This window comes from Dermochelys coriacea, chromosome 13 (assembly GCF_009764565.3).
Source record: "Dermochelys coriacea isolate rDerCor1 chromosome 13, rDerCor1.pri.v4, whole genome shotgun sequence".
NCBI lineage: Eukaryota > Metazoa > Chordata > Testudines > Dermochelyidae > Dermochelys > Dermochelys coriacea.
The window spans coordinates 19,799,906-19,871,744 of NC_050080.1; the positions used below are offsets into that span (position 1 = coordinate 19,799,906).

General features: G+C 45.1%; 2 protein-coding genes across 3 annotated transcripts; one reads left to right on the forward strand and one right to left on the reverse strand.

Annotated features, from left to right (window-relative positions):
- Positions 1-1,254: 1,254 nt before the first annotated feature.
- Positions 1,255-35,246, forward strand: GDAP1L1 (ganglioside induced differentiation associated protein 1 like 1). The gene is made up of 6 exons (XM_038370509.2): positions 1,255-1,508; positions 9,352-9,544; positions 15,166-15,339; positions 24,921-25,018; positions 25,860-25,974; positions 33,185-35,246. The coding sequence occupies exons 1-6, from the start codon at positions 1,329-1,331 to the stop codon at positions 33,526-33,528; spliced, it is 1,104 nt and encodes a 367-aa protein (XP_038226437.1). The 5' UTR covers positions 1,255-1,328; the 3' UTR covers positions 33,529-35,246.
- Positions 35,247-45,859: 10,613 nt separating this feature from the next.
- Positions 45,860-53,155, reverse strand: FITM2 (fat storage inducing transmembrane protein 2). Of its 2 annotated transcripts, none has more exons than XR_006275369.1 (2): positions 52,582-52,716; positions 45,860-50,494 (listed from the first exon to the last, which is right to left on the reverse strand). XR_006275369.1 is itself a non-coding variant. In XM_038370276.2 (2 exons), the coding sequence occupies exons 1-2, from the start codon at positions 52,752-52,754 to the stop codon at positions 49,564-49,566; spliced, it is 789 nt and encodes a 262-aa protein (XP_038226204.1). In that variant the 5' UTR covers positions 52,755-53,155; the 3' UTR covers positions 45,860-49,563. The 2 variants fall into 2 exon arrangements, 1 of the variants encoding a protein (XP_038226204.1); XM_038370276.2 differs by having other exon boundaries at positions 45,860-50,179; positions 52,582-53,155.
- Positions 53,156-71,839: the final 18,684 nt, after the last annotated feature.

The following is a 71,839-nucleotide window of genomic DNA, read 5'->3' on the forward strand; positions in this document are numbered from 1 at the left end:
ATGGGAAAGACCCATGGGGACCAGTCTGAAAATGCCCCAGCAAAATGTGCAAGTCTGTCCTTTCGTGCAGTCCAAGCCCAGCTCTTGCGCACACAAACCAGCAGCTAGACATGATTTGTCACAAAATTTTCACAGGTGCAAACATGCACCAGCACATTTTGCACGTGCATCTTGTGTGGGCACAAATTTAGTTCCCCTCAGTGACTGAGGTCATCCTCCCAGCCCATACAGGATTTATTTTATTTTCCCAGACTTGAATCAGTCTAATCTTAAGTGGTGCTTCTAGCACTTTTCTTGGGAGACTGTTTCAGTGGTACAGATGACAGAGCACACTGTCAGGAAACATTGCCAGATATGAAGCCAAATGGTGAGGCATCGAGGCCCTGATTTCCAGACCTCTGTGTTCATTATCATGTGGCCAAAAATATGTGTGAATATGTACAACCAATCTGTACCTCCACATCCTGTGAATGTTACCAGAGTTAAAATAGTTGCACCTCCAGAAGGCCCTTAGATGTCTAGCCAGCCATTTACATGAGCATTGACTCTGAATGCATGCACAATTACAATAATTGCATATGAAAGGCATGTTCCCAATTCTGGAAATTTAAGCCATCAATTTTTTTAAATAAAATAATTGTAACCCACATTTGTGAGCTCTTTGGGGCAAGGACTGTCATTTTGTTCTGTGCTGGTACAACACCTAGCACAATGGGATCTTGGTCCGTGACTGGGACCCACTAAGTATTACTGCAATACAAATAAATCAAAATAATTAATTAATAGTTAATCGGAACATACAGAAACATGAGAACATTTGAAGAATCCTTGCTTCTTTGTTCCATACAGGGCTGTAGGTAGGAAAGCACCTGCTGGATGTTTTACAGACAGCATTTATTTGTGAATCAGTTTATCCAATATCTATCAAATATAAAGTGATCCAAATGTTAGTATCAATTGCAAAAACATTCCTGATGAGATGTGGAGTTTGGAGTTGCATGTGGACTCCTGTGTTGGTAGCACTGGTAGCAGAGACTGTTTCTGATCTGTTCCAATGAAACAGTGCATGCCCAGTGTAGTATGTTTCAGTGGGAGCCCTGACATGAGTGTAAATGGGTTCTGATTTAACACACACAATCCCCTTCTTTTGTAAAATCAGACCTGATTCTGATTCTGCTGCCTTGCGTTCCCCACCTAATACGGAGGGTGTAATGAAATTCAGTCCACTTGCTTGAGTAATGATGCTGTTTCCATGAGCCCATGTGATGCTTGGATAGTGCAGCTGCTGCTGCTCTCTCCATCCCTTGTTCTTCCAATCTCAGGCTGTCATGGCGACTCCCAACAATGCTACTCCCACCAACTGCAGCTGGTGGCCCATTTCAGCTCTTGAGAACGATGCAGGGAAATCTGCGGAGGTTGAGGACAGCCAGGACCTAACAGACCCCGCTCTCAGATCCAAGGATAGGCTGGTTTTGTATCACTGGACCCAGTCTTTCAGCTCACAAAAGGTAAATGCTGTGCTGGATTCCCAGGGAAGAATCACCTCCAATATCCAGGGCATATCCCTGCCTTGGGAGAATGGTTTGTATGATGAGTATGCTTTGTAGGATGAGTAGATTGGCTACTCCTCAGAGATGAATAGGGGTACAGCTGGCAACCAGAATATTTAAATAGCAGTGTGTTTTGTGCCTGTATTTCTGCATTTTTGACAGAATCTGTCTGGGGTGGCAGTGGGGTTGTTTCTTTGTAATTCTGCCTTTGCTTTGGAGTCAGATTTTGTGCTGGAAGATGTTTCTGATTTATGATTGTGCTCTATCTAACACCTGAATCTTACGTGAGGGGGAGAAGTGTAGACAAAGACACTTGCATTGAAATACTGGCTAGCTAGGACGGTCCTGGTGTTGGGGGAGGGGACAGTAGTCATACATACAATGGTCACCATTAGTTCCTATACATCCTGGCTCAGCACTGTGCCAAACAATGTATTTGCTCTTGATGCTGCAGCAATGCTATTGAAATCCTGTTCCCTCAACTCTCTGAGTCAGTTCAGAGCTGCCATGCATGGATTTTGGTAACAAATAACAATCAGTAATATTCTCCAGTCAATAGTGAATGTTCTTCTCTGCAGCTCAGGATAGCAGCCAGTGTTCAACAAACCTGACCTTATTTTCATAGTCACCAACAGTCCCAGTTGTTTTTCTTACATTCATTATATATGTGAGCTGAATTATTCATAGTGGAGAAGGTGACCATAAAGTTTTCAAGCTGCAAGGGCTCTGGGTTTCCATGAGAGCAGAATGTTCTCCCTTCACCCCAAGCATATTCAGGGAGGCTGTGGGGGTGGGGGGAGGTAGAGGGAGGACAGGCTTCTGTGTGTGTGCACAGAGAAATCCTAGGGCACACAGTGCAGCCGCATGTCTACAAATGTTGAGTCCTTTCTTCCCACTCTTCTAACTAAGGTGCTTATTCTGCATTAGCAGAGCTGAGTCTTTAGGGTAAACAATCTGACTCCCATTTTTCCTTCCTTCCCTGCATTGCAATGTCCCTTTTGGGAGGTTGCTATTTGCATCCTTATCTATTGCTTTTCTCATTTGTCTCCCAGCACTGAGAGGGAAACAGTTAACCAGCCACTCACACAGGATTTTCTACAACCAATCCAGCCCTAGCCCTACCTGTGCCAGAACCACTCCATGAACACTATAGGGCACATTTAAAGTCACAGTGCACAATTTCATATTATTTATTGAAATCCCAATTTGATTTTTCGATGAAGTGAGCTGTAGCTCACGAAAGCTTATGCTCAAATAAATTTGTTAGTCTCTAAGGTGCCACAAGTACTCCTTTTCTTTTTGTGAATACAGACTAACACGGCTGCTACTCTGAAACCTTGCAAAGAAATAACACCCTGAAACATGTTCACTGTAACTAGGGATTAACTTGCAAGACAACCTGTACATGTAAGTGTAATGGACATAGCCTGCTGGAGAAAGCAGATCTATGCCAGGTATTGAAATATCCTTCAAACCCTCTTTCTGATAGGAAATTTCCTTAATGTTAGAGGTGTTGTTAAAAGTCCTCTAGGAGTAAAGCTGTTTCCAAGCCCCTGTCTCGCAGACTAATTGCACAGATCCATCATCTTGCTGACAAAGTTGTTGAATATTGACTAATTGGGTGGAATTCCAGGGGCAAACCCTAAGACATGGGGATCATCTGCTCAACCCCTGATTTGGCCCTCACTGCTGCAAAATAGGCTTTTAATTTGAAAAGGTTTCTTCTTTCAATCAAGGTGTCTCGCACAATAAAAAACTTCACATTTCTGGGCAGATGCCTGATGATAGAAGTACCTTGAAGTGCTACGCACAGCCAGGCCACCTGATCTAGCCACCCTGCAAAGAAATACCTGGGGTTCCTTGTTCTAGGTTTGGGCCCAGCCTCCCCATTCAGCACCATGGCCAGAGCATAAGACAGTCTCCTACAGCCTGCCAGAAACAAGCTGCGGGAGACGGGGAGGGAAGCAGGGTAACCTGCACAAGCCAAAAAACCAGATTCATTCCTGTATAACCCAGTTGGGTTAGTTACCCTAGGTATAAATTTGGCCCAGTGTTTCTAAACCAGGCCTTGGACCTTCTTCCATTAATTGATGGTCCCCCTCAGACCTCGGGGGTGAGTTTGTGGCCTACTGATGTCAATGGCAAAGTTCTCCTGGACTTCAGTTGAGCCAGGATTTCACCCTAGGTCTCTGGGATTCAGATGTATTGTCAGTGGCTCTCATACAGCTGTGCACATCTGGAACCCAGACCAGTGATTTTTTTTTAAAGAAATAGTCTAGCTAGGCAAGGTCACTGGATCTGGTGGCAGAATCCCTTGCAGGCTATTACCGGAGGTTTCTCAGAGGCTGACATGGAGATTCAGGGGACTGTTTTGATTAGTGAGCACTTCGCAGCTTGGTTATCACTTCGAATCCAGCGCAGGTCAGTTGTGACCCAAAGTAATTAGCTTCCTGCAGCTCTTTGGTGTCTCTTGTATGAAATGAGTTGGTGGGTCCTAGTCCAGTTCCCAGCAGATCAGCTTTCTATGTGATAAAAATTGCCATAGCAATTGGTCTGAACACCTCTTTCTTGGCAGCCTCAACCAAGAGTTCAAGAAGTGAATAAGCCTGATAGAATGAATTCTTCTCTTAGCCTAGATGGAGTTCCTAACCTGTAGTCAGGGTGGAACTACTGATGGAGGGTGCTGTGTGTGGGAAGGCTGCCCTGCTACGGTGCTTGCTGTACATGTTCTGTGACTAGAGGAGATCCATCTCCAGGGCTGTCGAGCTTGCTGCTGCCATCAGAACCAAAATGCACCAAAGGTTATTTTGTAGAGAGAGGCTTGTCCCGGCATGCCAGTGCTTATTATCATAAGAATCCTCTTCTACTCCGGGCTCTGAAATGGAGTCTGAGCTCATGGTGGCTCTCTCTTAGCTTGAGTGAAGCCTCTTCCACATCCAGGGAGGAAGCATGGTCTAGTGGTTAAAGGACAACTCCAGGAGGAGAATCCTTAGAGTCCATTTGTGGTTTTGGCATTTATTCGCTGTGTGACCTTGGGCAAGTCACTTCCCCACTCCATGCCTCAATTCCCCACCTGCAAAACGAGGATAATTGCACCCACCGACCTACCTCATAGTGGGGCTGTGAGATTTAATTTCTTAATGTTTAGAAGATGCTGTGAGAGGTTGGGATGGGAGGTGCTACAGAAACACAAAGCACCTGATGACTATTATCAGGCAATATGGGTAGCAAATTGCTGTGCCATGGATGCAGTGGGCACAATTTGACACTGTACTATGCTGTACCTGCTGGACATGTGTGGTGACCCCTGCTGCAAGCTCTGCTTCTCGTTTCAGTTCTAGAACAGGCCACCGGCTCCTTAATGGCTCACTGATTAGAAAAGGGGAATGGGGCAATCGTCCTCAATGGCAGGATCGGTTATCCCAGCACTGTCCCTTCTGGGATTTAATTCCCTTTCAACAACACAGGAGCAGAAAGAGAGGAGTCTGAAAACAAGGGGCACAGGCTTTTAATTGTTTTATGTTAAAAGGAAAAAATAAATTGTCGAGCCTATAAATAATGAATTGCTAGTTCTGCAAACTCTTTGTTTGGAGGATCTAATAAAAAATGCTTATTTTTTAAAGTTTTATTTTTAGCAAATTCTAGTTGTAAGAAAACAATTGCTTGTTTGTTTTTAATTCAGAAGTTGTGTGTTAGGCACCTGTTAGGTGTCACACCAGTGTTTTTGTTTTTAGTAGTGTGCCCTACTTAAGTGACAGTGGTGAATATTTTCAAAACCTATATGTAAAATTAGACTCCTAAGTTCACATTATGGATTCTAAATTAAGTGGCCTGATTTTTAGAGGTGCTAAGCACCCACAGCTCTTCTAGAAGTCAATGGGATTTGTGATTGTTTAGCACCTTTGAAAATCAGAACCTTAAATATGGGCTTGGTGGTCTAATATTGAACCTGTGGGTTTGAAAATGTGGGCCAATGCATTTTATACACTTTATACTTTGCAATTCTCTAATGTTTTCCATGTGAGGATCTGGAAGCACTTTGTAAGTGTTACTAATTCTATCTCAAATCCTCCTGCCCCTGTGTGGTTGCTACCATTGTTCCAATTTTACAGACGGGGAAATTGAGGCACAGAGGTTTAGTTATTTACCCAAGTTCACATGGAAAGTCTGTGGCAGAGTCAGGGACAGAACTCACAACTCCCAGTCCCATGTCACAGCCCACCTGTCACTCCTGGAGTTATTTTTATTTAGAACAAGTAGAAAACAAACATCCTGGTATTAATACCATCCATCAGGACAATTTGTTGAGTGCCTGAAAAAATATAACTGGTTCATGTTCCATGTGCCTAGGAAGATCTGACAAATAACAACAAAAATCAAAGCTCGGTGCAATTTTGTACATGAGGATGCAAATGAAACAGGACTGGGTGCCTCTAAAAGATCTGGATGGGCAGTGTGATGGGCCATGCTTTTTGTGGTTGGTACTCCAGGCTCCCTGACTGTTCCCTACCCTAAGGATGAGGCCCTCACTGCCTGCCTCCCATTCAGGTGTGCACAGTTCAACCTGCATGATGCGTGTGCTTCTCACTGCATTGGGAGTCAATTTTGTAGCAGCCCAACCCTTCTGGCAGGTTAGAGCGCACACAGCTGAATGGGAGGCAATGGGTATTACTGGTACTGCCAAGGGCCTAGACTGGAAAATTGGCACAGCTGCCCAAAGAAGCTGGGACACTCACTGATCTAAACCCCTGACCTCCCCGACTCAGAAGAAGAAGCCAAGCCTGGTTCCCAAAAGCCGTGTAAAGGGTGAGATACAGATGTAAAGGAGGCATATACAGAACAGCTCAGGACAGGGAGTGCAAAGGTGTTTTAGCCACCTATGTGTCTCCATGGTCCTCCTGGGTCAGGTGTGTTCTGGGATGGACCCTTTGGCTGATCCCTGTACCACTTGCCAATGGCCTCATGGGGGTGATGTAGCATTTGGGGGTCACTCACACACAGGTGGCATTGGCTGTTTCCCTTTTTCCAGGCCACACCTCCTCCACTGGCAGAAAGGCAGGATTTGGCAGAGGAGCTATTAAGCCAGCTCAGAGATGTCAGAGGATGACTCTAAACTGCGCTGATCCTCCTAAGGCTTTGTATTCAGGCAGAGGAACTCCATAGCTAGGGCACTGGCTTAGGACTCAGAAGAGCTGGGTTCTGTTCCCTGGTCTGCTGGGCTTCTTTCTGCCTCAGTTTCCACATCTGTAAAATGGGGATAATGATTCTGCCTTTCCTTTCTAAGGTGACTTGAGATCTCTGGCTGAAAAGTGCTGTGTAAGACCTAGGTGATATTATTTTTTATGATGCTGGGTTTAGAGCTGCTCAGCCCATGAAACTGGGAACTGGGGTCATACAGCAAGAATTTGGGAGCCTCCCTAAATGAGATCCAGTGTGTGGCCAATAGCTCTGTATGTGCACCAGCTGGGCAGATGGGAGCAATATGGTGCCTACCATCATCCTAAAACAGACGTTTGAACTGTACTAGGTATGGCAGTTTTTTCTCTCTGGCAGCATTAGGAAGATTTCCAGAGGTGACTATCTGTAGAAACACATAAGGAGCAGTGAAAGATGGAGAAGCCAGACAAAGTGCCTGAGTCGTGCTCCCCAAGAGTGTAACTGCTGAGAAGTGAAACTGTGGGTGGTGTAGAAATGCACAGTATGTCTTCCTGTCTCAGTAGATCCCCGTGTTGGAAGGGAGTGGGGACTAGATTGGCAGATCAAAACACCACTCTCACAATGTGACTGATAATCGGGTGATAAAACCATAAATCCAATCACACAGAAGCTTAAAGGCTTTATAAGCATTCACTGGCCTTTACCAGCTGATAGTGATAAGTCAGGGGATAGCCTGAACTAAAGCACAGAGATCTGATTATTCCAAACCTTTTGGTCCAAGAAGGAGTGCAAGCAGTGCATGGCTGTACCTTCAGCACGATGCTTTGCTTTAACACACACGGTATCTGCCATCCTCACAGAGGAGTACACAGAAATGTGCACACTCACAGAGACAAGCCGTGTTACACAGATACACACACAAGCACACTAATTGCCACACTCACAAACACCCACAAATGCCCAGCATTTTGATTAAAAAACTAGAATATAAAATTAACATGGCACACAATAAATGGATTAAAAACTGGCTAACTGATAGGTCTCAAAATATAATTGTAAACAGGGAATTGTAATCAAGCAGGTGTGTTTCCGGTGAGGTTCCACAGGGGTCGGGTTTTGGCCCTATTCTATTTAACATTTTTATCAGTGACCTGGAAGAAAACATAAAATCATCAGAACTCAGTAGTCTTGGTTCCCAGTTCCCTGCTCTAAGCATGCAGCAGGAGCATTCAAGAAGCCAGATCCTTCTATAATATAAAATGTCTCTAGCAACGAGGGCCAGGAAAAAGGAAAGAGAGAAGCTACAGGCAACGAGGGACCTTTATGTACAGCATCTTCGTACAAAGTATATCACCCCAAATTTTTCCCAGGGATAAACAACAGGAGCCAGGGAATGAACAGAGGCTAAGGAGGAAAGAGATGCAAGGTGGAGGGATGGATGGAAACTGTCTCACAGAGCAGGAGCTGTGGAGTATAAGGCTCTCTGACTGCATGGAGGGAGGGAGAGAAAAGCTAGTGCTAGGAAAACAAAGGGAATGGGGAGGGGATTGCAATACGTGGCAGGATTCTCCCTGTTGGATATTTGCATTCTCCTCTCACCATGACACTCCCCTCTGCTTTTGGAACCAGAAATGTTCCCAAGGGAGCACTGACTGGCCAGAGCGAGGAAAACAGTGAGCCTTCCCCTGCTATGGCAACGATACTTCATGTATAAGTGCCATCAGCCACTTTGGCATGTAAGGGAGGGGCCCAATAATCACCTGATGCTGTCCTGTCCTGGATTTGCAACATGTGTATCATGGCGTGTCATTGTATCTCAAGGATATCGCGTTCAGAGGCGCCATTGTGATGAAACATAATGGCACAAGAGGAGGACAGCATGCTGAGATTATGCCTGTCCCTGATCAGCCCGTGACGCTAGCTGCCATCACTAACTTGTTAAATTTTCAAATGAGCACCTTCACACTTTCTCCCAAGCTGCCTCTCATGCCTGGGAGAAGCTCCCCATAAACATCCACAAACCCAACTTATTATCCACCTTCAAAACCCTCCTTACAGCTCTCCTTCACTGCCAGGCCTACAAAACACTTAACTGCTGGTGTGCAGAGACCACTGCCTATCATGCAGGTCAATATGGTCTCATTGTTTCCTTGTATTCCCCTATTGGTCTGTATTCATCTGTTGTCTGGTCTTATATTTAGGTTGTAAGCTCTTTGGGGAAGGGGCTGTCTGTTCTGTGTTGTACAGCACCTAGAACAACATGATGGCTGGTCCTAGAAATTATAATATAAATAAGAAGTTCCTATGATTCTCTGAGACTGGGTAACAAAATATTACCTCTGCCTTCTACCTCCTTCTTGGCTTCTGGGAGAGATGCCAGAGACTCTGGTATGTTGGGGTCAGGGCTCCTCCTGATGTCCTACTCCATAGTATGTGTCAGGTGGCATGAGGAATAATCCTAGGATGGGCACTCTACTGAATGCCCATTGGTAAGAGGAGCTCCAATCAGCCCTGTGCAGCACTGGGCCCCAAAGAGCCACAAGTGGCTGAGCATCACTGTCCTGTGAACTATGTGGGTATGGGAGACCATATACAGAGCCTGGTGGGCAGCAATGAGACTTCTCTGCCCTGCTTCTTGCTGTAGGTCCGCCTGGTCATCGCAGAGAAGGGGCTGCCATGTGAGGAGCGGGATGTCAGCATGCCCCTGACTGAGCACAAAGAGCCCTGGTTCATGCGTCTCAACCTCGGGGAGGAAGTGCCCGTGATTATCCATAGAGACAACATCATCAGTGACTACAACCAGATCATCGACTACATGGAGAAGAACTTCACAGGAGGTAAGGAAGGGTGGGTCAAAATTCATAATCAAAATGGGGTTTTGGTGGAAAATTGGGTTTCAGCTCAAGGAAGCTGTTGGTGAAAAGTGTCTGCTCTTCAAGGAAAATTTCAGCTTTTCTTTGACAACCAAACATTCCAAAACCAAAACATTTTCAGCCAAAACTGAAAACTTTCAGTTGAAAACCAAACATTTCAATTTGGAAATGTCACCACAGTGCCTCATGGGAGTTGTAGTTCATGCCCCTCGTGTCCCCATTCTCCTTTATGAGCCAGGCTCCCCAGCAGGACTACAGTTTTTGTCTTTGGTTTGAGTTCTGGGCTATGTTCCAGGCCACTTCATCAATCCCCAGCTGTGACAAACTCTATTCTTTCTATGCATCATCATTATCAGAGTTCATGTGCAGAGATGGGGTGAAACTGGAACCACTTATTCAACTCTCCACCTCTACAACCTTTATGAGTTTGGATAAAATGGGACCTAGCTCTGAACCAGCCAGGGCCAATGAGGTTTGGCAAAATCAGCGCCAGTTGTGGTTTTTGCTCAACCTCTGCTTAGACCTAATAGTCCTGCAGGGTTTTGCCACCTAGCAGGATGTCACATTGTCTGACGTGAAGCTTCCATAGCCTGCCAAAAGCAGCTTGCTCTGGCATCCTGGCCAGTAGCACTGGGCTCTGACATTCCTCTCCCTTGACTGTGCCTGGGAAGGGTTTTGTTTGTGCTTTTAGTGCACTGGGGCTGAGCTGGTGAGTGACTGCAGTTGGAGGGCAGGTTGGTATATTGCCAGTTGGGAGGAAATGAAAGGGGATGGCAGCTATTAAGGAGGGCTGGAGGGGAGATGTTTATATTTGGTGTTACGTGAATGTAGTGCTAGTGAGCAGCACAGAACTGCCATCCCTGGGGAGGGAATCCTGTTATTTATCCAGAGCAAATGCAGCCTGGTTAGTGGCAGGGCGAGCTCCCCCACACTGCTCTGCCCTGGTGCTTCACCCTACGCGTGCACAGAGAGAGGGCCCAGCTCTCTTTGCTGAGGCAATGACTCACCAGTGCTTTCCTGAGTTCCCTTCATTTGCCAGAACAGAGCTGGCCAGTTCAGGGCTGTCAGACTGGGATGAGCAAGCTGGGAGACTTCAAAGGCTTAAGAGAGAGGTTTTAACTCTGTCATCACAATGCTCATCACAAAGCCTGTCACCTTAGGAATGGAGAGACTTTAAAAATCATCTTAAAATAGATTCCGAACCCAAGGGAACCTTGGCAGATCAGCGGCTGCCTTCCTCTCCTCGACTCCAGCACTCCCTTCTCACAGGGCTCAGAGAAGGCATTCAGCAAAAGCAGGAAGGTTCCCCATCCAATTGGAGGCTTTTTTTAGGTTTAGTTGAACTGTCTGGTCTCTGATGAATCCCCAAAGTTTCAACAAATGTATCTTAAACAAAGCAAAGGACCATTTGTCACCAACCCTCCCAGCTTCCCAGAGGTTCCTGCTTATGGACCAGGCCAGGACCCAGATTTTGTTCAGTCTGAAAGACTCTTCTCAGACACTTGGCTCAGTGGGCCATATTCTGCTTTATTAATGCAACCCCACTAATTTCTAATCCTGAGTGAGCTCCCCCTTACAGATGTGACTTTACATTGCCTCCGTTAGGGTTGCACACATCTAAATGAGGGCAGAAGATGCACATGTGGTAGCATCCTGTCACCAGCAGAAGGCATTGACCTAGCCAGTAACATGGAACAGCTCCTAGAGTGAAAGATAATTACAGATCTGCCATGGTTCTGGGGCAGGGGGTGGAAAGGGGGAAAAGAGTGCTCCGACCCTGGTTAGCTTTTCTATTAGCCATATTAACAAGCTCTGGAATCATGTCCAGCCCATTCTGGCTTTGCCTGCAATGCCAGTCTTTGGAGGCTGATGCTGGCGAGACAAATCACTCACCCCATAAAAATGTTTCAATCCTGGAAGTGCTCTTTATACTAAGAATAGATATCTGCAAGGCTTCATTTTGTCGCAGGCTTGAAGCAGAGCCTAGCTCTGTTAGTTACCAGCAATACCCTGTGGAGTCGCATATAACAGGGCATCAGCAGCAATCGGCCCAATATGTGGGGTTTGTTCAGTAACCAACAGGGAGAACCGGTGCCATTCCAGTGAACTAATGCCTCCGACACCAGCTGAAGGGAGTGGGTCTACAGCCAGAGCTGTTGCATTTCAGTGTGGTTACTGAATAGCCTTGCTTGAAGGGCTGGCTATTCTGAATGTGTTGGGTTCCAACCCGGGAAACCTCGGCATGAACTGGTACGATGCTGGCTGGGAGCCAGCGGAAGGCACATGCGCGCTGGGGATTCTGTAGTATTATTTAATTCCATTGGTGCTTGGTCTCAAATGAAAAGTTCCCGTTTGTGGCTGGGATCCTGGCTCTTGTACTTGGTCCAGGGGCAGCATGAAGGTGAACGGCAAACTAGCAGCCCCATAAGGGACTTTGGCTCAACCACATCCTATTTAGAAGCTGTGAAAATCTCAGTCTGAAAAAATTAAGTGGGAAAGGGTTTAATTTGAAAGAATCCCCAAAACTAGCAATGGAAATGCCTCACTTGGTCCCATCCAGTTCATCCCTGGGGGCCAGGCCAGAAGAGTTCCCAATAGTGCATTTACTAGTACTTTATACTTTGCAATTCTAGATTTATATTATCCTAAGGAATAGCCAGCTCACTTATCTCTCGGGACAAGCCCTTCGCATTGCTGCGGATAGCACTTATTTACCCACCTCAGAGGGAGGTTATGAGATTTAATTAGGTTTTAAACAGGCCTTGAAGATGCAGAGCACTACATACCAGCTACCAGGGATTATTTCCCTCCAAGTCTGATATACTTTTCAGGGTGAGGATGTACCACGGCTATAGCTATAACCCAAATCTTGGGGCTCATGCTCAAACACCTATAGCAGTCAGTGAGAGTTTGCCAGAGTAGAGGTTGAGTAAAACTGGGATGAGGACCTCCTGGTTTGACTCTGTGCTTGGTGCAAGGAAATGGAAGTCATGGGACCAGTGGAAGATTTCAACCAATCACAGCTGTGAAGAAATCAGATGTTCTCCAGGAACTGTTTAAATCCTCTGTGATTTTTTGGGGTCACATTTTCACTGGGTTTCCAGGAAGCATCTGCAAAATCCCCTGACACATACAAAAAACCCTGTATTGGTGGTACAAAGCCATTCAGATGCCACAACCAGCTTTCGGCTAGAAAAGGCAGGCACAATCCCAGACCTTTACTTAGCTATTGAAAATCCCTGAAGCAGGAATATTAAGGTTTGCAACACAAATACCAGCACTGTCGATTTGCATATGTCTAAATGAAGCGTTACTCTGTGGGTATTGGCAGCTGCTATGTGGCCTGTACCTGAACTGACTGGCAAACTGTACATCTGCAGTGAAAACACAGATCAGGTCTGATTCTGCAGCACGCCAGAGAGTAAGTCCTACTGAATTCAGAGGAGGCTGCACACCATTGGAAGGGCTGTCAGCTCAGGTCTTTAATTAAGACGCAATGCAAGCCAACGTCTACAAAATGTCTCCCTAGTACTTTAATTTCTTTATCCCATATCAAGAGCCAGGCCCCTTGAAACTCAGGAAGCGAGCACTGCACTGCAGACAGCAGACAGGCAGTATGGCTAATTGAGCCCCCGTGGTAAATTTACTTCACTGGCCATTAAAAGCGATCTATAAAATCCATAAAAATGGCCCAGAAAAATAATGTTTCCCTCATTCCAGTGTCATCCCCTCTGTATTTTCAGCAGTGAGTCTAATAAAAAGAATGCTACCAACTGGCCCCTATAGCTCATACTACCAGTATGAAGTGAACCAGGCAAAAAAAGCCTAGAAACAGCAAAGCCATAAAACATTGAAAGTTACAGAAGCTGAATAATTCAAAACAGACTGAGAAACTACATGTCCCGACTAGAGAAGAGAGGTGATCTTGTGGGTAATGCATTGAATTGGGCCTCAACAGAACTGGACTCAATTCCTCGCACCCCCACAGTCCTTCTGTGGGGCTTTGGACCAGTCACTTAGGCTGAGATTTTCAAAGACATCCAAGGGAATTAGGTACCAACCCCCCATTGATTCAAGAGGTGCCTAACTCCACTAAGCTCTTTTGGAAATCCCAGCCTTAATCGCTCTGTGTCTCAATTCAGAAATATGTCCTACCTCGTAGAGATCCGAAGATGAATGTTCACAGTTGTGAGGTGCTCTGGTGCTGTACTCAAACAGAAAGAAGCTTTCAGATATCGTGAGCCTCTTTTCTTAGAAACCCCGCAGCCAAGGGGTGTTGCCAAAGATGTATGTGCCACATTGTGCCTAATTTGTGTGCATAATTACTGAGACTGCTTGAAGATGATCAGAAGGGTCCGTTTGCATGTGATTTGCATGTGCACTCACAGTAATTACATGTTTCAGAGTAGCAGCCGTGTTAGTCTGTATTCGCAAAAAGAAAAGGAGTACCCGTGGCACCTTAGAGACTAACAAATTTATTAGAGCATAAGCTTTCGTGAGCTACAGCTCACTTCATCGGATGCATCCGATGAAGTGAGCTGTAGCTCACGAAAGCTTATGCTCTAATAAATTTGTTAGTCTCTAAGGTGCCACGGGTACTCCTTTTCTTTTTAGTAATTACATGGATATATTAGACTTGCCATTGTAAACAACCCTGGTGGGCTGTGGCTTTGAAAATCGGGCCACTAACTCACACTTTTTGGCAAGAATAGAAGGAACTGAATGTTGTCAGTCAAGAAGAGAAAGCTCTCACACAAATGTGATTGTGTCAGTGAGGTAGGCTGATGACACGCTGCATAACGCAGCCAGGGCTGACCTTCCAGTAGTTAATATTAGAGCAGAACTATGAAGATGTAAAGTGCCATATAAGTACTAAGTATTGCTGTTATTATTGAGTGTTATGACTGTGGGTGCTTGGCAGTGCCCCAGTCAGCATCCAGGAATTAGCACACAGCAAAAGCAGATGTGGTGGATCTAGTTTATAGAGAGTTGCTTTGGCTGTGCACTGATTGGCCAAGAGACTGCACCTGGAATAAAGAGTATCATAAAATAGTTCTGTTGCCCTAGAACTCCATACACAGGGCATTTAGAAAATGTCATCAATTCCAGATACAGAGGATTGGTGCCAGTTTGCTTTCCTGGGAACAGAACTCAGCACCTGATGTTTAGAGATGCAGAGAATTTGCAGCCACTACTGAATTCAATAGGAGCTGCAGATACTCACTGACTGTGAGACCCAGGTCCTGAACATTTACGCTCAATGGGTGCTGGTGGAGGGCATACTGTATATGATCAACCTAATCAACCAGTGTACAAGAGAGACCTGTCCAACCAAAACCAGGAAGGCTTAGCTCCAGGGTTAACTTCACTAGAGCCCCCAACATTCTAGGAAGGTGTTTCAATTAATGGTTTGATTCCATCTCTAATCAGAACTAGCACAAGCTAAACACAAACCTGTGTCACAAAACAGGAAGTAATGAGCCACTCTAAATCAATCTCTGTGGCCTGGGGATAGTCAAGTCACATGGGAACAAGTTGATGTATGGTAGTTGTAACCAATGCCAACTTTTTGTTCCACATTTCAGAAAACGTTACCCAGCTGATCCCCGATGCCGGGAGCATTCTTCATACAAGAGTGGTGCAGTACAGAGAGCTCCTGGACTCACTGCCCATGGACGCCTACACTCACGGCTGTATCCTCCATCCCGAGCTCACCACTGACTCCATGATTCCAAAGTACGCTACAGCTGAAATCCGCAGTAAGTTTCCTCTTTAGCAGGGCTGCCTACCTACCGTGAACAGTGGGATGGTGTGGGATGTTTATTTCTTTCTATCTTGGCCCTATGCAAACTCCACACCGACAGGTGCTGTTGACACACTTTTAAAAACATAAGGGCATAGGAGATGCAGAGTAAATCAAACCAAAGCAGCAGCACTCCTTTCCCCTGCGCTACTGCACATCATTTGGGCATGTGACTACATTTCACCTTCAGTGACTTCAGCCCTCCATCGGGGCCTGCACAAACAGATGGGCTCAGCAGTGTGCCCAGGAGACAGAGCAGAACTCTTCCTTGAAGAACAGGAGAGAGTCTAGTGGCTTTCTGACCCATTTGCTTCTCAGGAAGCAAATACCAGGTGTCACTCAGACTCCTGTATGCTCTTTACTTCAGTTGCCTTCTCCGGGAGCTTTACTCCAGATGTTTATTCTCTCTGGTTCAAAGCCATTCTGCACGAGTTCTCCATTTACTCCAAGTCACTCACCTTTTACACCGTTCCCCTCCCCAGGGTGGAAAATAGATCTGAAACAATGGAAATCCTGCCACTTTGAAAATCTCAGTCTCCTTTTCTCATGGTGGATCAACCCTTAACCATTCCCCAGAGCTTATAGCTACAGCTGCTAGAAACATTTTGGACAGAAAGTTTTTCCATTGGAAAATGCCATTTAGTTGAACCCGCTACTTTCCAGGGGGATCATGTCAAAATTTTGTTTCGATAATGTTGGAACATTCCATTTTGGCATTTTTTAAATGGAACGTTGTGATTTTTCATTTCCCAAAATGGAAATTCTGGTTCCCGCACAACTCTACTCACAGTCAACTGCTGAGTGGCAAGGAGCATCCCTGGGTCCCAGTGAGACAGTGAGGTAGTTCCTCCAGACATAGAATCACCTTTGCTTCCTTCTGGGTCCCCTTCTCTAGGACAATAATCTTCCTGCAGGGTGCTGCCCAGGGCACTGCTCACAGAATCCCAGATGGGGCTTATCATCCTCTCCAAGATGATTGTCTCTTTCCTGTAGGATATTTGTACCCTGTGACCAGAGAGGCAGATAGGGATTGTGAACCTGCTACAATAGGAGCTGCAGGACTGCTCTCATGACCAGGCACTGAGCATGCAATGGGGTGCAATGTCAGCATCAGGAAGAGCTGCCGTCAAAGCCTTGTCATCATAATAGATACAGACATAAAAACCCAGAGGGCCAGCTCCAGCTCTGACACAAGCAGATACCAGTCTGCTGGGCTTCAGTGGAGTTGCATTATTTTAAGCCAGAACTAAACCTGACCCAGAGAGGCTAACATCTGGGCACTACATTCTGCCAGTTAGCCATGACTAAGATGCTCAGCCAGTGAGTAGCTTCTTTACAGCTTTCTATGGTATTGTAATTCACTTGAGAGAATTATGGCTTGGTGGTTCTGATTCCAAACAACTAAAGTAGCAGACGGTCTGGAAAGGAGACAGAGAAATCGACTGCAGCCTTTGGGGCAGAGAGTAGGAGTCCATCTAGTCATGGTTCAGAAGGATCAGCCTCCATGCATCCAGGACCACCATTATCGCTCTCAGTTACTGGGCCCTTTGCAGATGTTTTATTCATACATGCAGGTGGAGGACATGCTGCACCCTTCATTATTTTATAAAGCACATTGCATTTGGATGCATTAGCTGTTATTGCTGAGGGGGCGCTGGTAGGAGAGATTGTTGTCCTGCACATTACAGCTCAGAGACTGCATCAAACAGGGCACATGCTGCATACGCTTAGGGCCCAGGTTTACATGATTGCCGAGCGCATTCCATTCTAGCATGTGCTGTCGGTTCAAGAAGACTAAGAAAGCCCTCTGAACCACTGACGCCCCAGTGGGGCTGTGCATTTTGGCGAGTACAGACTTTGGAGTCCTGTCCACAAAGGGGTTATCTACCCCCTTCACACAATGGAGGGGGATCCACACCAGTACTAAACAGGCCAGCATGGGTGCAGGGCTGTGCGTGGAAGAGGCCTTGTGGATCCAATGGCCCCCAAGGCCCAGGTAGGTGGAGTAGCAGCTATGGGTATGTGAGTGAGGTGGTGGAGAATATATTAGCCCTGTGGCCTGCCTGTGGGTTGGGGGATGGACTCTACCCCCAAAGATGCCAAGTGCCTTCCCTGAAACCCAAGTACTTTTGTTTTGAGCAGGAGGAGGAATATCACAACGGACCACATCAAGTGTCCAAATCACAGCCTCTCTTTCCTCCCTCTCCTTGTCTCTCTTTTTCTCCATCTCTTTCATGCATGATTTCTCCCTGCTGCTCTGCTCTTTTTCATGTGCGCTCTCTCCTGCTCTCCTTCTTCCTTTCCTTCCCCACACCTCCAGTGGGCTATTTCATTATTATTTTCAATAATGTAAAGGTCATACAGGGGAGACTGCACAGGGATTCAATTACAGACACTGGATGAAGCGACGTAAGACTGTTTACTTGACCTTCAAGCATTCATGAAACATTGACAATACTTAATATAACTCAGCTGCAAGGACTACTCTTAAAGCATAGTTCTCCTCTGGAAAGTGACATTGTCAAAATGACACTGGAGGGCCCCACTGTTATTGCCTCTCAAGGACTCTGGATCAGAATGGCTCATGGATCACAGTTTACAAGATTTTTTACCTTTGACAAGCCCATCCTAGGACCTGGAATTCAAGCTCGGCTCATGCATCACAGACAATCAAACTTCTACTGTTGATGATGTCCTTCACTGCCAGATTTTCTTCAGGGTTTTTTGCTGTTTCATTTTCTCTTTCCCCATTTTACTTATCCTCTCCCTATGTACCTCAGGTTAAGCACCACCTCTTTTTCTATTTCCTTCCCTTCTCAAGTCTTCCTATTGGTCAGTGTGTATGGTGGACTCTTTCTTGACATCAGTAGGTTTCTTATGTCGAGATGGTTGCACTCCATCACATGTATGTGTGTCTATGTGCATACGTACACTATTGCTTTCTAATGGGTGGAAGCAGATCTGCTCATGTGGATAGTAGTCCTTCTACTGGTGAAGTTAGTGCCACTACTTCAATTTACTGAATACCACCTTGAGGTTTTGGAGCACAGTGATGATTATCAGTATCTATTTATATTGCGGTAGCCCCTAGGAGCTAGGCACTGGACAAATACAGACTACAAAGATGGTCCTTGCTCCAAAGAGCGTACCGTCTAAGCAAGCATAAGAGTGTGGGTTCTTTTCCCTATGCTGCATGTCTATGAAGACTTGATGACAACGCTGTTGTGAAGTAAAAGGATTCAAGCTGTATGCCTAAAAGAAGTTCTCTAGGGTCGGGATTATGCCAGTCCATTGGATCAGCGGAACCAGGAAGTCAGGGTGCATTTCGGACTGGAGCTGCTGGGCAGCCACCTTATCAGAGGTTGTAGTGCCAGTGGGAGAGAGATGCAGAACAGAGAGAGAGGGTCATAGGATGAAAGAACATACCATTAAGCCATTTATTATTTACTATTGTAATTCTGAACTCCTCAGCTCCTGGGACAGCACATTCATTAGAGGGAGAAAGTGCCCTGGCAGGACTGACTGAGTACTCCTTGCTTGGGAGGTAAACATTGGGATGCTTTCTCAGGGTGACCAGAACTCCAGCTGACCTTGTTACCCCTTTGCCTTAGCAAAAGAGAGATTTGTGGGTGTCACCCCAAGTTGCTTGTCAGCCAACCAAGTTCCCTAGGACTCTGCCAGCCCTCTTTGCCTGGCAGGTAACGCTTGATACATCCTAGTCCCCAACCTCCCCCCCTAAACTCCTAGAAGTGCATTCCTCTGTAGTGTCCAGCCCTTGCCACTGGACACTCCCAGAGATTACCAAGTCTGCTGTCTCCAAAGAGACAGTATAATCACCAGCCTGTTGGCTCGGCAGAAATTTCGCACTTTACGTAACCACATTGCACTGGGATGAACTTACAGTAAAATGAATAACAGGTTTATTAATAGTGGACAGAGATCTAAGTGATACTGGACAAGGATAATAGGAACAAACTGGTTACAAATAAAACAAAAGTATAATGAGCTTTTGAGTGACTAAATTTGGCAGGCTACAAACCTTGTCTTAAGGCAGTTTTCTCACCTACCACTACTTCTTTGCATCACCAACCCACATGGTGGGGAATCCAGAGTTCATGGATGCAAAGAGCACTGACCTCTTTGTTCCCTCAGTGGTGGATTGCCAAAATTTCTTTTTGCTTCTCCTTATATTCCCACCAAGTTTATTGTCTGTGTCACCACTGTCATGATGAACCCCTGGTATTCAGACTCCAGCATCTTCCCATGCTGAATTCACATCCTCATGTTAATTTGTTCCTCCTGTTTACCTCTGATGCAAATGAACTGCCTGTTGTCTCTGGCATCACCCTGCTCAATTTACATTAGAGACAGGGAAATAACTATCCTGCCTCTTGTCTGGAAGAAAACCTGTTTCTCCCTTTCTCTGGTCACAGACTTTAAAGGATAATATTGGTAGTTCCTAATATAGTGTTAATATGTACACTTCAAAGTGATATTAATGATCAGTGTGTCACTGACTTTCATTTGATATCTCACACAACATTCTTTGTGATAAATATCATGACAGCAATGTGTTAGGTGTAGTGAGATTGTCAGGCTTGATAGGAGTTGCTGTTACATAACAGTGGCATTGAGGGGCTCATAGGAGAACAGATATACAGAATTTCAAAGATAGAGTTTGTAATTAATAAATCATTTTCTCAGCTCTTATAAAGGTCCCAGCAATGTCTATTTTGTATGCATAAGGCAAATGAGAGTTAAAAAAACACAACACAAACTGCTGATCTGATTGGGATAAAGCTGCAGGCACCAAGGTATGCAACAGCAAGTGTTCAGGAAAGCTTTAAAAAGTACATATGCTGGCAGCTCTAACAGGAATCCAGAAGCGGAAATGAAGAGCTGAAAATCATTTGAACCCCACTGGGGTTGGGATGAACCTGCTGGGGGATGACATAGCATTTAGCTTTTATTATTATAGTGGGACTGTGCCAACACTATTGTTAAGGTTGAGACCAGCTTACTGTTTACCAGCGGGTAAGTGCTTGAAATATACTGCAAGTATGTTTCAGCAAGGGCTGCCCTTGGGCTGCAGGTAAGAGGCATGACTTGGTAAATGTGGCATTTTCTGCAGTGTGTTGTGTCCCACAGAATTGCATTCTCTCATTCTTTGGTATGCACTCCAGCTGCCCTGCACTGTGTTAGGGACAGTGTATGCCTGGTGCAACGACTGCTTGCAGCAGGTTGCTCTGTGATATTAGGAGAGGTGCATCTGAATCCAGAGAGATCACAGACTCCTTAATTCTGGGCTGAGTCATGGTGGTTGTTCAAGAGGAGCAAAATGGTCTATTCTTCCCATGGGGATTTGTACCAGTGTAAGAACGTAAGAACGGCCATACTGGGCAGACAATGGAATCTTGTCTTCAGACAGTGGCCAGTGCCAGATGCTTCAGAGAGAATGAAGCTAAAAGGGCAATTATCAAGAGATCTATCCCTTGTCATCCAGTCTCAACTTCTGCCAGTTGGAAGTGTCGGGACAACTAGAGCATGAGGTTGCATCCCTGACCATGTTGGCTTATACCCATTGTTGGACCTATCCTCCATGAATTCCTCTAATTCTTTTTTGAACCAAGTTATACTTTTGACTTTCACAACATCCCTGGCAACAAGTTCCACAGGTTGATTGTGCATTGTGGGAAGAAATACTTCCTTTTGTTTGTTTTAAACCTGCTCCCTATTGATTTCATTGGGTGATCCTAGTTCTTTTGTTGCATGAAGGGGTAAATAACACTTCTTTATTCACTTTATTCACTTTCTCCACACCATTCATGATTGTATAGACCTCTATCATATTTCCCCTTAGTTGTCTCTTTTCTAAAATGAACAGTCCCAGTGTTCTTAATCACCTTGTATGGAAGCTGCTCCGTACCCCTTGTCATTTTTGTTGCCCTTCTCTTTTACAATTCTAATAGATCTTCTTGGAGATATGGTGACCATACCTGCATGCAGTATTCAATGTCTGAGAGTACCATGGATTTACATAGTGGCATTATGATATTTTCAGTTGTCTTATCTATCCCTTTCCTAATGGTTCCTAACATTCTGTTCGCTTTTTTGGTTGCCACTGCACTTTGAGCAGATGTTTTCAGAGAACTATCCACAATGACTCCAATATCTCTTTCTGGAGCTAATTTAGATCCCATCATTTTGTATGTATCTGCCATTCTGTTGTCCCGTCACACAGTTTAGTGAGATCCTTTTGTAACTCTTTGCAGTCAGCTTTGGACTTGACTATCTTGAATAATTTTTATCATCTGCACATTTTGCCACCTCACTGTTCACCCTCTTTTCCAGATCTTTTATTAATATGTTGAACAGCACTGGTCCCTATATGGATTATTGGGGGACCCTGTTATTTACTTCTCTCAGTTGTGAAAACTAACCATTTATTCCTACCCTTTGTTTCCTATCTTTTAACCAGTTACTGACCCATGAGAGGACCTTGCCTCTTATCCCATGACTGATTAATTTTCTTAAGAGCCTTGTGAGGAACCTTTTCAAAAGCTTTTTGACAGTCCAATACACTGAATCGACTGGATCACACTTGTCCAAATGCTTATTGACACCCACAAAGAATTCTAACAGATTGATGAGGCATGGTTTCCCTTTACAAAAGCAGTGTTGACTCTTCCCAACCTTTCATGTTTATCTATGTGTCTGATAATTTTGTTCTTTACTATAGTTTCAGCCAATCTGCCTGGTACTGAAATTAAGCTTACCAGCCTGTAATTGCCAGGATCGCCTCTGGAGCCTTTTAAAAAATTGATATTACATTACCTACTCTCCAGTCATCTGGTACAAAGGCCGATTTAAGTGATAGGTTACATACCAGTTAGTAGTTCTGTAATTTCGTATTTGAGTCCCTTCAGAACTCTTGGGTGAATAACATCTGGTCCTGGAGATGTATTATTGTTTAACTTATCAATATGTTCCAAAATGTCCTCTACTGACATCTCCATCTAGGACATTTCCTCAGATTTGTCACCTAAAAAGAATGGCTCGGGTGTGGGGAGCTCCCCGACATTCTCTCAGTGAAGCCTGAGGCAAGGAATTCATTTAGCTTTTCCACACTGTCCTTGTCTTCCTTGAATGCTCCTTTAGCACCTCGATTGTCCAGTGGTTGCACTGACTGTTTGGCATCTTTCCTGCTTTTGACGTACTCACAAAAATATTTGCTGTTAGTTTTGTGTCTTTAATCAGTTGCTCTTTAGCTTTTTCTGATAGCAAACATAACCGTATGGGCAGGGATAAGTACAGGTGATGTCCTAGAGAGAATCCTTAGGACAAGCGACAAACAGTGGAAACATCTGGCATTTCTGGGATGGTTTGTGCAGAGCAGGTGGGTCTAGGCCAGGTAGAGACAGTTGGTGATCACTAAGCCCACCTTAAATGTGACTTTTGCCTTAGCAAGGACATGGACTGACAGTTTTTGTCTTGTGCTCCATGTCATTCCCACAGTGTTCCATGTCATCCAGAAGGATAGTGAGCTATGATGTCTGCCAGGGGCACTTTATGGCATCCCTTATAGGGGGCAGAGTTAAGATTCTGAGGGTGGGACTGGGATGCATCTTAACTCTGCATTTCCTGGTTTTCAGAGGTTGCATGTGTAAATCACAGAGTAAAAGAATGGAACTGAGCCAGGTATAGGGGAAATGTGGGGCAGACTCCATCCCTATCTTCCCCAGTCCCCAGGACTCCTGATCTAGCAACAGAGTTAGAGAGAAGGGGGATGGGGGGGGCTTTACTGATCATCTCAATCCTGACCCACAGCATGCACTGCTATTCTGGGTCCTAGGCTCCCCAGACACAGCTCTGCCCATGCCCCAAAGCTGCCTGCAACTCACTCTGTATTCCACTGCTGGGTTCTTCTTGCACAGAAACTACTGACTCTACCAAATGGCATAACTATTCTTTAAAATCAGTCCCGTGACCTGGATAAACAACCAGGTCCAACTTTCATTTGCAGCAGAGTGAGGGGGGTGGATAAGGAAATATCTGTATCATACTCGCAACCCTCTCCCCAACCCCAGGCCGCGATGCCAGGTACACCTCGCCCCTCTCAAGAAGATGAGCAGTGGGCTGGCAGTGATACTGTACAGACATTAATCACTCTGGCTGTGCTGGGGAATGAAGGGAAAGCCAGAGGCTGATTTATAGTCTAGCCCTGCATCTTGCTGAGCCACTAATGTTGTCATAATTACCAGTCATCATTTAAGGGAGGCACAGGAAAGCGAGGGGGAAGAGAGTCATTACTGGGCTATCTTATCCATTGAAGAGTCTAAAGAGGTAGTAATCTAGTAACCCATCCACCGCTTCATCTGTTACCAAAAGCAAAGTGTCCTGGATAGGTAAATCTCTGAGGAAGGGTGAATGTGCACTGCATACCTTGCTGTATATCTATCTATACTTAAGGTGTTGTTATTGTAGGCCAAGTCCTGCATTGCTGCCACATCCCCAAATCCCAGTAACTTCACTGGGAGTTTGGGATCCCAAAGGAATGCAGGGTCAGGCTTAGGCCATAGAAGTGCCCAGGGAGGCTATTAGTACTCCTTGTTGCTGGGGTAGTATGTATCTTCCTGGTATAATGGCGCTAGCCATGCCTCTTGCTCACAGTGGAAAGTGTTCTCATCTCTAGCTTAAATCAGGCTGTTGCTTTTTAATGATCAGTTATTATTATTAATAAAACAGATTCAGATCCCAGTTACACTTCTGTAAAATCTGGAGTAACTGCATTGAAACCACCAGTGGACTGAGAACAGAATTTTGCTCGACATGGCCCAGATTGAGAAAAGCACCAGTTTCAATGGGATTTAAGCATATGCTGACATGCTTTCTGGTAGTGTAAATTCTTGCATATTCAAGTAGCACTTTTTACACAAATGAACTGCACCTCAAGGTGATTTATAGACTAATGGCCTTGTTTTCAAACTGTTCTCTAGATGATGCTCGCAAATCCCTATCAATTACACTCTCCAAGGATAAACCCGCCAGAGCTGAACAAAATGGCTCGGCAAATATTTGCTGTGAAAATTAATGGGTCAGATCCTTAGTTGGTGTACACTGATTTCAGTAGAACCTCGCCGATTTACCTGGGGATCTACCTTCATGTTTTTACCAGGATTTGCACAATCACAAGGTCCATGGGCAGCTGCAGTTTTTGGCTGCAAGTAGATCTGGATTCTGCCCACTACCCAGGGGTAAAATATTGACTCATCCTCAGCTGGACATGTACCATTTTCACAGAAGAATGGCTTCAAACGGAAGTCACCAAGGCTTCCACCAAAGCTGAATGAGGCCACTATATAGACAGGTGTGCAGTAGAAACCACTTTTCCTGGTGTAATGAATGAGGGGAGAATGACAGTTTTGTAGCCAAGAGGCTCTTTTCACACAGTGCCAGGTCGGCATCACCACTAGCCTTCCATCTGCAGTGCGAGAGGATGCAACAGTTCCCCCAAACTGTCCTTCTGTCTCCCCCAAGGACACTTAGCTAATGCCAGCACGGAGCTGATGAAGCTGGACTACGAAGGGGAGCCCCAGCTGACTGAGCCATACCTTTCCAAACAGAAGAAACTAATGGTAAGACGTCTACAGCAACACCTGGGACTTTATTTCTAGGAGGGAGAGGGAGGATGGACCCCAAAGAACAGCCAAGGGCACCCATTGTTGGGACCCTGATACTACTGAGAGCCCAGGGAAGCATTTGGGTCCATTCTAAAGTGCTGAATATTTCCTCCCAATATTTCACCCTCATGTTGTGTCTGTACCATTTGGGGACCAGACTCCCAAGTGCGCTGAAACCACTAGTAGAGCCTTTCTTTCCCCCCACCCCTCTCGGGGCTGGACTCCCTAGGGGGCATCCTGAATTTCACTCCGACTGGGATGCCAGCTGAGGCTTGTGTGGTCTCCAGGAAGCAGCTCCGTTATGTGAGCCCAAAGGGTGCCTTTCTCTGGCTGATCCAGTCAGATCTATGCTGAGCTGCTCTTACCAGGGAGTTGCTTCTACTGGCCAAAGTAGCAAGAGCTCAGCTGTGCTCGTCTCACCTGGGAGTCCTCCACCCCTTGCTGAGCCGTGAGCAGCTGTGCTGCTGAGCTGGTCTCGGCTGGAAGCCACCTTGGGCTAGGAGTTGCTTTCTCTTAGCCAAAGCTAGTAGGAACTGTGCTGAGCTGGGCTAAAATGGAAGTCGCCTCCCCATGGTTGAGTAGGTCTCAGCAGGGAGTCACTTTTACATAGATGAATCTCCTCTCAAGAGTCTGGTGAACTCCTCCTGCAGCTGTTGAATAACTAGAATGACGAAGGGGTTTAGAAGGTACTGTGTACATTCTGCATTGCACCCATTCTAGTGCCAAGAGCACCTGTGCGAGGAACGTATGGTCTTAGGGCCACCCCATTCAGGGTAAACCTTTGGCTTTTATTTAGGCCAAGATCCTGGAACACGACAATGTGAGCTATTTGAAGAAAATCCTTGGCGAGCTGGGAATGGTGCTAGACCAGATTGAGGCCGAGCTGGAGAAGAGGAAACTCGAGTATCAAGGTAGGCAGCTTTGTGAGGTGTTTTGTAAGGCACTGCTGATGCTCTGGCCCAGTACAGAGCAGTAGCTTTGCAGCACCACGACAGTCAGACCCTCTCATCCAGCGGTTATTGTGAGGCGTTTCCTTCTCTTTACCATAGTTACCCATATCCCTGGGGTGACATTGTTTTGATACCTTGGGAGGAACCACCTAGGAAGTAACACCTGTGTGGTGCAGCACACAAGGGGTTAAGGGTTCCCTGCTGATCTCAGGTGCTCAGGTTACATGGTTCCACACATCCCTCTCTCCCTATTTTCACTCCCCTCTGCTGGTTGCGTGATGACACCTCATAATGAGCCACCCAAGAAACCAGATGAAAGTTCAGAGGCAGAGGAGTATTGCACTCAACTGCTATGATGAAATGTCAGTGGTGTGACTTGTTATTTGCCATTCAGATCGACTGCTCCACCCACCTCCCATCGAACATGCCTACACGGGAAGCCAGGGTGTGGTGAGCGCTGCTTTGACATTACACAATGACCCCGGAAAACATCAGAGCTGGGGTGGGGCAGAGGAACTTCCTCTGCTCCAGTTGTGGCCAAGTCCATTGCAAAGTAACAGTAGTTTGTGTGTGAAGCCCAAACAAGCTTGTGAGGAACTACAATCATTAATGCAACTTCAGGGAGGCCAGGAGTATTACTGAAAACACCTCAAATGGTCACACTTCTCGTGCAGTAGGAGGGGAGCAAGGAATTCTGCTTAGATGCATTGAGTAGGGTTTGGAAATACACAGCTGCATTAGAAAGAGCTAAATAAATCAGTGCTCCTGGGTTATACAGCAGGGCACTCTCTGTAGAGAGAGATTGAGCAGCCTTCACTGCTCAGGCAGTGGGGGGGATTAAAGACTGGCCTTTTCTGCATAAACATGACATTTCTAATAAGTGGCCTTGTCAGTATATTTTAGCACTGGCTTGTGCAGGCTTTGGTTTATGGCTTTGTAAATCATCGGCGTTTGTTTAATTCGAGAAGCTTCTATTTACTCCCAGTGACTTGTTTGTGAAATTCCTTGGGAATGGGGGAGTCATACAAAAGGTCCAAAGTGATAGCATATTATAAGATAGTCAGGGCAAGTCAACACTACAAAATTAAGTTGACCTAAGTTACATCGACATACAGCGACCACAGTAATTGAATCTCTTTTGCATGTCCACACTGCACTCCTTGTGTCAGCGGTGCATGTCCTCATTGGGAGCGCTTGCGTCGATTTGTCAGTGTGGGGCATTGTGGGACAGCTTCTGAAAGGCAGCAACAGTCGAGGTAAGCAGCACAGTGTCTACACTGACACTCCATCAACCCAACTACATCGATCTAAGCGCTACACCACTTGCGGAGGTGAAGTTATTACGTCAGCGTAGTGGGCAAGTTACACTGTTGGGAGCTACATTTTAGTGTGGACGCTTACAGATCTAGGTCGATTTAAGCTGCCTTACATCAACCTAACTCTGTAGTGTGAACCAGGCCTCAGTGATTATGGATGCAAATGGCAAAAAAAAAATGTAGAAAAATATTCCCACTAACTGTGGTTTGTAACCTATCACTTAAATCAGCCTCTGTACCAATGAGTGGAGGGCAGCTAATGTAATGCCAATTTTTGAAAAAGGCTCCAGAGGCGATCCTCACAGTTACAGGCCTGTAAACCTAACTTCAGTCCTGGACAAAATGGTTGAACTATAGAACAAAATTATCAGACATAGATAAACATGGTACATCGGGGAAGAGTCAACACAGCCTGTGTAAAGGGAAATCATGCTTCACCAATCTATTAGAATTCTTTGAGGGGGTCAACAAGCCAGTGGAAAAGGGTGATCGAATGGATATAATGTGCTTGGATGTTCAGAAAGCCTTTGACAAGATCCCTCACCAAAGGCTCTGGAGCAAACTAAGCAGTCATAGGATAAGAGGGAAGGTTCTTTCATGTATCAATAACTGGTTAAAAGGAAACAAAAGGTAGGAATAAAAGGTCAGTTTTCACAATGGAGAGAGGTAAATAGTGGGGTCCTCCAAGGATCTATACTGGGACCAATTCTGTTCAACATATTCATAAATGATCTGGAAAAGAGGGTGAACAGTGAGGTGGCAAAATGTGCAGATGATACAAATTTCTCAAGATAGTCAAGTCCAAAGCTGACTACAAAGAGTTACAAAAGGATCTCACTAAACTAGGTGACTGGGCAGCAGAATGGCAGATGAAATACAGATATTGGGTTAGATGGACCATAGGTTGACCCAGTGTGGCCGTTCTTCTGTTCTTAATGCATTTGCAATTGTACACCTAATATGCGTGCAAAGTTTTTGTAAATGCACATTTATAACCTGGATTTTGGGCGCACAATTGACCATTTATAAATCTCACTAATTATTTACATATACATATGGACAACTATTGCATGCAATCAAGGAAATTGATTGTGCAAATTAGGCCTGCAGTTGCTCACCGGTATTTCTGATCATCTATCACTGAACGTTTAGGGCCAGGGAAAACAGATTGATGGGGTGACATTTCCATTAAAAATAACGCTAAATCTTTGTACTTCTCTAGCGCTTTCCATTTAAAGATCCTAAAGTGCTTCACAAATACCAATTGACTAAGGCTCATACCATCCCTTCCCCTGTGAGGTAGATCAGTATCCTTTTAGACAGGGACCCATGGAGAGATTAAGTGACTTTCCCAGAGTCATACAGCAAGTCAGTGTCAGAGCTGGGGCTAGAACTCAGACCTCGTGATTGCACATCGCATGCTCTGACCATCAGAAAGTACACATCACAATTCATATACATCACTGGTCACACTGCAGTTCCTGTGCTTTCCTTCTCTTCCATTTTGTCATTCCTCTCCCCTTGTGTTCTGATATTGATGCAGCAGCCTGGTCTCCGGTGTCTGGGTTTCCAGAGGAGGCTGTGCGGTTGCCTGTCATCAAGCTTCAGCCTTCCTGAAAGCAGGGTTATTCCCAAGGACATGACTGGTTCAGCTGTCCCTCAGTGAATGCTTTGTAATGCGCACACAGGCCACAGCAGGAACCACCAGCATCTGCCCAGCCACAGAGACTTTGGGAAGGGGGTGTTATGGTCCCCCCGCTGTGCTGAAACCGACAGGAGTGTCAATGGAAAACCCAGAGTGTGTTTGTGCTGCTCCTGGAGGGCAGGTATTTTATGGGTACTACATAAAATGCCTGCAGAAGCCTGAAAGATTCAATTAATTCCCAATTACAGAGAGTGAAAGCCTGATGAAAAGAAAGCTATCAATTACCAGACAAGAGCAAAGCAGCCCAACCGGGCTTCCACCCCCACACCCGCAGGAAGCCAGGAATGTGAGCAGAGAAAGATTCCATCTGGAACTGAGCTGCTGTATAACAGACAGGGACACGGCTTGCCAGGAATGTGGGAAGCCCCTGGAGATTGCTGCTCTGAACAGAGTCATCCCAAAGGCCAATGCTGCCAATGAAAGGAACAGATCCTCACTGATACTTAACAAAGGATTCATAGGAATCGCCCTTCTCTTAATAACCTTTAATCTTTTGTTTCCTTGGCCTGCCCCCTTCATTCTGCTAGCCACCCTCTTTCGTTGTCATGAGTACAGTGGAGGCTATAAGCTCTTTGGGGCAGGGACTGTCACTTCTGTGAAGCACCCAGCACGCTCTCAGGCACTATGCAATGAAAGTGGTTCTAAGCAGTGTGACAAGCAGGACTGAAAATCGTGGGTGGCAGGTTTGGAACAGATCTTGGAACTGGTTCGTCAAGCAACGATTCCTGCAGCCATCTCACTCTCCAGGGCAAGATAACTGGTCCTGAGTGTAATGGGAGTTGTGTCAATCCCAGTCAAAAGCAACATGGGGACTTAATAGCTATCAAGTTCAGTCCCAGCAAACCCCACAGGTGCGGGGATTATGGAAAGCCATGTAGTCACATGAGTGAGTCTGTGCCTACACCTGCTAATCATGGCAGATAATAGTCTCATTAACAGATACACACACGCTTAGTACTAATTATGGTGCCCTCTGATGGGAGATTTCTGGGGCATGAAGCCAAGGGCCACCGCTAATGTCTCTCAAAGGCACTTTGTTTCCTTCCCACTTAGACAGGGCTGGTCCCTATCTCCTGCTTCGTAGCAGGGGGCGCCCAAACTTTATCCAATTGGTGCCAACTATTAGACAACTGCTCACAAGCTGCACTGCAGCAGCCCTCATCTTCAGTACAGAGCTCCAGCCACTGAGGCTACAGGGCCTGAAACGTAGTGCTCCAGCTCCCCGGCTGCTTGGATCCAGAAGGGGCTTCACGGGCTGGGATCTGCCACCCTTTGGCCTGCCTCTCTAACAGAGGGCAGGGATGCTGTGTAAAACAAACTGGGCGATGTGTGACTCACACGCTGGGCTACGGCCATCCTGCTTTGTACTAGAGACGGACCCCCGTTGTGAAAAACCTCAATCTGAACTTCCACGCTATCTGGGGTGTTCAGGTTTGGCCCATTATAGACATGGGCCTGAGTCCTGGGGTGAGATTGTCTCCCCCATGGTGGCCTACCAGTGCTGTAAAACCCCTTCTGCCAGTAGGCACCGGTGCTGTCACCTGCTGTGTGTGTCTGGCAGTATTAGGACAGCTGCCAAGCCAATAAAAACCAGGCCTTGCAATTAACATTAGCTCCATTGCTACAGTCTCTCAAAGCAGGCAGGCACCCCTTGTTGGCAGCTCCCTGCCCGGGCAGTGCCAAAAATTGTCTGTTTCTGGTCCACTTGCCTAATAACGAGCTTTCCAGAGCAGGGACCAGGTCTTGCCTACTCTCTGTAAAGTGTATGGACATTTGGAAGGCTAGAGATTGGGTTAATAATGAGATAACTAACAGTAATAATAAACGACAAGTAAGGTTTGATTCAGTGCAATGCATGTTTTTACACTACAGCAGAGGGGACAGCATCTTCATCCCCAGATAGGGGAGCATACGCCAGTGGAGGGGGACTTTCCCTTTCGTGGTTGCAACAAGGAGACAGGCTCAGGAAGGGTAAAGAGGGCAGAGATCAGGTTTCCTCAGAAGGGAAATACTAGGCTTCCCTTTGGTCCACAGGAGTTCTTTCTCTGTCGTTAATTCCATGGCTCTAATTTATTCGGAGGGTGGAATTGGGCTGAGAGCCGCCCCCATTTAAATGTTTACCACAGAATCAGGACAGTGCAGGAATAATTCAGGACACAGTCCTTGCCTGGAGTGCTGGCAGGGAGGGGAAGAACAAGCTGGGGGGAGGTAGAGTTCATGCCAAAGTAGGTTTGCTTTTTGACAAACAGAACTGTTTGTTAATGAGCAGATTGGACCTCACCCCATGCCAGTGCTCTGCATGAACCCAGAGCTCTAGGAATCCACCACTATCCCCCCTGCAGGCCCCCAAATGTGGCCTGTTCGGGGTTGGGTCTGCTCTTCTACTTAGCCTTTCCCTTTCTCCTCTAGCTATTGTCAACCCTCTGGTATCTCCTCAGATTAGTGAGGTGTCCTTCAGAGAAGGACATGTAGGGTTTGTGGTATATCAGAGATGACTGAGGCAGGTTTTAGGATAACTTATTTACCTAACAACAACAACAAATAGCTTGCAAGTCAACACAGCACAGATGCTACTGTAATCTAGCCTGGCTTTATTCGCTTGTCTCCCTCTTCCCAAAAAAATCATCCCTGCATCTGTGTGAGAGTCCATAGGAAGCGTGGTCTAGCATCATATCCTGCAGGACGTGTGACAACTTTTAACCTCCTACTAAAGCTTAACCTTTTATAGCAGAGGGTAGCTCCCCACATTACAGGTTAGGCTCACTGGTCTGTCATTGCAGGTCTGTTCATGAGCACTCACGCCCTGCAAATCCTGGTTTGTTATTGTAGGGTTGCTCTTAAGTGCTCTGCTACACACACTAGTGTATTATTGTAGCGAGGCTCCCTGGCTCTGTACTGCACCCAATGGTTTATTATTGGAAAGTTACTCATGTCCCAGCACTCAGAAGCACTAGAGATTTTGCCTGTTTATTGATTTTGGAAAAATGTATGAAGGGCATTTAACTTCCAAACATTTTCTCCCATGGGTCAAACAATGAAGCTTCCTACAGCTACAGAATGTAGCAAGAGATTCAGGGGAGTCTAAAATCCTAAAGGGAGAGACAGAAACCCCAGCCAGCCTACTGCCTCCTTTTCCCTTCTCTCAGCTCTAATCCTTGCTCTGCTGTGAGTTTATGTAACCCCCACTCTTAAGGGAATCAGCTGCTGTCACTAACAAGGCTCTCCTGCTACTGCCCCTGCCTGTTAGCATGGTACAGGGATAGAAGGCTGTTTGGAGAAGTGTTTTAACCCCCTCCTGGCCAGTGCCGATGCAGGAGTCCCTCCACCCCATCATAGACTCTCTTTGAGACCATTTCTCCTGTGACATTATAGCTTAGGGTAGCCTGTAACTGGGAGCCTTTCACCCTGCGGTATCTGTTCTCATAGCCCATGTCAGCATTAAATATTGCCTCCCCCTGCAATCTGATTCCCATCACAGAAGTGCTGATAATTCTGGTGTCTTGGAATAGAGTTTCGCCAGAGGTCATGAGGGTGCTTGTTAGTGGCAGCAGGAAGAGCTGTAGGCGCGGGACCAGCAGCTATACCGAGTCCCACATTCTGTAGGAAATTTATTGGATTCCCAAGTATTTCTAACTTCCCTAATATAGAAAATGGGGAACAATACTGGCCGAGACACTGGGGCCTCCTTCATTTCTGAAACATTGCACTATGTTCAACCAGCAGCCAAGGACAAAGGTAATTGCTCTCCCTGAGTGCATAGGGCAGCTGTTCATTTGGCACTGGGACACTTACTAGGTCCCACTGAAGCCAAAGGGTGTTTTGACGTTAACCTCACTGGAAGCAGGATAAGGAACTACCATCTATAATGAGCCCACAGAAGAGGTTCACAGCTAGTTCTAAATTCAGCAAGTTCTCACAGTCCAGCTTTTTAAAACTCCCCAGGGCCCAATTCAACTCCCTAGGAACTCATTGCAGAAGACCAGCTCCTTCATGAGCTCGACCTCTGCAGCAATACTTAGAGCCTAATCCAAAGCCTGCTGGAGTCAATGGAAAGACTCCCCATTGCTTTCAATGGGCTTTGGACCAGGCCCCAATTTTCCAAACAGCAGCTTGTTCTCATCTTGTCTGTTTTTGTGGCTTAATTCTCCAGGGCAGAAGTGCGAACTCTGGCTCTGCGGATGCGTTTTTACCTTGGCCGACATCCTGCTGGGAGCCACCCTGCACCGCCTCAAGTTTCTAGGACTGTCTAAAAAATACTGGGAAGATGGCAGCAGACCTAACCTACAGTCCTTCTTTGACAGGGTACAAAACCGCTTTGCCTTCAGGAAAGTTTTGGGAGACATACACACCACTCTTCTCTCGGCCGTGGTACCCAATGCCTTCCGGCTTGTCAAACGGAAACCCCCCTCCTTCTTTGGAGCCTCCTTCCTTATGGGATCTTTGGGGGGAATGGGATATTTTGCTTATTGGTATTTAAAGAAAAAATACATCTAATGCTGGCTGTTTGGTGTTTAGTTTGGTGTCTCTGTGCTGTGTGAAATCACGATGAATCTTCAAAGTAACTGTAATGAAATTTAAAACAAGGTATGAATAATTATATTATTGATGTAACATTCCCTAGTCTAGAAGTAGAAACTTGTACTGCAAGGAAATAAGACACAAAAATAAGTCAACTTATAAATGGCTTTTTTTAGGTTTAAGTATTAAACAGTAGCAACCGGTGAGTGTCATACTCAGGCACTTACTGGGCTTACACACCTGTCGGAGCAGGCAAATTCCGGTGGAAGAGAGATGGCAACTCTGGAAAGTTTTCAAAACACCAGGTTACACTATGGGATTTGGATACTCTGTGCTGTACACCTTTATGTTTTCAAAATGTACATTGGCTGCATCACACATTTCACAAGTGCAAGTAGAGGGGACGTTCTTCTAGAAACAGTTACACTCTTCTGATCTGGGGTCTTTCCTGGAAGCAGAGAGGACACAGCCAGTTGGGGGTACAGTAGCCAGTCAAGATCAAGGTGGAGTTGAATGATTTAATTATTCATTTTTTAATTATTTCCATTAAATCAAATATTTTTAATGAGCTGCTCTTAGAATGTATCCACCTTCTACATCTGCTTTCTTTTTTTTTAAATGTTTAACATGTGTCTTTTACTAAGAGCCACATTTATTTCTCAGTGATATTTTGACTTCCAGGCTGAATTCTGTCACACAGATTTTTTTTTAGCCTCGCAGCTCTTTGCCTTGATTTTCCTTTCCTGGATTTGCAAAGCACCTTTCACCAACGGAGTTCTCGGGACTCTGAAAAATGCAAGTGTTCTAAGAACTTTTCTGCACTTGCCTGAAGACGCTTTTGTTTTCTCTTTTGTTGGGGGCTCTTCTCAGTAATTTTCTACCTGTGTATTTTCTTAGAGACACTTTGCACAGAATCACGTTTATCACTTTCTTGTGCCTTTTGCATGTTGGAAAGAATAATGAGTGTCACTGCTACTCATGCTTAGAAAACTACGAGATCCAGAATAAACCATATGGGAGGCGTAACTGCTTTACATTTCTAAATGTGTTTAACATCAGTTGACTCTTATTTCAAAGGGGGTCAGTATTTGGAGGAATTGTCAGGTGGTTTGTGCTTTTCCTTGCACAGTAAGGATTGATATAAAGCCCAAGTGGAAGCAATATACCCTCCTTTTCAATCAAATCTTTCTAGTGAGATCTGAGCCTGTTAGAATTTCCTCTACCTTGTTTTCAGAGCTCCAAGTGATCACTGGTAAATAGCACTGCATCTCTAGATTTGGTAGCTAACAATGAGCACTACACAAGTGCTAGGAATCACATTGTGCCTCGCCTCTGATACAAAAAGGCAAAAGTAGTTTCTTTATGCATTTGTGAGACGTAGGATTTCACAGCAACATCCGTGGTCCCCCACCCTGCGAGTCATGAAATTATGGAAAAATTCACAAGAAATAACCTGAGGGACCAATGTGTACATTTTGGACAAATGTGCAGGCAAGAATGCACAATCTTACTCCATATTTTCACAATCAGTTACACATACAGTAGAGCATGCAGTCCTCAGTTTGAGTGTGCAATCATTTGCACACAGACGAGGTACCCAATTCATGCACACATTTTTCTTAGGAGTTAGACCCATATTTTTCAAAATTTGGGTATGTGCATGCACACATGCCTCCATTGGTACATGCAAAACCCTCAAACCAGTATTTGTATATGCAAACTGGGCAATTGTACATAAGTGTCTATTTACATGACCAAATGTGTGCAATGTTACATGGGTAAACGTATTCCCACAAATATTGTTGGTGTATTTGTGGAAACTTGGTGGTAATTTGGCCCCAAGTATCCAAAATAGGAGACACGGAATTTGGTATATTTTAAGGGGGGGTGGGAGACTGAAGAGTCTCCCACTTTCCTCCTCTTGTTTAAAAGCTTGAAAGGAAAAGACTAATATAGAAATGTAGGGTTGCTACCCTAGAGCAGGCCAATGGTCCTTATAAAGCAGTGGCTCTCAACCTTTCCAGACTACTGTACCCCTTTTAGGAGTCTGATTTGTCTTGCGTAATCCCAAGTTCCACCTCACTTAAAAACTTCTTGCTTACAAAATCAGACATAAAAATACAAAAATGTCACAGCACACTGTTGCTGAAAAATTGCTGACTCTCATTTTACCATATAATTATAAAATAAATCAACTGGAATATAAATATTATATTTACATTTCAGTGTATAGAATATAGAGCAGTATAACAAAGTCATTTTTGGCATGAAATTTTAGTTTGTACTGCCTTCGCTAGTGCTTTTTATGTAGCCTATTGTAAAACTAGGCAAATATCTAGATGAGTTGATGTACCCTCTGGAAGGTGTCTATGTACCCCCAGGGGTACGTAAGAACTACTGATCTATAGCAATGGTCTATATCAGATACCTAGGACGAAGCTGCAAAGACACTCCCAAGTGATATCCTTGCCCCACTGAAGTCAGTGTAGTTTTGCCGTTGACTTCAGTGGGGCCAGGATTTCGCCCTCCGATGAACAATGAAATGCACAAGCCAGACGTAGAATGTAGCCATTGCTGTTGGTGGAGCTGCAAGAGCAGAAGTCCTAGGAGTGATGGGAAGAACAAGACCCAACTGAATCTGCTTAAAGATGACAGTGAGCCCAGAGTACCTAGGATTCTGGCTTGAGGTCTATGCAGAAGAAAGACACTAGTAGGATGCTGGGAGTTAGGGCAGATAAGCAAGTAGCTGCTTTTTACCAACAGGAGAGTCAAATGACCCAAAGCAATTGAGAACTTTAAGTGACAGGTAAAACAGAATGTTCCTATTGTTCTAGGACATGTTGTTTCAGTAAGAAAGTACTATGGATACTGGACAGGAGACAAAGGAAAGTGCAGCCCAGTTCAGTTCAACAAATACACGGAAGATGTGTGGTTGTATTGCTTAATGCACTGCTGGAGGCACCTAGGTACTATGGTGATGATCACAGTGAAAGAATCTATCCAGACTAGAATAGAAGCATGCCTGACAGAGAGCACTAGCTGGTAATGCTTACCAGAGGAATCCTTTTCTGAGATTTTGATGTAGATTAAATAAACAATTCAGAAAAGGTGGAAGAGGCAAACAACCCCGGCAGGTTTCCAGTGTCAGTGAGTCTGGTTTCCCTGATAATTCGCTCAGCAATGAAATCAGCTGGAGACTCTGGCTAAAGTAAGCACTCCAGAGAAAGATCATGAGAGTAAAAAAAGGCAATCAGAAGGACTGTTTTCAGAGTAGCAGCCGTTTTAGTCTGTATTCGCAAAAAGAAAAGGAGTACTTGTGGCACCTTAGAGACTAACAAATTTATTAGAGCATAAGCTTTCGTGAGCTACAGCTCACTTCATCGGATGTGGAGGTTAGGTGGATAGCAAAGGCACTGCCAAAATGAACCATTGGATGAGCATTACCATTTCGACCAACCTATATTAATGCACACACTTCATTACGGTGCAGTCCTGCTATAGTTAGAGGCAGTTATGATCAAATGTAATTCCAGATCCACGAGTTGGCCTTTATCTGCAAACCTCTTCTATGCATTCAGGTGATGAATGGTTCTCTCCCTATCACTGTAACCTTAACATGGAACCAGGCAACAGCTGTAACAGAACCCTCCTAGACAAGGGTTTCCCCACCTGAGGTGCTCTCAATAGGCAGAACTGGTGACCCACTGCAGACGTGGCACCCCAGCCCTTAGGGTTAGATGGGGACTTCAGGCACAGCCCTGAACAAGGGGTGGCGCATAAGTTGCAACACCACACGAGTGCTGCTGGGCAACGTGTCTGAGACATTGAGTAAATTCCCACTCTGCTTCTGGGCGTAGTAATTGACAGCTGTCCTACTCAGCAGTAGTTGCTACCCCCACCATGCTGGCTTAGCTACAGAGGCCGGTAAGCCGTGGATGGGGGTTCATGCCAAGGATCTGCCCATTCGCTGCCCCTGCCCATTTACAGGCTCCTGGGAGGGAGTAAGCAGACAAGTAGCCCCACTTACTCCTTTGAACTAAGGCCCCCATAAGTGTGTAAGGAGAATTCTTCTTCCCTTATATGCGGGCATAGTCAGAGCCACAATCTAGCCCTAAGTGTTTTAACTTTCATTTTAAAAGGGCCTCAACCTGGCTTTCGATTTTGCTCCTGCAGTCCCTCCCGCCCTGGATATATTTTCAGCATTTAAAAGTCTAACTACCTGATTTGTGGATGCAATCAAATTTTTAGACATCTAAGTGTCTTTAAAAAAAATTTTGCGCTCCAACACTGAACCTGCAATTATTTGGAGACAGAAAATCAGAGGCCACTTTCAAAACTTTTGGTCTTTTAATATTGATCTATGTTTTCTGTGGCAATGAGTGAGCTGTGGATACATTGTGTCCTTTGGGTAATCAAGACTTTCACTTTCAGCTGGAGATTCCAATCAATTTGATCTCTACTCCCAGATATTGTTCCAGTTTAAATGGCTCCCAGTGTTCAGATTTTTAAAAACACAACTGTTTTTAAAACTTTTTTTCTCTGTGGGTTTTGTTTGAAAGCTTCAATAATGAAAAATGTAAGTATGTCATTTTATCTAGCAATTGATTTTGTCCTGTCACACATTACTAGTCTCCTTCATTTTTCAAGGCAGAGTGGAAACTCCCCCACAAAAATGGTGCATTCAAGAATAAAACTGATCAGATGATCAGCGGAGTGAGAACATGATATAGTTCCTTTCCTTTCTAGATTGCCAATAAGAGCCAAGCCCAGGTTTGTAGTGTTCAAAGAACATTTGGTGACTGTTTTGTGGCTTGTGAAATTAGTGGCAGGATCATAGTCTGTTTCTGAACAGACAAGTATCCACATGACACAATTGTTGGCAGCCTGAAAAGTTCGGGTACGGAGTGCAGGGCCATGGAGTTAGAATTATCCTCTCAGATCGCTCATCTAAGGTCAGGCTTGGTCAAGGTCCATAGATGGGGCAGGGTGGGGGAAGACTGCATTGGACCTGCACGTGTTGTGCCTGTTTGAGACTAAATAGATACAGGACTTTGCACCCAGGACATCAATCAAAAAGAAAAAAAACATAGCAAATGATAGTGCTTGTGAAACTACTTACACTAGGCCATGTTTTAAACTTATGCTCAAAGAAACTCTACAGCATTGGTCAACACCATCAAGAGTTAAGCCAAACCACTCCAGGTTGCTCCAAAATCCTGTTTTAGGACACTACAATAATGGACAAAATTTATCAGATATTACTAAAGGCCTTTAGATATTGATAAGTCACTGAATGAATAATCCAAGGATAAGGAAACTGCTCTGAATATCAGAAATTAAATATCCCAGTTTTGCATCTGCAGATATTCATAGGATAGTGGAGAATAAAGTTCTGACCCAACTTTGAAGTCAATGACAAAAGCTTTCCTTGACTAAATGAGACAGAATCAAGCCCCGTGGCCCCAATTCAGCAAACCGGTGATTTTGTTATCCAACAAGGCACTTAATCACATGCTTAACTTCAAGCACATGCTTAACTCCCATTGACTTTAATGGGGAGTAAACACATGCATAAGCACTTGTGTGAACAGGGTTAGACCTCAGCATGTGCTTAAGGGTTTAGCTGAATTGGGGCCTAAATGACCAAGAACTAGAGAATCCAGACCAATCCATTTCCAGTACTGAATAGAACTAATGCCAGGTTTTTAGCTGGTTGAGGCCAAAAATGATGGATCTTTTGTTCAGTCTGAAATAAATGCATTAAAGCCATGAGTGCATTTCACATCCTTTGTTCTTACTTTGGTTTCCTAGCATGTCCAGGTGACTTTACTTTTTGCTAGTATATTGTCCTTTATCGTACAGACACATTTACAAGAGTTTCCCATCCTTCACTATGAAGAATTACACATTATGAACACAGTCTTGCGGTTTTTTTAAAATGACTTGTATATTGGAAATATTATAATCTTGTTTTAAGAAAATAAAACAGATGGGTATTTGGTTCATCACAGATTTATTTTTGTAGATTTCTTTACCACCTACTGCACTTAGCAAGAATATCAGGGAACTCAATCTATAGCAACCAGGGAAAGTGGAAGTGAATGGAAGCCAGAGCCTGGACCTTGTCTGTACACTGAGATTTAGCATTGTAGGTACATACAGCTTTGGTTGTAGCTCTCAAACACTCTAAAACGAATTGCTTTGCCTTCCATTTCACCTTAACACTGACCAATTCTTGTTTCCTAGACAGCAGCTTCAATATAAACAATAAACTAAACTACTTCTCGGTTCATGTTTTGGCAGAGAATGAAATGCTCCTGCATTTGTCAGAATAGTAGACTCATGGTCTTTTGACACGGTCTCCCACAATATTCTTGCCAGCAAGTTAAAGAAGTATGGGCTGGATGAATGGACTATAAGGTGGATAGAAAGTTGGCTAGATTGTCAGGCTCAATGGATAGTAATAAATGGCTCCATGTCTAGTTGGCAGCTGGTATCAAATGGAGTGCCCCAAGGGTCAGTCCTCGGGCCTGTTTTGTTCAGTATCTTCATAAATGATCTGGAGGATGGTATGGATTGCACCCTCAGCAAGTTTGCAGATGACACTGAACTGGGAGGAGAGGTAGATATGCTGGAGGGTAGGGCTAGGATACAGAGGGACCTAGACAAATTAGAGGATTGGGCCAAAAGAAATCTGATGAAGTTCAACAAAGACAAGTGCAGAGTCCTGCACTTAGGACAGAAGAATCCCATGCACCGCTACAGACAAGGGACCGAATGGCTAGGCAGCAGTTCTGCAGAAAAGGACCTAGGGGTTACAGTGGACGAGAAGCTGGATATGAGTCAACTGTGTGCCGTTGTTGCCAAGAAGGCCAATGGCATTTTGGGATGTATAAGTAGGGGCATTGCCAGCAGATTGAGGGATATGATCATTCCCCTCTATTCGACATTGGTGAGACCTCATCTGGAGTACTGTGTCCAGTTTTGGGCCCCACACTACAAGAAGGATGTGAAAAAATTGGAAAACGTCCAGTGGAGGACAACAAAAATGATTAGGGGACTGGAACACATGACTTATGAGGAGAGGCTGAGGGAACTGGGATTGTTTAGTCTGTGGAAGAGAAGAACGATGGGGGATTTGATAGCTGCTTTCAACTACCTGAAAGGGGGTTCCAAAGAGGATGGATCTAGACTGTTCTCAGTGGTAGCAGATGACAGAACAAGGAGTAATGGTCTCAAGTTGCAGTGGGGGAGGTTTAGGTTGGATATTAAGAAAACTTTTTCACTAGGAGGGTGGTGAAACACTGAAATGTTTGGTTACCTAGGGAGGTGGTGGAATCTCCTTCCTTAGAAGTTTTTAAGGTCAGGCTTGATTTAGTTGGGGATTGGTCCTGCTTTGAGCAAGGGGTTAGACTAGATCTCCTGAGGTCCCTTCCAACCCTGATATTCTATGATTCTATGGTTTAGTGTATGCGGAGTGGAACTGGGTTCTGTTCCTGGCCCTGGGAGACCTTTGGCAAAACATTTTACTCCTCCATGCCTCAGTTTACCCATCTGTAGCTTGGGGAGAAGAACCCTCAGCTACCTCAAAGGGCTGTAGGGACTGTCCAAATAATGTAATTTATTGGGTGGGAAGTGCCACAGTTTCAAGAAAAACTGGTTTCTTTGGCCCCGTGCCACACCAAGGGTCAAATCCTCCCTTGAGGTAACCACTGAAATCAATTAGAGTAACATCAGGGATACAATTGGCTCAAAAGATTCAGTTCTGTCTTGATAAACCAGGGCCATACACTGGTGTGATCAGCCATCTTGGATAAAGTCATGTGAATAAGGAAAGACGATGTGTAGCTTGATGAATGAAGAGTTAAATCACTTTCAGGATTTCAACACTAGAGAAAAGCACTAGGTTTACAGGTGAGACTAAGAAAGCTGCCTGCGAATGAGAGATGGGATCATCCTGAGCGCCCTCCAAAGACCCATCATGCTTCCCCGGACATAAGATCAAAGCTCACCAGTATTATTTACCCAGGCCCAAGCAACATATATAATGGGAAGTGAGTAAAGACATACTAAAGCTATTTCACATGCAGATACAGCCCATGGACTGTAGCAGCACCTATAGCCTTGCATGATCCCTTACACGGGGCTTTTGCCAGTGGATCCATGCACAGTAGTTTGTAGATGCACTGGCTACATACCCACCCTTCCCCTGGCCTGCTCACACGCACCAGTTCCTTGGCATGATTCTGCACCCTTTCTTATCTGCCAGGGGCAGGTATACTTGGTCCTGCCTCCCCACAAAGGACTGGTCTAAATGACCCTTTGTGGTCCCTTTTAGCCCTACATTTCTATGATTCCATGCCAGACTCAAAAAAGCCTGATGCCCACAATATATTTAGTTTAAAAGGTGGGCCTGTTGTAAGCTGCTAATGGCACCTGGCATCACAAACACTAGAGAGAAAAGTCCCTTCATTGCCCAGCCATCTAATCTATATCCTGTTGCCCCGGTCCTTTAACTAGCACAGGATTATTCCCTGCAGTTTATTCTCCAGTCCTTTACACACCATAGGGGACAGTCAGCTGTAGTCTTTATCATGAACCTCTTCTTCTGTCCTGCTTTTTATTAAAGATGTTCCTAAGAGTTGTAGGAGATTGTACTGGGACCCATGTCAAGATCTAGACAGAGCTTCACAGCATTGTTTCTCTCCTAGGTCAGGGGATTTCAAACACTGCTTTGAGAAACCAGGGAACAGAGACTAGCTCACTCCAGAAACAGGTAACATTTTTGAAAGTGTCATCCTAATTTCATGTGTGTAAGTCCCCACCTCTAGGAGAATACATCCCCTAGCTTGTACCACTGGCAGAGTGAAAACACTTGGACTCAAATAAGAGGTTCTATTTTGGAGGCGATCCGGTGTCTGCAGAGTTGTTCTCTGGTAGCTACCGCTTTGCCAATTCTTCTTCTTTCCTCACTGGATAGCAGAAAGAGTCACCAAGACAATAACAGGCAGATTTTTACCCGAGTGACAATCATTACATTTATACAAATGATCTCATAGGCATTCTATTGTTCTCAGCAGCTCACCATTAATGGATTTATCCTCACAATACACCTGCGTTGCGGGGAAATATTGTCATCCCCAGTTTGATGGGTGACAAACACGAAGCGTGATATTCTGGCTCTAGTGAATGAAGCCAATGGGAATTTTGCCATTGCTTGCAACAGGGCCAGAGCTTCACCTTAACTGACTTGCCTAAAATCAGTTGGGAAATCTGTGACAGAGCCAGGAACTGAAGCCAGATCTGCTGAGGCTCAAGCCAGGGCCTTAAATCTAAGGCCAACCTTGTCGTCTGTTGCAATAAAAGGAATTAGTAACTTGTGCTAATATTTCACACGCTTTGAATCTGTTTATAATAACCAGATTTTTGCAATATATCAAGCTACTAACCTTTACAAAAGTACCAGCAGGGAGGAGCCTTGCCCCTAAAACACTTCCCCTCCTCCCCCCTTTATAGGCAATTCCAAGGATATAATCTTAAAAAAATGAGATCAATTTGATTAGATAAAAAATAGCATTCCACACTGCTCCACAAACCAAACCAGAAAGAACAGGCTCTGACCACAGGCTGCTAGGAGCCTGGAATGCAGGAGACTTAGAAGAGCCACCGTCTATAAATACAAACTAAACTAAACTACTAACAAATGTGACACATGAACAAACAGGTGCTTGTTTCTATGATCTATAAATAGAGACCATCCCAAAATGTGAAGGCTGCACTTTGAGTATCACTCCAAAGTAACACAGTGCATAATACTATTGCAGGTCAAACAGACCACAAATTTGGGGTCAGAGCACGCGGCCCAAGGGGAAATGAGCTTATTTGAAAACAAAAGGACAGCAAGTTTCATGGATTCAGTCTCACCTCTTTCTAAGATGAATCTGGTGCAGAGCTCAGTCGAGCCCCAGACCAGGAAGACAAATTTCAAAGCACTGTCCTTTCTATAGTTCCATGGTTTCCCTCTTTAATGATGTAGCTAACCCCAGACACATCCCACACGTTCCAAGACACAATCTGCTGAGCCCATCACAGGCACCCTCACATCACCTGCAATTCTCATAAATGTATTCTCTCTCTTGAAAGGCAGGAATACTTCAGGGGAAGGCTGTACAGACATGTAGCAGCATGAGGTTCAGGTAGGTTTGACTTCAACAGGACAAACATTATGGAACAGGGATTAAATCTATACCTGGTGTAAACGGTCATCACTCCATTGAATTCCACAGAACTATGACAGTTTACCCCAGCTAAGAATCTGCCCTCTGATCTCTAAAATTCGTTATATTGTAAGACATGGTTTGAAACCCACCCCCTACACATAGAGGGTCTTAGAAATATAATAGATCAATTAGATTGTTATTCATATTTACCTTCTCTTGTTTAACAGTTCAAGGCTCTTTCCAGACATCAGAGAGGTATACAGTACAAGTGGGGTCTCACCTCATATTATGGCTCAATATCCATGGGGTTGCAGTTACCCTTAAACATTACATGTTTTTCTGTACATTTTTTATCCTGGATATTCAATTCTCCATTCCCCAACTTTTATCCCATTGTATCCTTGTTGAGCATTCAGTTTTTAGCTCCAAAACATCCTTCCTCGGTCTAAGCAGCAACTGAATTTCCTGCTGAGCGTGTCACCAATGCCCCTCGTTATGCCAGCTACTACAGTGTACAATGCCCATTCTCCAAGATAACCACAGCGTCAGCCTCATCTAGTCCACCGAGAGTTACTAGGTTTACCAATGAGTACAGGGATAAGCCTAACAGAACACGCAGCTGTGCAGGAACAATTTGTATAGCAGGGGTGCTGAGAGCCACTGAACCATAAACCCCATATATTATGGAAACCACTTTAAGCTAGGGGTACGGTAGCATCCCCAGCACCTGTAATTCCAGGACCTATGCAGCTGTGTGACCACGATACTGGGCCATCTCCAAGTGACATTCACCCTTTCTGCCAGGAACCCAGTGTGTCTGTGATACAGCTCTGCACAGAGCAGAACAGACCCATGGAATATCAGTACATTTCCATCACATGCTAGCCCTGGGGTATTTTACTCCAACTTTACAATTGCTACCCCAGCTGTTCATAAGGACTGTCATCATAGTTCAGAGCTGCAGAGGCTTTTCACAAATGCTAACAATCTTCCACCTGATAGGCTGATGAAATGCTTTAAAAATAAGCTGAACAGAAAAAAAACAAACCCTTTTTTAATAAATGGAGTTCTAAGAGGTCAGGAGAAGCTATAAAAAGAGGAAGAGGTGCATGAGTGAACAGAGACTGACTATGTAACTGATGGCAAAGAATTGAAAAAAAGATGACCTCAGACAAGGTACAGGAACACCATCACCTTCTGCTGCACAGTCAGAAGCCACAGATTTCACTGAAAATGCTCACCCCCAACTGGTTTTTAACAGGAAAGGCCTTGGTTTTTCAGAAAAGTTGGATGCACCCAGTTTGCCCATAAAAATGCACCCGGGGTCACAATCTGGCATCACCATGAATTGTAATGCAGACGAATTACACCAGAGGTACGATTCTGTTATCACAGCCTCACTCCAGAAATAGAGGTTGACTCAAAATGTCGGGCAGTTTGAGAGGAGAGGTGTCCTAACTGCACTACTCATACACAGACATCACTAAAAGGTTTTACGGTTGTGGTATCAATAAATGGTCAAATCAAAAGTATGTTGTAAACCCCAGTGTGCGAAGCCAGAGAGCAAAGTTTAATTGTGGGGGCGGGGGGGAGAAATGAGACTTAGGGGAACAAAGAGAAAGCATCGAAACCCAGGCAGTTTCAGTTTTGTTTAAAACCTGATCTTTCACCCGATTCTTATGAAAGACCTAAACTCTCCTCTGCCCCATGCTGGGATTTTGTTCTTACCCATTAGAATATAAATAGATAAAACATATTATAGGAAATGGTAATATGAAGTTAAATTAATCTCAAATCTTTTTAAAACTTCCTACTTTGCTATTCCTCTTGTCCTTCAGTTCCTTAACAGGCCCTTGGCTACGTGAAAGCTCTGAGATCTGGAATGCCAAAAAATCCAAAGTTACTTCTTTTAATGGTGTCATTATATAGACCCTCAAAAAATAAGCCGCAACCTTAAATATACAAAACGAGCAATAAGCAAAAAGCTACTTTTAAAAATGTATTTTGTTTACTTTATTTGTGTATTGTAGTGGGATGATGACGAAAAAAATACCCTAAATAATTCCAAAGACACCGGGACACAATACTGAACGTAGGCAAGAGACTTTAATTCAGGAAGTCAAACAAGGCTGTTATGAGTTATAAATTCATGATTACAATTGCTTCATATCACCATCCACTACAAGATTTGAATATTGTCCTCTCCAATATTTTTTCCAGGTTTTAGTTTTTAAAACTCAGGCAAATTCCAAATGTATTTCCAGCAAGTTCAAAGAAAAGATCTGTCCACTTGGCAGCAATCCACATCAAATCCAGCTGTTTAGAGTGGAGTTTTCTTCTCTGCTGAAAATTTACCCCTCATGTGGAGGGACTGAATTTTCATTCCAGTGGTAAATATAAACTACCCCCCAAATAAAGAGAAAAAAATATACGTGGACAGAAGATTTCCTGCTGTTGAATTCCACAGACAGCTATTAGATTAATATTGAAAACGAAAAGGACGGGATCATCTGCTTGTGGTATGATCAAAAGGCACAAAAGAAAAGTTCCAATATCTGAACACAGCAAATGAACTCTCCGAGTCAATGGTAAACGTGTGGCCTCTGTACCGAGACTGGACACCTACCCCCGAGATTTTCTAACATATTAGGAACGAAATCCAGGCCACACAGTTGGAGTTTTGCCATTGACTTCAATGGGGCAAAGTTTTCACTCTAGGAGCACAAAGTGCAGGTGTATTACTAAGATAGTTTGCTCAGATGGTATTTATGTGTAGACAATTAAACAATCAGCCTGCACAGTGGACACACGTTAGAACACTCATTTTGCTCATACACTTTCGTGCCTCATATTTTCGAAAATTTGGACCCTACTGATGTGTCCAAATACCATTGGAATTCTCAATGACAAACTTAAAAGTCTTATCCTGCAATACTTACTCACCAGAGTAGTCTTTACTCATGCAAGTAGTCCCATTAACTACGTGGGCACAAGTAGCAGCAGCGGGCCCTTAACTTATCTTTAGAGGCTCCAGAAATTGAACCTCAACCACACAACCCCTTGTAAATCCTCTTGGTGAATTTGATCAGTTACATTTGTCTAACATACTAGCACTGAGGTTACAGTAAAGTTTCAAGCATTTCCATATCCTATGCTATTAATTTTAATAATAATAATAATAATAAACATAGTTACTATGACACACTGGTTAGGTGAATGGAAGTATTTGTAAACACAGATTGCACAAAAATAGTGTTTTCCAGAGGGGAAGCTAATTTTAATTTAAGTTTTAAAAGCCTGTCAGTTTAACTGCATAGCTTTTAGTAATACTGGGGTTCTACTCAGGCCTTATCTACATGGGAATGTGGTACCAGCATAATTTAAACAGATATAATAAAACTGATATAACCCATGTGTGGCCTCTCATGTCAGTATAAAAGAGTATAAATATCAGTTCAGGAAAGAGCGGGATCTTGGGGTGCCTGCAGCCAGGAGTCTGGGCTTTTAGCAGTTTTGTTTAAATCTACTGGGAACAGGTTTAAGATAAACCAAAATAAGAGTGTCCACACAGGGTTTCACATTAGTTTAACTATATCAGTTTAAATGCCGATTTAATTAAACTGATGCAACTTTCTCATGTAGACAAGGTGTCCAATAAAGCAGCTGAAAGATGGTTTGACACAATGGATCTGTCTATAGTTCGAACTGGAGGTGTAATTTCCAGATTGAAGAGATTATCTCAGATTGATCTAGCACACTAAAAATAGCTGTGTAGCCATGGCAGCATGTTGAGCTAGCCACCTGAGTATGTTCTTAGAGAGTCTTGGACAGCATCGTACTCAGGGTGGCTGCCACTTTCTGCCACCATGCCTACACTTCTGTTTTTAGTGTGATAACTTGAACAGAGCTATTGCAGGTATGTCTCCTTGAGCTGAACATTACGCCTCTCGCTCAAAGCGTAGACATACCCAAAGAACAACCGAAAATACAAAGCTGTACTTTTCACCTACTCACAGGAATCTCATGAGACAGCCTGATCCTGAGATCTGCTTTGTGCCTTCTGGGAGCTCCCGAGGACCCTCAACCATCACTTGATTCAATGGGAACAGAGAGAAGTCAGCATTTCAAAGGATCAGGCCCCAAATGAGAAATTAATCTGTTTGTATTTTCAGGACAGTCTCCCTTTCTGGCTAGGAAAAAAGTGTTAAGGTGGCAACATGAACATATTAAGATCAGGGTATGGAACCCCTTGTCCTAAAGGCAGCAAAACACTCAACTCAAAATCAAGTGATGTAGAAAATTAGGTCCAGTACTGTGCTACTAGAACTAACTACAATTTAGAAGACATACAGATGAGCTACCAAAAGCTTTTGATAGCCTGCTGGACTCACTATTACTGTTATGAAACTGATTTTGGTTTGTCTACTCGTGACATGAATAAGGCTTTTGTAAAACAAGATAAAACTTTTTTAAACTAAAAATTATGCTAAATGTCCATCTCACATGAAGGACAGAACATAGACATCCCAATTTGTACATCATAATAATAGGGTTTTACTGACTACCACTTTTTGCCACAACTTAGTATGCAGTTAAAATAGCTTATTGATGCCAACAAAAAGATAAGAATAAATATTTCTTTAAGCATATTGCTACAGTACCCTTTGCAGAAACGCTATATTACATACAACCCCTAGCAAACAGAATGATTCAAGATATAGTGGGTCCACTTGTTACATAAGGCCAGAAATCCGCTGGGCGTGTGAAAGGAACACATCAAACAGAGCTTTTTTTATTGCAAATACAAAATTTGCAACTTATAACATCTGAAAAAAAAAATCTTTTAAATCATTAACATTTTTGTACAAGCCAGTTAGAGAACTGGGAGGAGTCGTCTTATTACATTTTAAGAAAACATACCATCTTGCTACTTTTACAATTAGTGTTAAGAATAAAGGGGCAAATCAAATTTTTTATCATCATCTGAAGTAATAAAACTTATTTCTTAGGAATTTCATTTTCAAAGATTGAGAGGAGGAGTCAATTAAAAGCTTTATGGGAAGCGAAAGTATTTAACAGTCTGAGAATGTGAGGTGCTCCAGTTTCACAACCCAGCTACATTCTGCTTTAATAAATGCATTTTGATTGCCAATTAAAAGTCTGCTGCAATAGTTAGCACCATTATACTGCTCCCGGAACACTTGTAAAGATCACAAGTGGAGTATTCAAAAAGTCAGAATTAAAACCGAGCATAAGGTTTGGACCATGTGAAATATTTATCTTAAAAAAAAAAAAAATGGGGTGGGGAAGAGAATGATGAATTTCAGATCAGTGAAAGGTGTTGGGTTGACAGCTCTAAAGACTGAAGACCTCTGCCAATCCTGGATCCTCTGTTTATTGACAGAACAGATAGAGAGAGCATAGGTAGTAGCAGTGCAGGCTTTCTTTACATCACCTTGCCAATGGGCCTCAAGCTTGCCCCAGCAGGACCCCCAGAAAGGGAGAAGAGAATTCAGTCTCCAGGCTGGATCCAACCCTTGGCCTCTTTGCTCAGATTTCAGTTAGGTAGCCAATTACACCCAATCACGGTAGGCAGTTCTGTGATATCAACATTTGCTCACCAGGAACTGGACCATAGCCACAAGCCAGGCATCAGACTGTAAAGACTATAGGCCTTTCTTCCCATCCCCTTAAATATGCTCTTTTCAAAAAAAAAAAAAAAAAAAAAAAAGAGAGCATTGGACAAATTAGTATTCCTGTATTTAAAACAAAATCTGAATTACAGAAATTTTTATCTGCTACAATTAGGCTTCTTTGAACTCAAGTTAGCGTTTTGGGGAGGAAGTCCAGGAGAAAAGGATTTCAAGTACCAGAACCTGTATGTTCCATACCAGGCTGACAGACCCACTAGGGTGCCGAACAATTTTTGGGAGAAGTCATGGAAATATACAGCAGTGCAAAAAAACATCCAGACCCAGATCAGGGTCAGAAAGCTCAAGGCAACGAACAGGGCATTGACCACTGCATGTAATCTTGGGCTCCGGTCAGTGTTCAGGACATGCAGCACCGCCATCTCCTCCACAATCATCAGGGCACAGTATGCGAGGAGGAAGGAGTGCCCTGAGATGTCGAAGCCATGCCAGAAGCCACCACCCTGGTGGCATTGCCACTTGCTGGGGTGCTCCTGGAACAGCACATCAAGTGCTGGTGATTTGTAGCAGTTGCCAGTGAAATCCTCTATGTGCACGAAGAGACTAGTGCAGACATACCAGACCATGGTGCCCACCAGCAAGGTGCTGAGACGCCGCAGCACCCCCAGGACATTTTGGCTGAGACAGTAGTTGGTGATGGCAACGAAGGGTAGCAGCAGCCAGAACGTCCAGGCCCATGCCAATTTGACAAAATAGCTGCCAGGGAGAAGCCAAAGGAAACGTATAAATATATTAACCTTTGAGACAGCAAGGAAGGGGTAGGGATTAGGGGTGTACATGGAAGAGGTTTCTAACTTACATCACTCACAACTGTTTACCTTGGTTATTTACACAGCACCCAACACCACAGCATCTAATCTAGAAACTTGGAGAACAGGGGTTCTTAAGCTTTCAAGTGACAGCCAAACAGATTGTCTTGCAGACACATCCCTCCCTCCCTCTTCATTAGTGTCTGGAGTATCTGGGCTCTCCTGCCCTGCAGTCCACAATGGATTTACATCCCCAGAGCAACTACAATTGGTAACATGAAAAAGTAATATCAACATCATGGGAATGGGGGGGGGGGAGAGGTGTCACATTTTGCTGCAGCTGTAGACTCTGCTCATTTGCATACACCAGAGGCTCTTTGCAGCCTCCCATTCTCCCCTACAAGTTCCCTCCCAACTCCAGAGATTCTCTGCAACCTCCCATGCTCAGGTTGGGCCTTCTCTGTGCCTCCCGCTCCTCACTTCCCCCCCTGGGTTTGTGTGATCCCCCATTCCTCCCAAACAGAGAGCTCTATTTACTCCCCCTTCCCCTCATCCCAGGGGCTGCCCACTATCATTATTTCACTTCTTTCTGTCTGGAGAAAAATCATTCAGGGTGTCAACACATTATATGAACAGAGATGAGACAGGGGTATTGTTATGCGGGAAGGTATTAATTGTTGCCATCAACCAGTTCTTTGATCTACTGACAATTGCAGAGGTACTTGAAAATATGGCAGGGGCTTCAAGTGTCCTCCATTTTTCCAACATTCAAAAGTTATTGCATTATACCGGGGTCTCAAACACGCGGCCCGTGGACCGCATGTTATTTTCTGTGGCCCACCAGTTCCCCATGCCCCCCCCCCCCAGCGTTTACTTAGAGCGGCTCCAGCGCGGTGCGCAGCAGGGGCAGGGCAGGCTCCCTCCCTGCCTGCCTGCCCTGCCCTGGTGCTGTTCCAGGAAGCCACCAGGACCTGGCAGGTGCAAAGGGGTCTGTGTGTTGCCCTGGCCGCTCCTCTAGGTACCTCCCCCGAAGCTCCCATTGGCCGCGGTTCCCCGTTCCCAACCAATGGGAACTTCGAGGGAGGTACCTGGAGACACAGCCAGGGCAACACACAGACCCCTGTGCCCCTCCCCCAAGTCCCAGTCACCTCCCAGAGCGGGAGCAGGTCAGGCAGGCAGGCAGCCTGTCCTGCCCCTGATGCGTGCCGGGCCGGACCTGCCCCCCAAACCCCTCCTGCAGCCGAACCCCCTGCCCTGAGCCCCATGCCGCACCCTGCACCCCAACCCCCTGCCCTGAGCCTCGTGCCACACCCTGCACCCCTCCTGCACCCCCTGAGGACACAGAGGAGGTGGAGTTGGGGTGGGGATTTCAGGGAAGAGGTTGGAATGGGGGCAGGGAAGGGGCAGCAGGTGGGGTGGTCAGTGGTGCAGCCCTCGGGCCAAAGTACTAGTCCTCATGTGGCCCTCATGGTCATTTGAGTTTGAGACCCCTGCATTATACAGTATAACCAAACAGATATATGCTATCAAACTGACTGTAAGACCTTACAAGCTTGGCCAAATATTTAATGTGTTTTAGGAGCTAGAAGAAAGAGAGTCAGCACCATCTGATCTAATCGCTCTTAGATCCTGTCCCCAAGCCTCCCTGCCAATTTCTGGGGCTTTCCAACTACATTTTTCGATTTTACAAAAATGTGTCTGTCTCCCTGTTTCTGAGTGGAAGATCCAAACAGACAAAACTGATTTACTATACAGAGGAAAGACTAACAGAGCGACCATGATTGCACACAAGTGTCTGCCAGATGCACAGTGTAAAAGGGAAAAACGCAGAACTATTGCATCTCTCATCTCCGTCTTTTGCAGGAACCTCAGGGATCACAGCAACACTAGGAGGTACAGCACAGGCAGGCTGATGCAGGACTGTTAGCTTCACAGGCCCCTTTAATGTTGTCGCTCACAGACGGAAGGTGCTAGCCGGCCACCTGCATAGGGCTCCCTTGTCCTTCGGTGTCCTACAAGCAACCAGGCCCAACCGCATGAGCGCGCTACGGGTGTCCTGACTCTCTAGTATCCTTCTGCAGCCCTGCATGGAGGGAGGCACGTACGCACTGCTGGTGGCCAGCTTGTGCTGGATCACAACCGCGCTGCCTGCTGCTGCTGCTGCTGGGGCCATTTGGATCAGGGCTCAAACAGCCCCCCCCCCTCCGAGCCATGCACCACCCAGCAGGGTCCCTCATACCCCCAGCACTGTCCTCCTCGGCCGCCCTCCCCCACAAGTGACCCTCCCCCACCTGTACACACCCCAGCAGGCCCAGGCCCCGCCCCCGCCCCGTGGCCCCGCCCCCTCACATGTTGAGCAGGTTGCGCTTGCTGCTCATGTAGGAGTCGGGCGGCAGCGCCAGCGCCTTCAGGAGGGAGCCGCCCAGCGTGAGGCCCAGCAGGCCCCAGGGCAGCCACAGCCGCACCGAGCTCTGCACCAGGACGGTGCGCAGCGGCCGGGCGCAGCGATCCAGCGGCTCCATCCCGGGTGCGGTCGCTGCCAAAGTCACTCGCGCCGCAGCGGCCGCCGGACCAGATGATCACGCGGCGCCCGCCCGGCCGCCGTGCTGCGTCACCGCGCGCGCGTGGTGCGTCACGACGCACCGCTCCCAAGGGCACCGGCGCCCTCTAGCGGCCGCCGCGGGCCAGGGCCGGCTGGCCCGGGGGAAGCTCCGGCCGCCGCGGACTGCTCGTTGGGGGGCTTGTTTTGGAAAGGCGGGGTCGCGCTTTTATCTCGTGAGACTGGGCCGCTTTGCCAGGCGGGTCTGGTCAGGGCCCGCGCGCGCTCCCTGCAGGGCTGGAGCGAGAAGCGGGGCGGGGCCGCGTCTCTGGGGGGTGCCCCCTCCCCCCCCGGCCCGGCTCCCATCGGTAGGCTTCAGAGTGAACAGGCCGGGCTCTGGCGGGCGGCTGGCTGCGGCTCCCTGCCCGGCTGGCGGGGCCGCGCGTCCCGTCCCTCAGGCCCAGGGCGGCGTCCTTATCTTCCTCGCAGGGCAGAGTGGGCTGCAGGAGGCGGCTGGCAGAGCCAAGCAGTGGCTGGGCCCCACCCGACCCGGCCCGGCCCCCCTGCGGCTCCAGCCAGGGCACTGCCACCCGCCAGGGGAGCCCAGCCCCGCCCCAGGGGCGCCGCCCCAGCCCCCAGCACCAACAGGGCTCCCTCTCCAGGTGGGGGCGAGTAAGTCACTGCGAGGCCCGGGGGCAAAGGCTCTGGGCAGCCCTGCAGGCAGAGCAGAGCGGTAGCACCTGCCTCAGGAATGGGGCTGTTCAAAGCCAGCCTGAGCCCTGCTCCCCCTTCGCTGGCACCGGCCGTGGCTCCTTTGCTGATATCATTCGATAAACTCGGAGTTTTTTCACAGCTTTCCACTAAGTGGCACCACACGTCTGAGGAAAGGAAGGAACCGGGCTACTCCTGCCAGCCATGGGATAGCACCAGATCCTCGGGCGGGCGGCGGGGGGGGGTTTGCATCAGTTTACCTGCTTCATTTCTGCTTCTCTCTCTCTGAAATGCTCTGTGTGGCCTTAAGTGACTAGACCCCTCAGCCCACATCCCCAACCAATCTGGTGCCATCTAACTCCCCAGGCCAGGACCTAAACTCACTTGCCACCTATTTTTGCTGTAAAAGTTCTTTACCCACCTAAATTTCTGCCTTTTGTTATTCCCACTGCTGCCTTACTCCAGGTACTCTAGTCCTTCTGCACTCCCACCTCCCAGGTGGGTTGCCTAACCACCATGCTATGGAGTCATTCTCACTAGCCCCCAAAACAGCCTCAACAGGAGAGATTCAGGGACACCCACTTGGAACATCCCATAGCCCAGTGGGTAGGACGCTCTCAGGAGAGGTGGGAGTCTGTTCAAATCCTTTCTCCCCAGCAGGCTCAGTGGGGAATTGAATCTGGGTCTCCAGCATCCCAGGTGAGTGTGATAACATCTGGGCTAAAAGTACCACATCACCATCTTCTCTTCTAGCCATTTTGTTTCAAATTAGGCAGGTGCCTAACTCAGTCCCAAGAACCATCTTAAGCACCTAAGGTGCCTGACTCCAGGAGAGGTGGTCCTGGCTATGGATCACAGACAGAAAAGGGCACCTGCCTTCAGCCTGTACGTAGGTGCCTATCTCTGCGAGAGGGGTGGGGCTTAGGATACACCCTCAGGTTGGCATCTCCTACTGGCTAACTTAGGCAGCTCTCTATCTAGCATGCAGGCTTTTGTGGATCCCATTTTTAGGTGCCTCTCTCTCCTCCTGCACTGTGTATGGAGCCTAGGTGCCTATTTCAGAGTAGCAGCCGTGTTAGTCTGTATTCGCAAAAAGAAAAGGAGTACTTGTGGCACCTTAGAGACTAACAAATTTATTAGAGCATAAGCTTTCGTGAGCTACAGCTCACTTCATCCGATGAAGTGAGCTGTAGCTCACGAAAGCTTATGCTCTTAATAAATTTGTTAGTCTTTAAGGTGCCACAAGTACTCCTTTTCTAGGTGCCTATTGTTATTGAAGGACCCAGGACGCCATTGTGCTAGGTGCCTGTACAAACAGAGCAAAAAGACAGACTGTAAGATCTTTGGGACAGGGACTAAGTACATGCTTATGAATCTCAAGTTCTCGGGAGGGTATTTTTGGCTGAGAAGTGCTTGATAGGTCCCTTTCAGGGTCCATCAATGCTACTCTTCTTTGGGACACACAAAGTACTGTAGAGCAACAAGGCACCATATTCCCCCATGGTAGTGGATAAATAGTTTTTTGTTTTTTAATTCTACCAGACGCCAGCGGCTCCTGGCACTGGAGACCAGTGAGTAATGAAGCTGGGTCTGTCACAGTGGTTTAGGGAGTATGGCTTGCTACAAGGTAACCGTACAGAAAGCTTCTTCTCCCTTCCTTTGTCCAAGTAATTTATAACTCTTAGCTACAGACCCATATAGGGATTTGTCCTACTGCTGAGAACTGTATGGCAGAACTTCATTTGGTAAACACATCAGCTGCTACAGCTGAGTAAATCTCTGGACACATCCCCCCCTCCCCAAATTTAAGGAATTGCTCTGCCGAGTACAATCATATTATGTGGCTGTCAGAGGCCCCACTCTGAGGAGAGTGTTTCCAGTGTCTGCCGACAGCCATTTGTCAATGGGTTGAACAATTCCTCTGTCTCCTTGGAAACCGCCTTAGATAGGCAAAAGGTTAATTGGAAAAAGGAAAAAACAGCCCACCCAACCCAAACATCTATGTGTTTGTCTCTGCCTTTCCATCCAATATTAAAGTGATTGATTGTTTTACACTGGGGAACACACAGCTTTTGTGTGAGCTGACCAGATGTAGGGGATTTCAGGACTGACTCTTATTGAAACAATTAGGGAGAGTCCACAGTCTGAGAATCAGAGAATTCAGGTATCCTGTAGGAATTTGTATCATATTATTGATTGTCCCGTGTTGATCAGGGGGCCCACACCAACCCTGTAAAGTGGATGAAGGACTCCTATGGAGACAGTTCTGTAAGCTTCCACAGAAACCTCTCACCTGCTATATTAAGACTGGTAAATAGGATATGGTAGAAATGGCTACAATAGCTACTCCAGCAATAGAAAAAGATACACTTCAGCTGGTGAAGGATATGGTCACAAACTGGAGATTTACAAAGAGAGAATAAAAAGCTAATTATATCTTGCTGGACTATATAATGACATGGGAGGACATGATAAGAATCCACAAATACCTGAAAAGTATGTGCAAACCACAAAGCTGTAGAAGAACTAGGAGGTAGCAAAAGAGGCAGCTGGTCTGATTGATCGAGTAGGCCTTTTTCCATTCCTAATTTATCTGATTTAATGAAGGCCCAGAGATGAAGCCGGCTGGGTCCAACTGAGGAAATACAAACTATTCCTAGATCTTTCATCATCATCCAAATGAATATGAACCTTTCTTGATATTCCTACACTGGAAAAAGTGACAAATAATAATACGCATCACTGTCCAGATGTTTGGAAAAATCCTCCATAGTGTATACAAATGCCAAGAAATGGAGCAGAATGGTATTGCACACCCGTGAATTCCAGCTTTGAATCCAGCCTCATTTAGGGAAATGAATTGCTCCACAGATTGTTACTGTCTCACTAGTTAGCAGACCTCTGTGAGGCTTTAATAATGAACCAGAAACTGGGCACAAAATTCACCTACTCGGGGGTTTTATTATAGACCCAAAGTTCACCTGACTTTTACTAAGCTTCATGAATCTTTCAGTGTACCTGGGTCAAGTTTCAAGCAAGAACATCTGAATCAGGTTTTGAATAAACCCCAAGAACTTTTGTGGTTTTGAATTGAAACCAGATAAAACTTGATGGTTTTGACTGAGGTTTGAGGTTTTGGGTTCAAATTCAGAACTCAGAGGGAAAGGTGGTGAACTTAACATAGGCCAGAAACTTTACAAAGTTTTTATAGCTCCCTGTCATCATGTCTCTCACCTTCAGACCACTTCCCTGAGTCTGGGTGAGGTGTTGCAGGGCTTTTTTCAGCCTGGTGCCTTCCCGTAGTCATTCTGTTGTCAGAACATCTATCTTTATACGTAGCTTAGCCCTCCAGCCAGGTCACTGCCCAATCTGTTCCTCTTCCGGGTTAACAGAAAAGTCCCAGATAGGAAATCCCAAAGTCTGAGGGCTTCTGAGCTCAGTCCTCACCCTGCATGTGGGGCCCACAATACTTGACCTCTTCTCTTTCTGATGCTTTTACCATTCCCCAGACCAAGAGGGAAGGGAACCCAGGCCCACTCTCTACTTTAGCTTCCAGCCCCAGGACCTTGTTTAGGTAGCCAAGGACTGTTCCTTTAATCCCTCTGCCATTTTTCCTGGGCTGCTCCTATCTTTTACTTATCTTGTCAACATCTTTCCCCACATCTCTGGATACTGATATCCCTACTTGGGATCTATGGTTCCTCACCACTGTATCTCTGTCTCTACAGTTTTACCCCCTCAAGGTCACTCCCAGCAGCTGGGAGATGACAAGTAAGTCCTAGCTCTTTGGCTTAGGTGAGCCGATCCTACCCTCATCTGAGTAGAAGATCCTGTCAGCCCTCTGTGTGGAGCTAGGGTTCTTTCACAGGCCTGTTTGCCTTAGGTTAATCACTCCTACCCTCCCTTAAGCAGGGATTACCTCCCCATCCCTTTTCCTGGAGCTGTGACTGTGACTTAAATTCCCAGTTTCCTTTAGCTGAACACCCTTACCAATTAGCCTTCCACTCTGGAGTGTTCTGCAGGGTAGCCTTCTGTCAGGGTCTGCCTGCTCTGAAGGCGGAGGCAGCCTTTATGCTGCTCCCAAAGTCCCAACTCCTTCCCAATTGTTTGGATGAGAGGGATGCAGTGTCCAGATTCTTTCCTCAAGTACCATTAATTCCATGGAGCCTGAGGTCTCATATATCTGTTGGACCCTCTGAAGCCTTAAAGGGCCATGCCAGGGGGTAGGGTGGGCTAACCACTCAGTGCTACCATTCTCAATAGCAGACTACCTTGGCACATTCCACACAAACAGAAACTGCTGTATCACACAGCTCTGTCACTGAGCCCCTGAGATATATTAAGGTAGCAGAATATAGTAGGTGGTAGTGTCTGACAAATATGTTTCTTTTGGCTTGATCTAGATAGGAACTTCTTGAGAATCTCAGAGGCCAGATCTACCAGGCCTGCAGTGATGGACACGTCTGGCTGAGTCTGGCCACAGAACTGAGCTCTTTCTGAACAGCATTGCCAAAGAGGCAGTCCTAGAACCCCCCATTTGCTAGCCTTTTCAAGGTCTCTTCATTTTTTATGTGGTGATGTAGAAGTGAATTGTCAATTCTAGTGAAATGCCATGTTTCCTAGGGCTAGGAAAGGCTGTCCAGCTGCACTCTGTAGACACAAGGAGCCTGAATACTAGACCTGTGCGGAGTTTGAAAAGGCAAAGTCTTTAATAAAAATAAACATTTTGTCCTAAGATCCTTATGTAGGTCTACGTCCATCGTAATCTCCAAAGTTTGAGATTTCCTTGTCTTGTTCATCTCTTCATGTAGTACTCTGCACTTGAGAATATCAGGAGCTGCTAGCAGGATCTAAGACCTGTCCACACATCTTCTGATAGTCATAGTATCTCTGGTCAGCCTTAGGTTAGTAGTTCATGTCCTGGGCAGATGGCATGTAGAGTTTTTGTTTGGTTTCAGAGGGGATCACATGCTGGGACACTCCATTGAAATATAGTGGGCTCCTTGATGTACATCAAATAATAAAGTGCATTGTACATCAAAAAGCTCTTGTCTACCTCAGCTTCATAATCTAACCTGTTAAAGTGACAAAGATGACTCTCACTTCTCTAACCAGTCAGAGAGGTCCCTTTAGAAAGTCAAATAGATTACTAGTCACCTCCAAAACAAAAACCAAGAGTGAGACTAAAAGATATATTATGCAACCATTAGCATGAATTCCAACTCACCCATGTCCCTCCTAACATAATGTGCATGCCTCTCATCCATTCAGTGAATTTTTGGAGCTCAAAGGATTGTCGATTTTATGACTACACACACACCCCCCCAAATGGCTTGCTGTGGAACTACACTGAAAACAATGGAATTCCACCAGTAATGAATTTGGCCCCCTGTGAATTTATCCTATTTATGAGCGATTTAATTTGTCAAACAGCTGTTGTGGAAGTAATTTCAAATCAATTTTTTTTAAATTAAAAAGCAGCATGGAGCAGAGATACTGCTATGGAACAAATATCTTGGTTTTCATACAAATGTCCCTAGTAATAAAAACAAGGGGGGGAGGGGACGACACCCTGTATGAGACAGAAGTAGAAAGGGTTTCTCATCAAGGCATTTTTCAAAGTCATCACCAGTGGATCTGTGACATTGTGCAGTCTGAAAGAAGAGAAGGATACATTGGAGTTCGCTCACATTGCAGAGACATTCCTCATTTGGTACTAGAATTTCAGCTAAGAAGGCAATCCAGGATAATGGCATTTGACAATTAATTGTCTGTTGTTTCTGGCAATACGGCCATGACCATGTCTAGCGTTAATAGTCACAGCATCATATCCCTGGATTAAAAAAAAGACAGCTGCATTCACGCAAATGATTGAGGATAATAGGAGCTGGGAATGGGTTTCACAGAGTTAAGTATTGTCTGCTTAAACCCCTTATGCTAGGGCGCAGCCATCTTTGAAACTTTTCCTTCTTTGCTTCCCAGATTTGTAGTGCTGTCTTCAGATTGTTTTTCAAAGAGGTGCACTGTAAGCTGAAGTTCACTGGTGGCTTGATTGGTTGCTAATGGAACATATTGTGGCATCTCAATAGACTTTCACAAGGTTGGCACCAGTTTTAGATGAGTGGAGCTGATGTCACGGGCTCAAGATCTCTTATCTTCACTCCAAATTGAAACACAAGAATTATCTCTGAGGTCATGACTTCTAGAATGTTCAGTGAGAAAAATCTGAGGGGAGCAATTCCCCCTCCTTATTTGGAGTCCTTTTATAGATGGGGTATTCCACATCCCACCTGTGTCTGCTGCCAGGGGCCACCAGCTGATGCCAATACTCCTTTAGAAGAACCAAACACTGTTCCTTTATAGGGACTCAGAGAGGAGGTTTCAGTTTAGCTAAACGTGGAGAAATCTGATTTTGCATCTGAGAAGGCCACGTCGTTTCCTCTATGGGGATTGCCTATGGAAGATTTGTAAGGGAACAGTTCCCCCACAGCTGGTGGAACTGTGATAGACAAAATCCATATTTATGCAAATTGATTTTGGGGGGAAAGCTAATATAGCCTACTGCTCTTCCTTCTTTTATATATTTTAACATGCATCCTCCTTGTGTTTGCAGAGGGGAGGCAGATTTTGCACTGTACTGCAGTGCATTGATTTCAAAGGTATAAATCTATAAAAAATTTGGCCCATGGACTGTAAAATAAAAACCTGTGAAGCATCTTGACTCTGTGGAAAATAACATGCATTGTACTGTAATGAGGAAAGTTAATGTGTCAAATAATGTGCTTGTTACACTGTATTTGGCCCATTAATCACTTTGGGGTTCTATTGGATTCTCAGTTAGCTTCAGTATCTCTGCTGCTGCTCCTATATGTGCATATGGTGCAGGTATACTCTAAGTCAGGGGTGGGCAAACTTTTGGACCGAGGGCCACATCAGAGTTGCGAAACGGTATGGAGGGTCAGGTAGGGAACCGCAAACAGCCTGGCACCTGCCCCCTATCCGCCCCCTCCCACTTCCCGCCCCCTGACTGCCCCTCTCAGAACCCTTGACCCATCCAACCCCCCTGCTCCTTGTCCCCTGATCGCCCTCTTCCGGGACCAACAGCCCCAACGGGATCTCAACCCCTATCCAACTCCCCCTGCTCCCTGTCCCTTGACTACTCCACCCCCTATCCACACCCCTGTCCCCTGACAGGCCGACCCATCCAATCCCCCCCACACTCCTTGTCCCATGACCACCCCCTCCCAGAACCCCCATCCCTAACTGCTCCCTGTCCCACCTCTCCTGGGACCCCACCCCCATCCAGCCCCCCCCATCCAACCACCCCTGCCCCGACTGCCCTCCAGGACCTCCTGCCCCTTATCTACCCCCTTCCTCCTTACCATGCTGCTCAGAGCAGCAGGACAGACTTATTGGAAAGCCTGGGAGGTGGGCGGGCGTAAGCCACACTGCCCGCATGGCGGTGTGAATGTGTGGGAGGGGGACAGCAGGAGCGGGACCGGGGGCTAGCCTCCCTGACCAGGAGCTCAGGGGCCGGGCAGGACGGTCCCGCAGGCCGGATGTGGCCCGCAGGCCATAGTTTGCCCACCTCTGCTCTAAGTGGCCATGGTTATGCAGAAAGTTTCCCACTGCTTCTTTACCTTTTGTGCCTCTCTAGCATTTGCTTCTTTGACTCTGAGCTAGAAGTCAGAAAAACATATGAAGTCAGGATTGGCAATCTGGTTCAGATAAAATAGGATCCCCATCATACAAGCCTTCATTTATTATTAGAACCAGTGCTGGTTCTAGTTTGATTTGAGTTTGGGTGAAAGGTGCAGGCGGATTCTTATTGTTTCCAAGCACAGTCTATCCATAGTTTTCACACCATGTACAAAGGCTTGGAAGGACTAGATTTATAATCACTAAAGGTTGGTAAATTTCAGTTTCACCATACATACAGAAGCCAATGAAAAAACATTTCCATCTGTAATAATCAAAATTTTCAAAGGCAAAGTAAGAAAATTGCTGCTTGAGAACTTTGATTTAGGGATATTTACTTTCTATATTTTTACATGTGATATTGACAACTTGTGTTTTAATGTTTACAGATCTTTAAATTTTTGAATCTTAACATCTACTGTCATTAAATAATTGTCTGATTCTCCCATAATTTCCCGCAATTGTGAAAACTTAATAGAAAATGCTTAAAACCCATAATTTTGCACAATTGAAAATTTACATGGATAAAAATTTAAAACAGCTTAAAAATAAATATCAATTATTCATCAATTATTTTAAAAATAAGTTTTGCCAAGTCTACATATATCCCATCCTTAGACTTCTGTTCAAGTCATCTGTGAAATGTTCTATTATTTCTCTCCCCAGCTTGCTGATCTTTCCCAGAAGGACACCTGCAACCCAGATGGATCTGCTTATCACTCATTATCTGCCAGCTCCTTCTCCTGGGGAGGTTCTCCATGGCTGCTTTTCTCTTCATCCCCCCCAGTGTTTTTAAAATGATAATCATTTGGACATCATGTGCTTTTAGTGGCTGAGCTGCTTGTACTGGGAATTCATTCTTGCAGGAGTTTGGCCAAGTCCTTCTTGCTCTTTGTTTTCCTTGGTTCACGCTGCTTACATCTCGGTGATTGATTCTGTTTGATTTTGATTGTTAAGTGTGCTGGGATGTTTGCATAAGAGGTGCTACATAAGCATAATTTACACAGTATTTTATTTGCTTAATGGGAGCTTATGCCTGAAGTTCTGGGATACTGGACCTTCCCTGGACACTGCCTTTGATTTCCAGTGCCTCAAGCAATGTAGCATGCCCCACTCACCATAAGCTTGGCAGAGTGTGTTTAGCTGGACAGTTGTGAGCACTTTTGAGTCTCTCGGGGCTTTAAACTTCTGTCTGGGGAGGGATGTGACAATCTTTCCATTACACAGGACCAGGTGTTTTGCCTGTCCCTTGTTACAACAGATGCTTTTAGATCCTGATTTGCCTCTGTACCATGTGGACCTATGGATCTCTCACTTCTGTGAGTGGATGGTACATTATGTACAGCAAAATACCGAATCAAGTAATCAAGGTGACAGAAAATGCTATTTCACAACCAGTGTGGCTGTTCAAACAAGTGGTAGGCTTTCCCCACTCCGTAACCAAGAATTTCGAACCAAGTGTGGAAACTTACCCCAGATAATTTGTACATACTGAACTCTCGCTGCAGCTCATACATTTCCCTGGCAGACTGTCCAAATGAATAAAAAGCATACGATTCTGGCTAACGGGAATTTTCAGCAAATTTGGTGATTATATCCAAAGATCAAAATAATGCGGGACATGGGGCAGCTACAGATTCAAAGAGTAATAAAGAGACCAATTCTTTTTTCAGTGGCAACAAAACAACAAATTAATACCAAAGGCTACAAAACATTTAGACTTCTTGTTCTGTAAAGCCAGACTTCAGCAGTGTAGCCCAATGGCAGATTTTAATTTTAAAAGGAGAATGGTATTGTGGTTAGGTCACGGGACTGGGATTCAGAGGATCTGGGTTCAATTTGAGCTGTGCCGCAGAGTTCTATTGTGACCTTGGGAAGCGTCACAGATCGGGTCGGTCTCCCCCTGCCCTCCAGTCACTCACCGGACTGCTGTGAGGAGGTCCAGACAGTGAATCCCCCAAGTGCTGCAAGCTTGCCTGAGTCTCAGCATGCTGTAGCACTGCTGCTTCCCTTGGCCTCTCCTGAACATTTCTTGGGCACCAACTCTATCTGTCACCCCTTCAGAGAGATGGACCCCAGCAGCCCACTTGCCCTCAGACACCCAGGACCAGCACATACTCCTTTGCTTAAAAACACACTCTCCTCCAGAACTCCAGCTAAAAGTGTGAATCTTCTGCTGTACCTCTTCAAGGATCACAAGATAAGATATAACACATAAAAGGTGCACACACTTTGCACAGGAGCCTACAGCACTATTGCTCTTTACTTAATTGCCTGAGACATACAGATTGTGTAGAAAAACATCAAACCTCCTCAGAGTAATACCCCTCACTCTAGCTCCCCCTTCTCTGTGGGAGACCATCTGAATTCAGGTAGCCAGAGTTTCCCCTGCCTCATTAGGCTCCTGCAGCAGCTTCCTTCATTGTGAGCAAGTGAAAATGGCCAAAGACACTGAATGGATCAGCGCCTGCCCTCTTATAACCTTCCTGCCCCTGTCAGATGACTCCCAGGTCAGCCTCTTTAGGTAATCTTAGACCCTTAGCAGGCAAACTCTCCCTTGATAAAATAGTTCTCCTGGGTGGGAGCTGACCTACTGGTTTTTAGAACAATTCCATTTCCGTGAGAGCTGTTAAATCAATGGCCCTCTATTGTCAGTCATTTACCACCAGCCTTTGGAATTGCAGTCCGACATAGAGGTAACAGGAGAACAAAGAAGGTAAAGAACTCCCCATCCACAATGAAGACCTTAGTCTGACAAAGATACAGAGAGTTCATAATCTCACATAGAATTCATAAATTGTCCAGACAGACAGATTCCCCCAATGGTCACAGCAAGTCACTTAATCTCTCTGTTACCTCAATATCCTATCTGTAAAAAGGGGATAGCAAGACTTCTCTATCTCACTGCAGTCTTTCAAGAGTAAATTCATTATTGTTCATGAGGTGCTCAGATAGAATGGTGATACAGTCCAGAAAAGCCTAAACATAGAAGTATTTATCCCAAATACAAAACTGTGAGAGAGTCTCATTATAGAGCAAATTACCTCTAAAAATATGACTGCGCCTTATTTTTAAATAAAATAGGTATGCAACTTAATATAAAAATGGACACCTAATTTGCATGCATAGTGTGGGGGAAAAGTATTGTTGACCTGACCCCATCTCATTCTGCGGCAAGATCTATGCACTACATGCAACATAGGCAAGAGTGGTAATGCAAGACGCCTACAGGCCTGCATCCTGTAAGATTTATCTTAAGCTAAGCATTTGTGTATGCTGGGCTGTGGCATTTGACCCAGATAACGGACTAGGCCAACCTCTAGCTAGAAAAGAGCTAAAGGGGCAAAAGTCCCTAGCTGTCCATTATATACAAACCCGCCCCCAATCCTGCAAAAGTCCCTAAACAAAAACCCTGCCACAATCAAACCACAGATGTTGATAATAATAAAATGTGTCAGCACAGTACTAATTACGAAACAGTTTTGTTTTATCTCCTTATAACAATGCTTGATAAAAATGTGAGATAAAATAAGGAAATGTATCATTTGGCTTGGATTTGTAACCTATATAAGACTGGTATTATAGGGGCAGGACAGAGAGAGACCAGGGTGGCACCTGCATGTGACCATCTCTGTCTCCCTCTCCCTGCATGCTTGTATTCAATAAAAGACCTCAGACTGTTTGAACCAAAGGAGATGGTGTGACTCGTTTTCCACAACAATTGTCATTGTTGCCAGCTCTGAATTCAGGTCGCAGCAGGTAAGTGAAGGAAAAGCTTATTTTGAAACACCTTATTGGATCACATGCTTTTCTATAATATTTACCTCGGGACTGGAATTTCATTACTGATTTGGAATAATAATACAAAAATAATGTGAACTCTGCTGCTCTTTTAAGGGGGCAAGAGTTTATAGGTACAGCAATAATAACCCACCATCAGCAATAAGAACAGAGCATGAGTCCTGATATGGGGCATTTCAGCCACATGCAGATTTCTCCAGCTCCATGAAAGCTGGTTTACCAAAATATAGACTAAACTACAGGGATTTATTTAGTTTCACACAATTACCTCAGATTCTCCCTCATATAACAAATGTTTTCCAGCTGCCTACTGAGTCTCCCTCCTCCTCCTTGCAAGGTGGGTCAATGTCTGTTTCCTTTGCTGTCAATAGCTGTCAGGAAATATTTTACCAACAATTCTCAGGGGAACAGGAGCTTGCTGTCCGAGTATGGCCCTGGGGGAGCTTGCATGAGCCAAGACCTAACAAAGCTCAGAGGAGCTGAAACCGAGCTCAGGACACAGAGTGGTGAGCTCCTGAGAGCCGAGTCATTATGTTATGGGACTATATTGTGATGGTGCAATATCCAAAATAAATCAAGGATTCTGGGATGTGAGCACAGGCTTTTTGGTTAGACTTGGGACCCAGGATTCTGGGGTCTGTTCCCAGCTCTGGAAAGGTTTGTGGGCTAGTGGTTAGAGTAGGGATCTGAGAGTTCTGTTACTTATATTTTTCCCGGATACTTCTCTAGCAACTTTCTTTTTGCACAGTCCTAAAGCACTTTACGTATGTTGTAACAGCAGTATTTATCTCCATCATCAAAATGTAGCCATCTTGGGCACAGAACTCAACAGTTGTCCTCTCTGAAGGACGCTGCACTACTGGGCTTTTAGGAGAAGAACTGAATGCTTTTTCTGGATCTAAACTAATGGGGAAATTTTGATAGGCAGAACTTTGGGTGCTTGAGTTGGAATGTGGCTCAGATGCCAGGGAAAACAGTGACAGTTTGAAACCTTTCCCCAGACTCTGCTCTGGGGTACACTTCACTTTATCTGGTCTTGGTTCTTTTTATTCCCTGCCCCCTTCTTCTTCAGAAATAAATGGGCAGTATTTAGTTGGATTTTTAGCACTTTTGATGACACTCAGCTGCCACCCTATTCCCCATACCTGGCACCTCCACTCCAACTAATCCTTGTATTTTGGCATCAAACATTTTCCCCTTCATTCACTGTTTAGCGAAAAAGATAGCAGCTACCAGTCAGAATGAGCAGTGCTGGGTCTACTGCTAAAATTGAAATTCATGGCTTCCAGGAGCTCCTGATGCCAGTGCCAACAGAGGCTGCATTTGGGTTGGGAGCAATGCACAAACTCCAGTTGAGGAATCTCAGATTTGTACTGGCTAGTAGCGAGTAACAAAATCATGACTGTTCAACTGAAAGAGGAGATAAATGATAAAGGTACATGGAATAGTTAATAGTGCAGAGAAGGTTGTTGGGACACTGCTATTTACCCTTTCATAATACCACAAACACAGGACGTTGAGTGAAGTTGAAAGGTGACGCATTTCAAACAGATAAAAAGAATATTTTCACACCGCACAGCGTGAACCTGCAGAAAATCACTGCTACACAATATAATGAAAGCCAAGAATTTGCAATATATATTTTTTTTTTAGAAAAAGGAGTAGACATGGATAATGAGAACATTTATAATTACACTAGATATGATACAAAACATAAGGGACCAAACCCCTCATTATTTCAGGTAAAAGACAACTACTAACGTTAGGACTAAGTGTCCCCTATGAGCTAGTTATTCCAAAAGTATTTATTAAGGAGTTTCATGCAACTTCTTTTGAAGCATCAGGTGCTGCCCACTGTCAGAGACGAGACACTGGACTAGACAGACCACAGGCCTGATATGGGCTGGCAATTCCCATGCACCACACTGACAAAATGGAGTAGACTATGGCTGCTTTTCAGGTTTGCTCTAGGCAAGGCCTCCCATTCTGCAAGGAATTGGAGCCCAGAATATGATGGTCCCTGTTGCTACGCACAAAGTTAGGACTGAGATATGGAACCTTTCACCATTCAGTCAGCAATTTAAATCAAATCCAGACTACGCTGTGATTAGGTGACTGTTCAATGGCCTATGTGAAATAAGAAGTTGGGTCTCAGCTAAGATTCCTAGCGGACAGATGGACGTGGACCCGTATGCATAATATCTCTAGGATATGGCCTTTCTTATTCATCCACACAGCTAAACCTCTTCTCTAAGCTCTCCTCATCTCAGATACTGCAACAGCCTTCTCTCTGGCCTTGACAAAAGCAATCTTGTCTTGCTCACACCCATTCAGAATGCTGCTGTAAAGATAGTTTTCCTAGACTGGCGGTCACCACTCTTTGCATCCCTCCACGGCTTCCCCTTGTCTAGCGCATCAAACATAAGCAGATTTTATTCACTTCAAGGCCCTTCACAGTCAATCCCCACCCTATCCTTTCTCATTAGCTTGCTTACTTCTGATCAGCCCGTGATCCCAGCCTCCATTGCCCACTTATTAATGTTTCAAACAAGCACCTTTGTGTTTTCTCCACATTGCCCCACCTGCCTGGGGAGTGCTTCCCATAAACATCCATAAAGCTCCTCATTGTCCACCTTCAAATCCCTCCTCAAAATTCTCCTTTACCATAAGGCCTACAAAAAACTTGATAACAGCTAGGCAGCAGGTGTGCTGAGGTGTGCCTATCATGCTGGCCCATATTGTCTAATTCTTCATTTTACTCCCCCATCTGTCTTATTAGTTTATAAATCGCTTGGAGCAAAGGCCTGTCCTTTGGTCTGTGTTTGTACAGCACCTAGCACGGTGAGACCAAGGTCCATGACTAGGACTCCCAGGTTCTATGGTAACACAAATAATAAAACCACCAAATTATAAGCGTCTCCTCTGATAGTAGCCTTAGCCTGAATGGACATGGAGATTCTTTGCCCGGATGAATCCAATTGGTAGATGGATGGGGAGGGACATAGGGAAAACTCACATTGCTACAGCCTGGGCTGTACCTGTTCTGAGAATAAACAGATTTCTAGGGTTGACAACTTTCTAGGGTTGACAGCATTTAGCTCAGTAAAAAATATGAAGCCAAATCGTAGTGCTGGGATTAATCAGAGCATTAATCAGCTTCCCTAAGAGAAACAGGATTCTTTTCAGTTGTATTTATCTGTACAATTAAAAAAAAATCTATTTTATATGAATACACCACAGATGTGTGACTTGACCTAATCTCTGTTGACACAATTCAGACATTAGGAAAAATACATGAGATGCATGTTCTGCTGAAAAAGGTCTTTCTTCAGTATGTTCCTTTAATGTAGGCCCCAAACAATTGGCAGGGCATTCTAACTCCAGTGTGGGGAGATCAGTGGGACCCTGCGAAGGATAATGCAGGATTCCAGCACAATTGCTGATGCTTAGATGAGGAGAGTTGGTGGCTCTGTTTCCATCTTTGCAGAGTGGCATTTTTGCATGCCTGTGAGAGCTTGCTCCACCAGCGATCTCACAGGTGCTGGGCCTTTGAACTCCACTTCAAAGCTGGGGGCTAGAGCGAAGTTTTTCTAAACTCAAAAGAACATGTAAATATTTGCAGGCACTGAATAACCCTCCTCGTCATTTCAATGATCAGCTGTATAAGATGGCTGGATAGAGAGTTCAGCAAGCTTTGAAATGTATCCTGCTAGTTCACTGAACCCCTCCAAGAGCTGCAGAGATGGGTGCACACAAAATGCAATGACAGAGAGATTTGTACCTGCACTGGAATTTTCCCCTCCTATATTCTCCATATAAACTCATGAGGACAAATCAACTTTTTCCTCAGCTTGATGCCTTGAACAGTAAGAAATGCCTTTTTCTGGTCAGGAATACATAGTGAAAGTAAAGGGCTGAATTCTGATGTCATTGCCACTAGTATAAATCCAGAGTCACTCCAATGAATCAGCAGGGTTATTCCAGAGTCACACCACTTGCAGTATTCCTTGAGAGCAGAATATGCCTTACAGCTGTTATTTTCAGACATGACGGATTATGGGTCTCCTGATCCTGGAGTTTTGAGGTGACCCATTATAAAGTCAGACCAATTGTTAAATTTAGATTCAGGTTTAGTTTCCATCCAGACCCACCCACCGAAGTTTAAAGGTCTTTGGACTGGAGAGTTGAGATTCAGGGGCCCATTCACACCCCAGCCTTTATGCTGAGGCGTCAGTGGAAGAGCTGATTAATGCCAGCTGTGTGCTGTTTTTTGCCACGAGGGCACTTGTTCACTAACAAGATGGACTGAGACCCACCAACTAATTTCACCCATCATACCGCCATCAGATGATCATGAACTTCATTTAACCTGGACTGTATTTGACCCAGTTTCCCAGGGGTGGAAGGTTTCCCCATTCCAATCTGCCTCCCCATCAGCTGGTGTCTTTAACATAAGGATGCTGAAGCTTTTAAAACTATATTAAATATGAAGTTTAGTGTTTATTGGACCTTTTGGTCTAAGGCTATGTCCACACTGGGAACATTTCACTGGTACCTCACCACCTTCTGCTAAAGTGCACTTCACTCCTGCCTTCTCAAATATAAAAAGAACCACATTACTTTTTTTAAAAAAAAAAAACTCAAAACCTAACAACCCCCACCCCCCATTGCACATACAATTCCCTCCACGCTGAGGACAAGAGAAAGAATGATCCACGCATGACAGATATTAGTCACATTTAGGGTGACCACGGATCCTTATTTAAGGGACCATCCCTTATTTCAGTGACCTGTCTCTTTTTTAAGATATATTGAAATGTTTTACAATTGAGCATAAGTACTATTATAAACTCACATTGACGTTTATGATAATTTGCATTGTATGCTTGAGGGGCAGAAGAAATGTACACTTTAAAGAAAAATATGCTAAGGCATGGTGTTTCCCTAAAATTCCCTTAAAATAAAGCATTGTCCCTTATTTCCACCCAAGGAAGGTTGCTTAGTGCGCTAGTGAAGGGTGCTCAGGTTTCTACTGTAGTGTGAGGACATGAACACAAAGAGCCAAGCTTTAAGCAGCTAGTTAAAGAATCCCTAATCAGGAAGTTCCCAGTTTTCTAAGTTCCCTGCTGCAACACATCCTGGTCATCTCTCGAGACAGTGGAGGACCTGGAACTCTATAACCACTCCACATCTCCCTTTCTTTATAGATAATAGATTAAACAAATTATAAACCCATGTTGTATTACACACAACAGTGTGAAATAAACTTCAAATCCCTTAAAGCTATTACACTACTATGTCCCTCTAACCAAGTTCATCACCACAGCCATCCTTTGTGGCCAGGCATGGAGTCACAGCTCTCTCAGTTGGCTAGCACCCCAACAGATAGTCACTTCAGTGCCATGGTATGTCTCTGCCTGGAACACAGTCCTCTGGCTGCTCACCATCTTAGATTCCAACCCTGCCAGGGTCCCAACTGTCCCAAACTACATGTCCAAAAATATCTTTAACAGAAACAAAATCCTTCCGCTCTCCCAGGGACTCTTCCTCACCCACTCTTCTGCTCAGTCTACAGCCCCATGCTAGGCTCAATAATCCTTACAATGGGCTTGTACACCCCTTACCTTGGGGCTGGTAGGGGAACCCAATACCACCCTCAGCTCTCGTCTGGCCCAAGACCCTGTACTGACAGCTAGGTCTGCTCCTTTACTGTGGTGCAGTCTTCCTCCTCCATTTCACTAAGCCTCTTAAGTCCCCTTCCATTCTCCCAGTCTCTTCCCTGGTTAGCTAGGGTTTCTCCCAGGCCTCCCTGCCTAGAGAGCTTTCCTGGATTGTCCAAGCTTCCTACCTAGCTCTCCCTCCAGCTCCTACCCCAGCTGGGCTTTATCATCACTCAAGCCTGATGCTGCCTCCTTTAAAGCAGCCATTTTCTCTACTTTATGGGGAATTGCCTGATTCCCCTCAGATGAGGCTCAGGTTGGCTTAGCCCTAGGCTCTCCAGCCCATAGAGCAAGCCACCCTGCTACAGTCCCTTTTTCAATTTGTATTTAATTAGTCCTGAGGAGTATTCTAAAGATCAAGTCTTTGAGAGGGTCTGATCAATTCTTCCAGACCGTGTTGAGTTCGTGTATAGAGTTCCCTGTGGAAGGGGCTCACTTCCTGACAAAGTACCAGCAGGTCCCAGATCCTCTTTTCATTGTGTTAGGAAATATTGAAGATGACCCCCATTCCTCCAGAGAAGTCTTTCTGGAGCCTCCACTAGGTAGGATCTGGGAGTTTCTGTCAAAGGCTGAACACTTCAAAATGTCTGGGTAGCTTCTAAGCAAACATTTCCCCTAGTTTCAGTGCAAGATAATGTGCTTTTTGTTTTGTGCTGAGCAGTTGACATTTTGTTGTTGCCAAAAATTTATATCAGCAGCCTGTCGTTGCAAAAATGCTTTCAAGGTTTGGACTGCTTAGGTTTAAGCTGTATCAGTACCCCAGGTAAAGCTGTCTTTAGTCACCTTCCCCCTGGAAGTTCTGATGGAGATAGTACAAACACAAGCGGTGTGGACCAATATGCCAGGATTGCTTTATATGGGTCCACTGGTTTTTGCAAAAGTCTTTTAAAAGTCTGTGCTGCTCTCTCCACCTCTCTGTTGCTCTGGGGGTGATGTGGACAAATAGGATGATGTTCAAAATCAAAGTCCTACACAAATGCTAGGAATGGCTCAGAGGTAAATTGAGGCCCATTATCAGACATGAGGACTTCAGAAACTCTGTATCTTGCAAATATTGACTTTAGTTTCTGGATGACCTGTGCCAATGAAATCAGTGTAAGTATAGCCAAGTCAATATCTCTGGAGAAGTAATTAGCTA

Coding starts and splice junctions, on each gene's coding strand:
- GDAP1L1 (XM_038370509.2), top strand. CDS start 1,329: ATGGCGACTCCCAACAATGCTACTCCCACCAACTGCAGCTGGTGGCCC. Junction 9,545..15,165: donor GGAGAAGAACTTCACAGGAG/GTAAGGAAGGGT, acceptor TCCACATTTCAG/AAAACGTTACCCAGCTGATC. Junction 25,019..25,859: donor CCAAACAGAAGAAACTAATG/GTAAGACGTCTA, acceptor GCTTTTATTTAG/GCCAAGATCCTGGAACACGA.
- FITM2 (XM_038370276.2), bottom strand. CDS start 52,754: ATGGAGCCGCTGGATCGCTGCGCCCGGCCGCTGCGCACCGTCCTGGTG. Junction 50,180..52,581: donor AAGCGCAACCTGCTCAACAT/GTGAGGGGGCGG, acceptor TCTCCCTGGCAG/CTATTTTGTCAAATTGGCAT.